Source organism: Mustela putorius, unplaced genomic scaffold (assembly GCF_011764305.1).
Source record: "Mustela putorius furo isolate JIRA1106 unplaced genomic scaffold, ASM1176430v1.1 tig00001347_pilon_pilon_pilon, whole genome shotgun sequence".
Classification (NCBI taxonomy): domain Eukaryota; kingdom Metazoa; phylum Chordata; class Mammalia; order Carnivora; family Mustelidae; genus Mustela; species Mustela putorius.
The window spans coordinates 1-65257 of record NW_025421704.1 but is presented as its reverse complement, the minus strand read 5'-3'; the positions used below and the strand labels follow the sequence as shown (position 1 = coordinate 65257).

Genomic DNA, 65257 nt, shown 5'->3' with positions numbered 1-65257 from the left:
TGTTGCTTGGGATGAATATTCTGAATAGATCTTGTGATGTCCATAAAAATCTAATTGATCTGATATAAGGATTGCCACTCCTGCTTTCTTCTGATGTGTCCATTAGCATGGGCTAAATTCTTTTCCACCCCCTCACTTTAAATCTGGAGGTGTCTTCGGGACTTAAAAATGTGTTTCTTGGAGGCAACATATAGATGGGTTTGTTTTTTTATCCATTCTGATACCCTGTGTCTTTTGACAGGGGCATTTAGCCCATTCACATTCAGGGTAACTATTGAGAGATATGAATTTAGTGCCATTGTATTGCCTGTAAGGTGACTGTTACTGTATATGGTCTCTGTTCCTTTCTGATCTACCACTTGTAGGCTCTCTCTTTGCTTAGAGGACCCCTTTCAATATTTCCTGTAGAGCTGGTTTGGTATTTGCAAATTCTTTCAGTTGTTGTTTGTCCTGGAAGCTTTTAATCTCTCCTTCTATTTTCAATGATAGCCTAGCTGGATATAGTATTCTTGGCTGCATGTTTTTCTCGTTTAGTGCTCTGAAAAATATCATGCCAGCTCTTTCTGGCCTGCCAGGTCTCTGTGGATAAGTCAGCTGCCAATCTAATATTTTTACCATTGTATGTTACAGACTTCTTTTCCCGGGCTGCTTTCAGGATTTTTCTCTTTGTCATTGAGACTTGTAAATTTTACTATTAGGTGACGGGGGGTGTGGGCCTATTCTTATTGATTTTGAGGGGCATTCTCTGAACCTCCTGAATTTTGATGCTCGTTCCCTTTGCCATATGGGGAAAATTCTCCCCAATAATTCTCTCCAGTATACCTTCTGCTCCCCTCTCACTTTCTTCTTCTTCTGGAATCCCAATTATTCTAATGTTGTTTCGTCTTATGGTGTCACTTATCTCTCGAATTCTCCCCTCGTGGTCCAGTAGCTGTTTGTCCCTCTTTTGCTCAGCTTCTTTATTCTCTGTCATTTGGTCTTCTATATCACTAATTCTTTCTTCTGCCTCATTTATCCTAGCAGTTTAGAGCCTCCATTTTTGATTGCACCTCATTAATAGCATTTTTGATTTCACCTTGGTTAGATTTTAGTTCTTTTATTTCTCCAGAAAGGGCTTTTATATCTCTCGAGAGGGTTTCTCTAATATCTTCCATGCCTTTTTCGAGCCCGGCTAGAACCTTGAGAATTGTCATTCTGAACTCTAGATCTGACATATTACCAATGTCTGTATTGATTAGGTCCCTAGCCTTTGGTACTGCCTCTTGTTCTTTTTTTTGTGTTGAATTTTTACGTCTTGTCATTTTGTCCAGATAAGAGTAAATGAAGGGGCAAGTAAAATACTAAAAGGGTGGCAACAACCCCAGGAAAATATGCTTTAACCAAATTAGAAGAGATCCAAAATCGTGAGTGGGGAGAAAGGGGATAAAAAGAGGTTCAAAAAGGAAGAAAGAAAAAAGAAAAAAAAAAAAAGAAAAGAATATTTTTAAAAAAAGAAAACACCTAAGAAAAATGTAAAAATAATATATATATATATATATATTAGATAAACTAGTAAAAAATCGTTAAAGAAGAAAAAGGTAACAGTTAAAAAAAAAAAATTTACCCGAAGGCGAGAAAAAAAAAAAAAAAGAAAAAGAAAAAATTAAATTAACTGCAAGACTAAAAAAAATCACAGGAAAAAAGCCATGAGTTCCGTGCTTGGCTTTCTCCTCCTCTGGAATTCTGCTGCTCTCCTTGGTATTGAAACCGCACTCCTTGGTAGGTGAACTTGGTCTCGGATGGATTTCTTGTTGATCTTCTGGGGGAGGGGCCTGTTGTAGTGATTCTCAAGTGTCTTTGCCCCAGGCGGAATTACACCGCCCTTACCCGGGGCCGGGGTGAGTAATCCGCTCGGGTTTGCTTTCAGGAGCTTTTGTTCCCTGAGCACTTTCCGTAGAGTTCCAGAGGACGGGAATACAAATGGCGGCCTCCTGGTCTCCGGCCCGGAGGAGCCGAGAGCCCAGGGCCCCACTCCTCAGTGCGCGCTCAGAGAACCGCCCCCAGTTACTCCCGTCTGCCTGACCTCCGGCCCTGCTCCGAGCTCACCGAGCCTGCGACCGGTTCAAGGTAACACCGAGCTGTGAGCTTACTGTCGGCTCTGTCTCTGTAGCCGGCTTTCCCGTTCCAATACCCGCAAGCTCTGCGACACTCAGACACCCCCGATCCTTCTGTGACCCCGCGTGGGCTTCGCCCCGGTTTAGCCTCTGGAGCGATGTCCCTCAGCGGAACAGACTTTTAAAAGTCCTGATTTTGTGCGCGGTTGCTCCGCCGCTTGCCGGGAGCCGGCCCCTCCCCCCGGGGTCTATCTTCCCGTCGCTTTGGATTCACTTCTCCGCCGGTCCTACCTTTCAGAAAGTGGTTGTTTTTCTGTTTCCAGAATTGCTGTTCTTCTTCTCTTCGATCTGCCGATGGATTTTCAGGTGTTTGCAATCTTTAGATAAGCTATCTAGCTGATCTCCGGCTAGCTGAAGCAGTCTCAGCTTGCTACTTCTCCGCCATCTTGACTCCTCCCCAAGCCTTCATTTTTTATCCACAACAATTATATCAACAATGTACCTCTTTGACAAAGTTGCTTCTTCACTGTCTCACTTTCCCATTCTTTTCTACCTTGGATAATCTCCCAGATAAACTAACAGTACTCAAATCCTTTGTCCTACTCTTTGCTCTCAGGATAAATGGAGACAAAAGACTTAGATTAATATCAAGTTCTGAATGGGATCTTAGAGCTATTTCTGTCCAGATTTTCATAAACATAGCGACCTTTGAATTATCAGGCCATAAATAAGTTCTAAATGGAGGGGGCAAAAAAGCAAAAAGTCGAAATTTTTATGTTTGATTTTTAATCATGATTAATTGACTTTATTGATTATTAAAAATACTAACACTATAAAAGTGTGTATCTTTGTAAAACAATGTCATAATGTAAGAAATAGGTTGCATAGTCCTTTTGAGAATATTAAACCAAGTGTTCAGGTGCCATCTAATTTCTTGTTTAATCCAGAACTTTGGTGTGCATTATCTTGAGGTATAGGATTTTGAAGTCCAGACAGATTAACAGAAAACTGATCCAAATGTGTGTGTTTTATATTTCTGCTTTTGTTGTAAAACTCAAAGTGTGATTGCTGGTTTAAAATGGTAAAACTAATAATGTTCATGGAATCTATTATAAATTTTCTAATTGTATGGGAAGAATCCAATAAACATAGAATTAATTGATTTGCAAATCCTCAAAGAACTACAGGATCAGGTAGTGGTATGTTCTGATTCAACAGCATCATAATGCAGCATTTTATATGTGTGGCTAATGGATATTTTCATGAATGTTTGCTAGCTAGTCAGCCAATATAGAGAAATATTAGGTAGGGTAATTACTCACAGTTGTGTTTACTAAAATGAGAGAAAATTATCAAATGACACTACTAATAATAATCCTATAGCAGGCTAAAAAATTCAATGATAATTACAAGTATTAATCTAGCTTTCTTCCCTGATTATGACTCTTCTCTCCTTTATCATAATGGGAGTAGCAGATTGTCTGCAATGAATTGTGAAAACCCAGCAGTGACTTTGGCAGTGAAGGCCTCCCATCAAATTTGATAGGATAAAATGATTCTGGATGGTCTTGAGCAAATGTGTCAATATTTTTTTTCTGTGTGTGTCATAAAAGAAAGAAGCAATAGTAAAATCTTGCTGTTATTCCATGGAGCCAATAAAATCATACTGCCAGCAAGAGGCTGTTGACACCGTAAGTGTGGTTAACTGTCTTTAAATACTAGGCCTCGAAATAAAATTCCATATTTCACATAACCTCTTTTTTATTTAAAAAACAAAACAAAACAACTATACTGCTTACATTTAGGGCCCTGCTGTTGTGTAATTATTTTTGAACATGTCTACTGTAAGTGTATATATATATATATTTTTCTGTGCAATAAATTCATTTAGAGATAAATTTGGATTGCAAATTATTTTGAGGGAGGCATGGTATTTGTGGCTAGTCTTACAAGTAAAGACTAAAAGAAAGAAGAAAAACATTTTTTATTACAGCATATTTACATCTGTCCAAAGTAATTATTTACTATAATACTGACTAATGTATAATTCTGTACACAAAGAAAGAAGTTAAATGAGTTATAATTCAGTCGAAGTATAGCTGGCCATTTTAAAACTTACCACTGAATCTTTCTGGTATGAAAAGTGATATCTGGCAATCTGGTCCAGTTCATTACATCAGGTCATTTGTATGTTCTTATTACCATTTTGCTAGCATAGCACATTTTATAACCCAGACATTTTACAATGGAACTATGATGCATGTATTTTCAAAGTATAGACATACATGAAGCTATGAGGTAAAAAGATGAATGTCCATAGTACCATATAGACTCAACAAATAAAAGTGTCCAAGGCTCTGAGTGAGATTTATGAGTATTGTATTAGATTAGGCCAACATGTGGTTTTGATATAAATCATCTGTTCTTAAATTAGAATTACAATCGTTGAGTACAGTGTTGAAAATGGCAGATAGATTTTAGCTATCTTTGCTCACTAGGGAAAATGGAAAAATGTTTAGTTTGGTCAGATTTTCACCTAACTTCTGAAAAATCTTACGTTGGAGAGAACCCTTCTGAAATAAGAATCCTTAAAGACATAACCCCTTTGGCACAAGTTTTGAAGAAACTTGTTTGATGTTGTAGACAATTATATGGCACACGTACTGTTCTAGATGTTTCATGCCAATAATATGTAAGCCATACCAAGGCTACATATACATATAGAGATGTTCCTCAGCTTACAAGGGGGCTATGTACAGAGAAACACATAAAAAATTGAAAATGCATTTAATACCCCTAAACTATCAGATATCATAGCTTTCCTTAAGCTTATTTAAACATACTCAGAACACTTACATTTGCCTGCATTTGGGCAAAATCATCTTAAGCAAAGCCTATTTTATAACAAAGTATCAAATATCACATGCAATTTATTAAATATTACACTAAAAAAAAAAGAAGAATGCTTATATATAGAATGGTTGTAAGAATATCAGTTGTTCACCCCTGTAATCTTCTAGCTGACTGGGAGCTGTGGCTCACTGCCCCTGCCCAGCATCACAAGATGGCACCATACCACATGTCACTGGCCCTTTTTATAAAGACCCAAATTCAAAATTCAAAGTACAGTTTCTACTGAATCACTTTCACTTTCACATCATTGCCAAATATATCATAAGTTGAATCATTGTAAATCAGGAGCCATCTGATTTGAAAGTTAAATCACAGTCACCCATATACACACAAAAAAAAAGGCCTTCGTCGTGTAGGGCCATCTATGTATCTCTAAACAACATAGCATGACATATCAACAGCAAAAAATGGATGTGAAGGGGACAATTGCTTTGCGTCAGTACTCTGAGCAGTAACATACATGGCCTTACTCACCTAGCAGAACTCCAGAGCTAGCTGATGGCAAGGAATTTTACAAATGTTTGCTGAACAGCTTAAGCACTATTATTTTTAAATTAGTGTGCATGTCTGTTTTCTAAAGATATGTTAATTTATTTTATTGACTTTTTACAAAACCAAATAATTTCCTCTTATTTAAGTGGCAGGTAAATAGCATTCTTTTTAATTTAAATCAAATGGCTTTTTAGGGAAAATATACTAAAAATTCTGAAACTTGTATTGCTTATGAATCTTTTATTGGAATCCTTATCAAGTTGTATTTTTTCAAGTTTTTCCTAAAAAAAAATCTTCAAAGAATTGAAAATATTTTTTGGATTTTATTCAAGGCTATTAACACACAATTCCACACCTGTTAAAGATAGTGCTAAACGTTCAATCAAAACGTTGTGTCTTTTTTTTTCCACTACCACATCCTCCATCTACTGACTGGATTCTCTCCCCAACTAGCACATATATACCATTGTCTATCTTTAGGATAAGTAAGGGTCATCTTTTGTCTTTATTCTATTCCTCGTATGCTTCTGAACTTGTTGAATTTTAATATAGTCACACCATAAGCATCACATATTTGATTCCCCTTTCAATAGTAAACAGTGCACAACCAGAGCATACCTTCAAAGCTATCAATAGACTTACTCTGATATATTATTTTTGTATTTTTGTAAATTAAAAGAATTAAATTATAGAACAAGAGTTTCAGGTGGTAGGTGTTGTAAGTTTTACCCAAACTGACTTTTGTCAATCTCGTTTTTGTCATCATATATGTCAAGTAGTTTTCTCACGTTAATTTTTAGAATATCCTTGTATAATGAATATTTACACTGATATCTAGTATAAAAATCTTGCAATTTATTTTAAAAACATTAAGATATTGAAAATCAATCTATTTCTTTGATTCATTAAAGACATTTTTGGCTTGTTTCCAGTACTTTCTTACTGGTTAAAAAATGAATTTGAAGTAGTCTGAATTTCATTATTATATGGCACTTTCCCTTTGATGAATACAAGGATGATATTCTGTATTAGCTATCTGAGAAGAATTTATTTTTTTTTTTTATTTTATTTATTTGTGAGTGAGAGAGAGCACAAGCAGTGGGAGCAGCAGGGTGAGGGAGAAGCTAACTCCCGGCTAAGCAGGGAATCTGTTGCAAAACTGAGTCCCAGGTCCCTAAGATCATGACCTGAGCTAAAGGCTCAGGCGTTTAACTGACTGAGCCACCCAGGAGTCCCAATCTGAGAAGAGTTCTGTATGTTATTCCTATTAATATGAAGTTTAAAGTCTAGGTGATTAACTTAATATTTTAGAGTCTATTGCATAGATAGTACTATGTTCCAGGCAGAGAGTAAGAAAGAAATATTAAATCAACCATATTCTATGCATTCTAAATGAAAATAATTAATCAATCATAATAAAATCCTTCTATTTATGGAATATCAACTTATAAGCTTTCCTCCATATGAACAATGCCAAATATCAGAATAAAGGGTCATCTAATACAAATAAAGGATAGAATTAAAGAATTCTGGTAAGCCATTTAATTTTGAAAAATGGTTCTATATTGTTGCTGAGTTGTGGTTTTCAGTTACATAATATCTGATAAGTGTAGAAGTAACATGAGTGTTACGTGAGATGAGAAATGGTATATAATTAAGATATTTTTAAAAAGTACAGATAAGTACAAATTTGTAAACATAGCATTATGGAGGAATAAAAATAAATGATAGCTACACACTCTAAAGTGAATACATCTTGGAAAGTTAATAGAGAAGTAAAACAAGGGCAGTGCAAAAAGTATGGTACATTTTTATGAAGTTCAAAAAAAAATTCTTTAAACCATAGATGGACTTAAAGATACTATTATGTATCAAATATTGTAAAAATTCATCAAGGAAATAGCAAACATAAAATAACCAAAGCATACAAACTTGGGTAGATACAATAGGTGTGATCATGTTCTACTTCATAAAGAGATTCCACTCTCATGGAATATGCCTCCAAAGACAACATACAGGAGTACCTGCAGGCCCAGAGGCCTCCTGACCTGGAGTACTGTTACAATATCAGCCACAATGCAGCAGAGCAACTCTCCTCCAAGGACCTGGTATCCTACGCCTATCAGGTAGCCTGAGGCATGGAGTACCTTGCCTCCAAGAAGTGCATACACCAAGACCTGGCCACCAGGGAATTGCTGGTGACAAAGGACAACATGATGAAGATCTCAGACTTCAGCCTTGCCAGAGATATCACCACATCAGTTACTATAAAAAGACAACCAACAGTGGGGCTGCCTGTGAAGTGGATGGTCCCTAAGGCCATGTTTGACCAGATCTACATCCACCAGAGTGACTTCTGGTCTTTTGGGGTGATCCTGTGCAAAATCTTCACTCTGGAAGCCTCCCATATCCTGGAGTACCTGTGGAGGTGGTTTTCAAGCTGCTGAAGGAGTCATTTGATGGATAAGCCAATAAGTGCACCAGAGAGTTCTACACAATAATGAGGGGTGGCTGGCATGTGGTACCTTCAAGCTGCTGGTAGAAGACTGGGATCATACTGTGGCCTTGACCTCCAACCAGGAGTACCCGGACCTGTCCTTGGCCCTGGAACAATACTGTCTATGCTTTCCCAACACCCAAAGCTCCACCTGCTCCTCAGAGAAGAATTCCACCTTCTCTCATGTGCCGTTGCCCAGGGAGGCCTATCTGCCCTGACACCCGGCCCAGCTTTGCAATGGTGGACTCAAATGACTAGTATACCTATTACTCCTGTCCAGATTCCATCATAAGCTGTAAACCTTACCCCCCACCCTCCCTGCAAGACTCACTGCGTTCTCCTTTGTCCCTTTCCTACTGGCAGGAGCCAGCTGCCTACCTGAGGCCTTCACCCCTTGAAGTTCAGCTCTCTTCCCCTTCCTCTTCTTCCTCCTTACAACCTGCTCATGAAAGAAAGGCACAGAGAGGCAGGTACTTGCTCATGGCTACTTCCTTCCCTCCCATATGTTGGACCAAGAGCCCTCCCTGGCATCTGGTACTGCGTCGACGTCGAGGGAGTGGGAGATGAGGCATGCCAGTGAAAGATGTCGCAGCTTTCCTGTTTTGGTTTTGTCTGCTTAGCATAACATGTAAGACTGAGTTCTGGTGGCAGGGTCCTAGTCCTTGGGGCTATAGCCCTAGCAAGGGGAGGTCAAATGCTCTGGGCCTTGGCTAAGAGCAACCCCTGCTCCAGAGATATGGTGCCAAGGGCTTATTAATTTTGATACTAATTTGCTTTGCTAACCAAATACCTGGTATCAAAAGATGGGAAGGAGAGGCTGAAAGCAGTGTTGTGACCATGGGGTCCAGCCACAACTATGAAGAAAACACAAAGTGTATAAATCTGAGTAAGTATATATTTACACACATTTTTAAATAGGTTGTTATCAAAGATTTAAATAATGGGTAATATGCTCCTCGTGGCTCAGAAGCATCAGTTGCCATATATTAAAAACAAAGAAAAGAGGTGTCTGGTTGGCTTCCACCATAAGTGTCCCTTCTTTTCAGGTCATGATCCCAGGGTCCTGGGATGGAGCCCCACATCAGGCTCTCTGATCAGTGGGAAACCCTTCTTCTCCTTTTCCCTCTGCCCTGCTTATAGTTCCTCTCTTCTTGTCTCTCTCTCTGTCTCTCAAATAAATAAAATATTAAAAAAAAAAAGAAAGAAACAAAATGTTTTTAAAAGGTCTTTTTTTTTTTTTTTTTATTTTCTACGGGTGCCTGGATGACTCAGTTGTTTAAGCAGATGTTTGACTTTGGCTGAGGTCATGATTCCAGTGTACAGGGATCCAGCCCTGCATGGGACTACTTGCACCCCAAGGAGCTTGCTTCTTCTTCTCCCTTTGCACGTGATTCCCCCCGCTTTTGTGCTTCCTCTCTCTCTCTTTCTTTCTCTTGCTGTCAATAAACAAAATAAAAATTTTTCCTAAATAAATAAATAAATTTCTAAACCTATTTTCACTTTAGGTCCCTTAACAAAAATTGCTACTGCTTCATTTAAAAAAAAAAAAAAAAGATAATTTAGAAATGTGCTTCCAGAGCTAAAAAGCTGTTTTGTTTTTTTGGTCAGGATTAAATATAGAAGTGCTTTAAAAAGTAAAAGAAAAAATATGCTATATTAACACTAATCACACTATAACTTTGGTGGTTATATCAAGATAATGAAAAGTGATTTTAAAGCAAATTTCATTATCAGACATAATGATCAAGTCAAAATTACAGAAGAGTAAAAGGATGAATTCCTCAGGGAGTATAATAATTATTGACTTTTAATACTTAATAACAGATTTGGGGATATATAGGGAAAAACTAAGAACAAAAATCATAACTTCTACCTTAGAAGAGAAATGGAAAAAAATTTCAACACCTTTATTTTAAGATTATATAGACAAATGGTCATCAAATTGGTAAGATATGTAAGACTTGAACAAAATTATCAACTAACTAGATATGCTTGATATTACAGAACACTCCCAACAACCACAGACTACATATATCTTAAGCCATGATTTTCTTTGCAAAGGTCAACATTGATAATGTTCTAGTCATACCTCCGTGTACCAGGAAAGAAGTAGCACATTTCTTGAAAGACACAGCTATCAAAGCTCCATTGAGAAACCGTAAAGATGGAGAAGGGATTTGCAAATTATATATCTGATAATGGACATCTACTCTGATTATTAAAAATGAATAAAAATAAAAAACCCTACTAATAACCAAACAGAGTATCCAATTTTACATGTGAAGAAAATTATTGCAGAGACATGTCACCAAAAGGATTTGGATGGCTTATAAGCACATGACAAATTTCTCAACATTTAGACATTAAAGAAATACAAATTAAAATCATAATGAGACATGCTTACATATCTATTAGAATGGCTAAAATTATAAAGGCTAATTGTACTTCGTCTGAGCTAGATTGAGAAGCAACAAAAAATCTAAACTGTTGTTGGCATATATCATGATACCACCACTTTGGAAAATATCTGCGTTATAATAGGTTCAGTAGACAATTTGTAAATTTAAAAAAAAAATTAATGTTGAGAGTATACTGAATTTCATAAGTCATTTCAATATTTTTTTCCAAAAAATAAACTATGTAAAACATACCTTAAATTTACTTTCAAAATATTTTATAGCATATAATGGACAATATACATAAGCCTTAAAGAAACAATCATATAAATAACCATTTCATACCTACTTAAAAATTGCATAATACCACACTCCTAGGTCCTCCCTGAATGCTCTAAAATAACCCTTAAAAGGAAATACATTTTTAAAAATAACAGATTTTTTGGCCAATAATTTAATAAAATAAAAGTTTCATTCATCTATGTAGATCATAATAAATGTTTTTAATAAGCATGAAATTATAACTCTGAAGTGTGCTAAAATGAAACCACCTGCTAAGGGTGAGAGAACAAAAATAAACATCATTTTTCCAAACAAGAGGAATTTATTACCTTCGAATCAATGCATGTGGATTTGTTCAAACTGGCAATAAAGGAATATGGAAACAAAAACCATAGAAAGTTATATTTTAGATTTCCAAAAGACATCAAAGTGAGGAATATACATTTTTTAAATGTTACATAATGCTACATAATGACAAGATGACAGGGTGTGACAAATAGCATTTTAAAAGCTCTACTCATACAGGAACGGAAGGTGTCATTTCCCTATAATTTTATATATGTCATTAATTTACTATATCTGGATACAACATATTACCAAAGAGATGTTCATCAAAGACTAAATCATTTTTAATGGAACATAATAATTTCAACCTACATCTATTAATCTTTTTTTTTTCGATCAAACATTTATAGTCTCGCTAAACATTTTATCAGTTGTAGACAAAATTAAAAAAATAGGATAAAAAGTCGTGTTTGGAGAAGTAGATTTTCTTTGAAATTTGCATTTAAATGAAAATATTTGCTGATATTTTTTAAAAACTTTAAATGTAACTTTATATATAACTGACCTATCAAATGATATAAAATTTTTGGAGACAATATAGTTTGGGGCACATGGTAAGCAATAATCAATTTTTTGCTGATCCAAGTGTTTTTGTTTTATTTTTCTTAATTATTCTATGACCACAATTTATAGTTCTAAGATTTGTCCACCCCCCCCCATTTTAATATCTCTTAAGGTGGCACTCACCTTGCACTTGATGACATATCCTAGTTTAACGGACAGCATTTCTCTTTCTTAGTCGAACATAAACTATATTGCATCTTACCCTTGATGAAAGCTAGGATGCAATTAAATACTCTATTATGGTTATGATTCTGATATTTGAAATCCTCCGGTAGCTCCCTGTGCCCCCACAGTGTAGTACCTCACCTCCTCGGCATAGTATACAAACCATCTCACCCCAGTGTTAACCCCGGGGCTCAGCCTCCATCCCCAGGTGATGCTGCCAGATCAGCTGTCGGTTGTCATGAACTTGCTGTAGTTTCCCGAATGCACTGTGCTGCCCTCCTGGCACTTTGAAACTTGACACACTCATCCTCATTCTTCGCTTTGCCCTTGTCTATCACCTCCCCTGAAAAATCTGTTCCTAAGTGGCTTTTCCCAGCACCAACCTACCCTTGGCAGTCTTTTATCTCCCTGTGGTAAAGCTTGTCACACACTGCACCATGGACATGCCTGTAGTCCCACTGAGAAGAGAAAAGGGACAGGGAGGGCCCCCCAGCATTTGCAGCTATAGTGCAGAGCCCCATGCCTGACTTGCAGGAAATGCGAGATCATGAAGACAAACGGAGATCATCCTCTGACTAAAACCAGCTCTTCTTTGCCTACCACAGGATCTGGATCAATAAAGAGCAGCCAGTTATTATTGCTGTTTTTCTAGGGATATTTTCCCCATATATTTCAGGGGTTTCTGGTTAGCCCCAGAGGGCAATGTTTTTTCTTCTGGAGGGCAGGCAGAGGGCTGCATTGTAGTACTGGAATTGCCAAACTGGAGGGCTTGTGGGCCAGGAGTTGAGGACAGAAGTCTGAGAACACAAGCAACCTTAGGTGTCTGGGTGAGGGCATGGCAGGTACGCTCTGCAGAGCTGAATCGAGATCTCGTGCATCTGAAATCAGGTGAGGATCTGAGAACGCTCAGGTTGGATTTTCTGTCCCGTATGGCCCTCTTCATGAAGAGGTGGTGGATCACGAGGTCATGGAATTTTTCCCACGATGGGAGTTGTGAGATGCTCCAAATCATAAAGATTCTTCTGCAGGACAATTGAGACCTGTTGGTTGGCTCCAGGACTTCCCATACGGATCGATTCCGAGTAGGGTTCTAAGGATGGATGGCTGGGAAGCCCGACTCTCATTCCTCTTGTGTCCTAGTGACAGGACAGGTTAGATCTGCTGGATCTGGGGGAGAAACTGAGAGGGTTGAGTTGAAATGGACTCTCTTGTGGATGGGTCCTAATGTGGGTTTGTGTCCATGGAGAACTTGGAATGAGGCAGGGGCACAGGGTCCCTGAAGGGTTCTCCTAACCAGAGGCTTTGACACAGCTCCACCATGCAAGATTCCCACGTGGAGACGAGATTTGTTCTGATGGGTGCCTCAAGAAACAGCCATATGCTGCTATTGGAATCCAGGCCTCTGAGCAGAGATGCCTGGACAACAAAGCAATGGATCCGATTAGGATCTAGGGGCCTGCTCATTCCAATTTACCTCTGGGGACATCTGTCCACGGGTCTAAGTGCAGGTAGATGCTCAGCTGGTGTCAGACCGCCCTTGTTTTTCCTGGGCAGTCAACACTATTGGGATGGCCCCGGGCACTTTGGAGGTTTATCATCCTGTTTCTAGGTTTGTGGCCAATGGAATGGGCAGAATTCCCAGGTACAGTCCTCAGATTTGGCTCCAAGAACCTGTGCCTGTAGGTTTTGTGGGCCAGGGCTGTGGGGACAATTGTCTGAAAACACAAACTCGGCTTAGGTTTTGGGTCATAGGTATTGCAGGACTGATCTACAGACCGTGAGAACTCTTCAGGATATGAACAAGGGGGCGAGTGTGAGACGCTTGCTCAAGATTTTGTCTCTGGATATTGTGTCACTGATGGCCGTGGAATGTCTGGGTGGCCTCATGGGCCATGGACGAGTCTTCCTCTCTGGGCATTTGGCCCGATCCCAAGAGTTTGGGGTTATTCTTTGAGATGGGAGGAGTCGGTTTTGTTTTGTTTTTACCTCAGGTGTACCAACAAAAGAGAGTTTCCAGAGCAGAGCCCTGGGGAGGGGCGACTGGACAACCAGAAAGCTGGTTAAAACTTGGGGCCTAGGGGCATGGCAAGCCCATTATGACGTCTAATGGTCCAGCCACTGAGAGGACTTACTAGAGGACAGGACTCACGCTGAGGGTCACAATGCGTGTTTGTGCCCTCTCGTACTCAAGCATGGGCGCAGCCTCATGGTGAACGCTGGTTTCTCCTACACTGAACGTGGGACAACATGCCAACCACAAGGTTTCTTGCCATAGGGAAGGAGGAGTTCTGATTTCTGTATCACACTGACCCCTTGGCGGGGTTTGAAGTTAAGGTCTATGTTCTGAAGCCTGAGAAGCTAGGTTGGGAATAGATGACGAGCTAAGGCCATGGCGGGTCTGTTGTGCTCAGTGTGCGGTCAGCTGTCTGGGTGTTGGTCAGGAAGTCCGGGCTCAGGCTGTGTCAGACAGTGTATTAGTGCCCAGATTTGTCGATATAATTTGTGTACAGAAGGGTGCCGTGTAGGTCTATCCTCATTTCGGGTGTCTGGGAAGCTCCATAGGGCAACATTCTGTTTTTTTTCTGGAGGGCAGGCAGAGTGCTGCCTTGTGGGTCCAGAATTACCAAACGTGAGGTCTTGGGGGCCAGGAGTGTGAGGACGGATATTGGAGAACAGAAGTTTCACATAGGTTTAAGGGCGAGGGCAAGGCCGGCACACTCTGCAGAGCTGAATCGAGATGTCATGCATCTGAATTCAGGGCGAGGATCAGACGTTGGCTCAGGTTGGAGTTCCTGTCCATGATTTCCCCTTCAGAAAAGGGGTGGGGGCTTCAGGAAGCCATCACGGTTTTCCCACGTTGGGAGTTGTGAGATGCTCCAAAACGCAAGGATTCCTTCTGCAGGACATTTGAGACCTTTTGGATGGGTCCAGGACGTTCCATATGGAACGACGCCAGAGCAGGGTTCTAAGGGCGGAGCCCTGGGCAACCCGCCTCGCATCTCAACTGTCTCCTAGCGACAAGACAGGTTCTATCTGCTGGCTTTGGGGGACCAACCGAGAAGCCAGAGTTGAAATGGACTCTCCTGCGGATGGATCCTAATGTGGGTTTGTGTCCATGGAGACCTTGGAAAGGGGTGGTGGCACCGGGCCCTGAAGGATTCTCCTAACCGGAAGTTTTGACACAGTTCCAGCCTGCTATTTTCCCATGTCGAGACGAGATTTGCCTCCGGAAACCCCCGCATGCTGGTATTTGAAAACATGCCTCTGAGGAGAGATGCCTGGAAACCAAAGCAATGGATCCGATTACGGCCTAGGGACCTGTGAGGTTCAATCTACTACCCTGGTGACATCCAACTATGGTATGAGTGGAGGTAGATGCTCAGCTGTTGTCAGACGCCCTTGTTTGTCCCGGGCGGCCTACACAATTGGGATGGCTTCAGGGACTGTGGAGGTTTCTCCTAATTTGGAGGCGTGTGGTCAAGTGAATGGGCAGAATTCCAGTGGAGTGGGCAGGCACAGACCTGATGTGTGGCTCCAGGGGCCCCAGCCTGGAGGGCGTGTGGGCCAGGACTGTGGGGATAGAAGTCTGAAAACACTAACTCGGCTTACGTTTGGGGACATAAGTATGGCAGGCCCGATCTACAGACCGTGAGGAGAACTCTTTGGGATATGAAGAAAGAGTGAGTGTGAGGCATTTATTCAGGCTTTTGTCTCTGGATTTTGTGTCAACAATGGCCGTGGAATGTCGAGGAGGCCTCATGGGCCATGGACAAGTCTTCCTCTCTATGGATTCGGCAGGAACCCAATTGTTTTGGGTCCATCTTGGGGATGGGAGGAGTCCTTTCAGTTTGGTTACCTCAGGTGTCCCACCAAAAGAGGGATTTCAAAGCAGAGCCCTGGGGAGTGGCGAATGGACAAACCGAACTACGGTTACTTCCAGCCACTGAGAGGCCTTCCTTGAGGACAGAACTCACGCTGAGGGTCACAATGTGTGTTTATGCCTTCTAGGCGCTCAAGCATGGGCGGGAATCATGGTCCACACTGTTGCTCCTACACTGAACGTTGGGCTCCATGCCAACCACATGGATTCTTGCCATGGGGAAGTAGTAGTTCTGATTTTTTCATCTCTTTCACCGCTGGGCCGTGATTGGAGTTAAGGTCTAGGTTGTGTAGTCTGAAAACCGAGCTTGGGAAGAGATGACAACTTAAGTCCATGTCCGGTCCGACGTGCTCAGTGTGGAGCCAGCTCGCTGAGTGTTGGTCGGGAGGTTCAGGCCTAGGCTGCGTCAGACCAGGCATTAGTTTTCAGGGTATATTGTATAATTGGGGGAGAGTCGAGTGCCGTGCAGCTTGATCCTCATTTAGCGTTTCTGGGTAGCCCCAAGGGCAACATTTTTCTTCTGGAGGGCAGGTAGAGTGCTGCTTCGTGGCTCCGGATTTCCCAAACTGGATACCCTTTGGACAAGGAGTGTGAGGACGGAAAAATAAGAACACAAGTTAGGCGTAGGTTTCAGGACGAGGGCACGGCAGGCACTCTCTGCAGATCTGAATCAGGACTTCGTGCAACTGAAGTCAGGGAGAGGTTCAGACCTAGGCTCAGGTTGGAGTTTCTGTCCATTATGGCCCTTTCTTGAAGGGGGCAGCATCTCGAGGCCATGGAGGTTTACCCAGGAGGGGAGTTGGGATATGCTCCAAGGCACAAGGATTTTTTCTGATCAACAATTGCGATCTGTTGGATCACTCCAGGATGTTTCATACAAAATGACAGCAAAGCAGGGATCGAAGGATGGAACCCTGGGCAGACTGCCTCGATTCTAACTGTCTCCTAGTTAATAGACAGTTTTCATATGCTAGCTCTAGGGGAGCAATGGAGGGGGCTGAGTTGAAATGGACTCTCCTGCGGATGGATCCTAATGTGGGTTTGTGTGCATGGAGACTTTGTCACGGGGCGGTGGCACACGGAACCTGAATGCTTCTCCTAACCAGAGGTTTTGCGTCAACTCCAAAAGACAAGTTTCCCATGTGGAGACTAGATTTGATCTGATTGGTGCCTCAGGAAAGCCCCACATGCTGATATTGGAAACCAAACCTCTGATGAGAGATAGCAGGAAACCAAAACAATGGACCCCATTATGGCCTAGGGCCCTGTCCCATTCAATCTCCTTCTCTGGGGACATCCAACTACAGTATGAGTGGAGATGGATGTTTAGCTGGTTCCAGGCAGCCCTTGTTTGTCCTGGGCATTCTATACTATTGGGATGGCCTGGGGGACTTTGGAGGTTTCTCATAGTTTGTATGATTGTGATCAATGGAAGGGGCCTAGGGGCATGGCAAGCTCAATATGCCGTCTCTTGGTCCAGCCACTGAGAGACCTTACTTGGTGACTGGGCTCATGCTGAGGGTCACAATGCGTATTTGTGACCAACGCGGCCCTCAAGCATGGCGGGGTCAAAGGGACACACTGTTATCAACTACACTGAACGTTGGGAAACACGCCAACCACAAGATTTCTTGCCATGGGGAAGGATTTCTGATTTCTGCCTCATGTTCAACCCTGGGCAGTGATTGGAGAAAACGTCTAGGTTCTGAAGCCTGAAAACCGAAGTTGGGAAGAGATGACGACCTAAGGCTTTGGCAGGTCCGATGTGTTCAGTGTGAGTCCAGCTGGCTGGGTGTGGGTCGGGAGGTCCAGGCTCAGGCTGTGACAGAAAGGGCATGAGTGCCCAGGGCATCCTGTAGAATTGGGGTACAGTCAAGTGGTGAAAATGTTGATCCTCATTTGGGCTTCTGGTTAGCCCCAGAGGGCAATGTTTTTTCTTCTGGAGGGCAGGCAGAGGGCTGCATTGTAGTACTGGAATTGCCAAACTGGAGGGCTTGTGGGCCAGGAGTTGAGGACAGAAGTCTGAGAACACAGGCAACCTTAGGTTTCTGGGCGAGGGCATGGCAGGTACGCTCTGCAGAGCTGAATCGAGATCTCGTGCATCTGAAATCAGGTGAGGATCTGACGAACGCTCAGGTTGGAGATTCTGTCCCTTATGGCCCTCTTCATGAAGAGGTGGTGGATCACGAGGTCATGGAATTTTTCCCACGATGGGAGTTGTGAGATGCTGCAAACCGTAAAGATTCTTCTGCAGGACGATTGAGATCTGTTGGTTGGCTCCAGGACTTCCCATACGGATCGATTCCGAGTAGGGTTCTAAGGATGGATGGCTGGGAAGCCCGACTCTCATTCCTCTTGTGTCCTAGTGACAGGACAGGTTAGATCTGCTGGATCTGGGGGAGAAACTGAGAGGGTTGAGTTGAAATGGACTCTCTTGTGGATGGGTCCTAATGTGGGTTTGTGTCCATGGAGAACTTGGAATGAGGCAGGGGCACAGGGTCCCTGAAGGGTTCTCCTAACCAGAGGCTTTGACACAGCTCCACCATGCAAGATTCCCACGTGGAGACGAGATTTGTTCTGATGGGTGCCTCAAGAAACAGCCATATGCTGCTATTGGAATCCAGGCCTCTGAGCAGAGATGCCTGGACAACAAAGCAATGGATCCGATTAGGATCTAGGGGCCTGCTCATTCCAATTTACCTCTGGGGACATCTGTCCACGGGTCTAAGTGCAGGTAGATGCTCAGCTGGTGTCAGACCGCCCTTGTTTTTTCCCTGGGCAGTCAACACTATTGGGATGGCCCCGGGCACTTTGGAGGTTTATCATCCTGTTTCTAGGTTTGTGGCCAATGGAATGGGCAGAATTCCCAGGTACAGTCCTCAGATTTGGCTCCAAGAACCTGTGCCTGTAGGTTTTGTGGGCCAGGGCTGTGGGGACAATTGTCTGAAAACACAAACTCGGCTTAGGTTTTGGGTCATAGGTATTGCAGGACTGATCTACAGACCGTGAGGAGAACTCTTCAGGATATGAACAAGGGGGCGAGTGTGAGACGCTTGCTCAAGATTTTGTCTCTCTGGATATTGTGTCACTGATGGCCGTGGAATGTCTGGGTGGCCTCATGGGCCATGGACGAGTCTTCCTCTCTGGGCATTTGGCCCGATCCCAAGAGTTTGGGGTTATTCTTTGAGATGGGAGGAGTCGGTTTTGTTTTGTTTTTACCTCAGGTGTACCAACAAAAGAGAGTTTCCAGAGCAGAGCCCTGGGGAGGGGCGACTGGACAACCAGAAAGCTGGTTAAAACTTGGGGCCTAGGGGCATGGCAAGCCCATTATGACGTCTAATGGTCCAGCCACTGAGAGGACTTACTAGAGGACAGGACTCACGCTGAGGGTCACAATGTGTGTTTGTGCCCTCTTCGTACTTAAGCATTGGCAGGGCATAATGGTGTCAGTGTCAGGGTCAGTGTCAGGGTTTGGGTTAGGGTTTGGGGCAGGCTCACAGTTTCAGGGTCAGGTTTACTGGTACTGTTAGGGTTAGCCCCGCTCCTGGGTCATGGACCCATCCCTTCAGTGTCTCAGGATAAAGCCTGGGCAGAAGGGTGTAGACCCTCCACCGGATTCCACTTAACCAGCCTTAAACTGGTGCGTGAACATAACTTGCCCACCAGACATCTAAACCCTCATCAGCCTGATCCTGCTTGGGGCATCTCCTCCCACGATGGCATGGCGAGGTCCTCTCTACACACATACACACAGACACCCAGAGGCACACACACACACACACACACACACACACACACACAGAAACGTATAAGAGACCTAAGGCTACACCCATGGATCAAAAGGTTTAGGACTCTCTGACTCTGAGCCCCCTGGTGTCACCTTTTGATTTTATTAGCCAAAGGGTCTGAGGCATTGGGGAATCCTGATATGACCTGAAGGGAGGCGACGCGTCTTGTGGGTGAGCTCTCCTCCCTGCATCCTCTCAGCTTCAGTACAGCAGAAGAACATGTCGCTTCCTTTAAGATGTGCCTAGAAATGAGCTGGGCAGGGGGGTTTCTCTGTAATGGGGTGCCTGGATATGTGGGTTCCAATTCCGTTGGGCTCTGTCGTCAGGGAAGTGAGGTCACCACTGCCTGGGGGATCCTTACCGAACTTCCTGCTGTACCAGAGCTCCCTGAGCCGCCGGTGCGCAAGCTGCTCAGGCTCACACTCCACTCAATGCAGTGCCCATACAGTGACCCCCATACAGACTCCACCCAGCCCCTGGGAGGCCTGGGTGCAGCTGTTGTCCCCGCTGGAGGCAACAGAGCTGGGTTTAGACTAGGTTAGTGTTAGGGTTAGGGTTTAGAAAGCCTTAGGGTCAGGGTTAGGTTTAGACGTCGTTGGGGTCAGGGTTAGCATAAGGCTTAGGGTAGGGGTCAGGGTTACGGTTAGGTTCATGGTTAGGTTTAGGTTCAGGCTCACAGTAGGGTCACAGTAGGGTCACGGTCAGAGTCAGGGTCAGGGTCAGTGTTAATGTGACGGTTAGGTTTAGGGTCAGGTTCAGGGTCTCGGTCAGATTTATGGTCAGGTTCAAGTTTTGGTTTGGGGGCAAGGTTCATGTCAGGGTCAGGGTTAGGTTTGGGACAGGTCTAGTGTCAGGGTTAGAGTCAGGGTCAGGGTCAGGGTTAGGTTCATGCTTATGGTAAGGTCAGCTTTATGCTTAGGATCTGTTTTATGAGTAGGTTCAGGATCAGGGTTAGCTTTCGGGTTACTATTCTGTTCAGGATAATGGATTGTGTCAGAGTTAGGTGTACATTCAGGGTTAGGGTCAGTGTTAAGGTCAAGGCCAGGGTCACGTTTAAGGTTAAGTTCTGACATAGGCAAAGTTCAGAGATAGGGTTATGATCAGGGTCAGGTTGAGGGTCAGGATTATTGTTAAAGTGGGGTTCGGGTTAGGGCTAGGTAGGTTGAGGGTTAGGGTTAGACCAGGTTAGGGTCAGTGTCAGTGATAATGTCAGGGGTTAGATTTAGGGTTACGTTCAGCATAGGTTTCGGGTCAGGGCCCGTGTTAGTGTCAGGGTTACGTTTAGGGTGAGAGTTAGGGTCAGGCTCAAAGTCAGGGTCAGGGTTAATGTTAGCGTCATGGTCAGGGTCACTGTTAGGGTCAGGGTTTGGTTTATGGTCTTTGCATGGGTCGGGGTCAGGGTGAAGTCTAGGGCCAGTGTCAGGTTTACGGTCAGTATCAGGTATTGGTTTAAAGTCCACATTCGGGTCGGCGACAGGGTTATGTAGTGGTCAGTGTTAGTGTCATGGTTAAGTATAGGCTCGGGGCCAGGGTCAGGTTTAGGGTCAGGGTCTGGTATAGGCAAAGTTCAGGGTTAGTGTTATGAACATAGTCAGGTATAAGGTCAGGGTTATTATTAAAGTTTAGGGTTAGTGTTAGGGTTAGCGTTTGGTTGACGGTTAGGTTTAGAACTTGTTAGGATCAGGGTCCGTGCTAGGGTTAGGGATTAGTGTTAGGGTTGGGTTCAGCGATAGGATTCGGCGGAGGGCCCGTGTTAGTGTCAGGGTCAGGGTCAGGGTCAGGTGAAGGTCAGGGCCAGGGTCAGGTTTAGGGTCAGGCTTTGGTTTATGGTCAGTGTTCGGTTCAGTGTCACTTTTAGGTTTTGGCGGTAGTGTTTGGGATTGGAGTTAGGTTTAGAGTTAGAAGTAGGGTTATGTTTAGGGATAGACAGTGTAAGGTCAGGGTTAGGGTTTGGTTTAGGGTAGGGGTTAGTGTTAGTGTTAGGGTCAGCCTTAGGTTTAGGTGCATGGTCCGTATTAGGGTCATGGTTAGTCTACGGCCATACCACCCTGAACGTGCCTGATATCGTCTGATCTCGGAAGCTAAGCAGGGTCGGGCCTGGATAGTACTTGGATGGGAGGGTCATGGTTAGAGTTACCTTTAGGTTTAGGGTTAGGTTCAGGCTCCCAGTCACGGTCAGGGTTACGGTTAGGGTCAGGGTTAGGTCAGCTTCAGGGTTAGGATTAGGTCAGGGTCCGTGTCATAATTAGGTTTGAGTCATGGTTACGGTAACGTCAGATTTAAGTTTGGGTTCAGGGTCCACATCAGGGTGAGTGTCAGGCTTAGGTTTAGGTTTAGGGTTCAGTTCAGGATCACAGTCAGGGTCAGGGTCAGGGTCAGGGCTTGGGTTAGGGTTTGGCGCAGGCTCACAGTCAGTGTCAGGGTCAGGGTTAGTGGCTACTGTTGGGGTTAGCCCCGCTCCTGGGTATGGACCCATCCCTTCAAGGTCTCAGGATAAACCCTGGGCAGAAGTGTGTAGACCCTACAGCCAATCTCACGTAACCAGCCTTAAACAGTGGTGTGAACATGACTTGCCCACCAGACCTCTAACCTCTCATCAGCCAGATCCTGCTTTGGGCATCTCCAGCCACGATGGCATGGCCAGCTCCTCTTTACACCCAGACTCACAAAAACCCAGAGGCACACACGCACACACACACACACACACACACACACACACAGAGAGAGAGACGGGGAATAGACCGAGGGCTAAACCCGTGGATCAGAAGTTGTGGGACTCTCTGACTCTGAGCCCCCTGGTGTCACCTTTTGATTTTATTAGCCAAAGGGTCTGAGGCGTTGGGAACCCTGATATGACTTGCTAGGGAAGGGACGTGTCTGGCAGGCGAGCTCTCTTCTCCATGCATCCTCTGGGCTTCAGTATAGCAGAAGAACATGACACTTCCTTTAGGATTTGCCTAGAAATGAGCTGGGCTGTGGGGTTTTCGCTGTAATGGGGTGCCTGGATACGTGGGTTCCAATTCCATGGGGCTCTGTCGTCAGGGAATTGAGGTCACCACTGCCTGGGGGCTCCTTACCGAACTTCCTTCTCCAGCAGAGTTCCCTGAGCCACCGGTCCCAAAGCTGGTCAAGGCTCACACTCCACTCAATGCATTGCCCATCCAGTGACCCCCATATAGCCTCCCCCAAACCCCTGGGAGGCCTGGGTGCCGCTGTTGTCCCCGCCAGCGGGAACAGAGCTGGGTTTAGACCAGGTTAGTGTTAGGGTTAGGGTTAAGAAAGACTTAGGGTGACGGTTAGGGTTAGACGTCTTTGGGGTCAGGGTTAGCGTTAGGCTTAGGGTAGGGGTCAGGGTTAGGGTTAGGTTCATGGTTAGGTTTAGTTTCAGGCTCACAGTAGGGTCACGGTTAGCGTTACGGTCAGAGTAAGGGTCAGGGTCAGTGTTAGGTAGCGGTTAGGTTTAGGGTCAGGCAGGGTCATGGTCAGATTTAGGTTCAGGTTCAAGCTTTGTTTGGAGGACAAGGTTCATGTCAGGGTCAGGGATAAGTTTGGCACAGGTTTAGTGTCAGGGTTAGGGTCTGGGTCAGGGTTAGGTTCATGGTTATGGTAAGGTCAGCTTTATGTTAGGTTCTGTTTTATGAGTAGGTTCAGGAACAGGGTTAGCTTTAGGGTTAAGATTCTGTCCAGCATCATAGATTGGGTCAGAGTTAGGTTTACAGTCAAGGTTAGGGTCAGTGTTTTGGTCAAGGCCAGGGTCAGGTTTAAGCTTAAGGTCTGACATAGGCAAAGTTCAGAGTTAGGGTTATGATCAGGGTCCGGGAGAGGGTCAGGATTAATTTTAAAGTGGGGTTAGGGTTAGGGTTAGAGGAAGGTTGCAGGTTAGGGTTAGACCCGGTTAGGGTCAGTGTCAACGATAATGTTAGGAGTTAGTTTTAGGGTTATGTTCAGCGTTAGGTTTCTGGTTAGGGCTCGTGTTAGTGTCAAGGTCAGGTTTACGTTTAGGGTGAGTTAGGGTCGGGATCACATTCAGTGTCAGGGTTATTGTTAGGTTCAGGGTCAGGGTCACTGTTAGGGTCAAGGTTAGGTTTCTGGTCTTTGCCTGGGTCAGGGTCAGGGTGAAGTCTAGGGCCAGTGTCAGGTTTACGGGCATGATCAGGTATTGGTTTAAAGTCCAAATTCGGGTGGGACAGGGTTATGTAGTGGTCAGTGTTAGGGTCATGGTTAGGTATAGGGTCAGGGCCAAGGTCAGGTTTAGGGTCAGGTTCTGATATAGGCAAATTTCAGGGTAGGGTTATGATCATAATCCGGTATAGGGTCATGGTTATTGTTAAAGTTTAGGGTTAGTGTTAGGGTTAGCGTTAGTTTGACGATTAGGTTTAGAACTTGTTAGGGACAGGGTCCATGGTAGGGTTAGGGGTTAGTGTTAGGGTTAGGTTCAGCGATAGGATTCGGGGGAGGGCCTGAGTTAGTGTCAGGGTCAGGGTTTCATATAGGGTTAGAGTTAAGATCAGGCTCACAGTCAGGGTCAGGTTTAGTGTTCAGGTGTGGGTCGGGGTCACTGTAAGGGTAGGGTTAGGTTTATGATCATGGTCTGGGTCAGGGTCAGGGTGAAGTTTAGCGCCAGTGTCAGGTTTAGGGTCAGGTTCAGGTCTTGGTTTAAAGTCCACATTCGGCTCAGGGACAGGGTTATGTAGTGGTCAGTGTTAGGGTCATGGTTTGGATTACCGTCAGGGTCAGGGTCAGGTGAAGTTCAGGGCCAGGGTCAGGTTTAGGTTCAGGCTTTGGTTTAGGGTCAATGTTCGGTTCAGTGTCACAGTTAGGTTTTGGCGGTAGGGTTTGGGATTTGGGTTAGGGTTAGAGTTAGAAGTAGGGTTATGATTAGGGTTAGGGTTAGTCAGCGTAAGGTCAGTGTTATGATTTGGTTTAGGGTAGGGGTTAGTGTTAGGGTCAGGGTCAGCATTAGGTTTAGGCTCAGGGTCCTTATTAGGATCATGGTTAGAGTTACCTTTAGGTTTAGGGTTAGGGTCAGGGCTCACAGTCACGGTCAGGGTTAGGGTTAGGGTCATGGTTAGGTGGTCAAGGTCAGGATTAAGGTCAGGGTCAGGGTCATGGTTAGTTTTAACTCATGGTTACGGTAACATCAATGTTAGGTTTAGATTCAGGGTCCACATCAGGGTCATTGTCAGGCTTTGGTTTAGGTTTAGGTTTCAGGTCAGGATCACAGTCAGGGTCAGGGTCAGGGCCTGGTTTCGGGTTTGGGGCAGGCTCACAGTTAGCTTTAGGGTTAAGATTCTGTTTTGGATCAAGGATTGGGTCAGTGTTAGGTTTACAGTCAAGGTTAGGGTCAGTTTTAAGGTCAAGGCCAGGGTCAGGTTTCAGGTTAAGTCTGACATATGCAAAGTTCAGAGTTAGGGTTATGATCAGGGTCAGGGAGAGGGTCAGGATTATTGTTAAAGTGGGGTAATGGTTAGGACTAGAGGTAGTTTGAGGGTTAGGGTTAGACCGGGTTAGGGTCAGAGTCAGTGATAATGTTAGGGGTTAGTTTTAGGGTTAGGTTCAGCGTTAGGTTTCTGGTCAGAGCCCGTGTTAGTGACAGGGTCAGGGTTACGTTAAGGGTTAGAGTTAGGGTCAGGCTCACATTCAGTCAGGATTATTGTTAGGGTTAGGGTCAGGGTCACTGTTAGGGTTAGGGTTATGTTTCTGGTCTTTGCCTGGGTCAGGGTCATGGTGAAGTCTAGGGCCAGTGTCATGTTTACGGTCAGGATCAGTTAAGTTTTAATGTCCACATCGGGTCAGCGACAGAGTGATGTAGTGGTCAGTGTTAGGGTCATGGTTAGGTTTAGGCTCAGGGCCAGGGTTGGTATATGGTCAGGGTCTGGTATAGGCAAAGTTCAGGGATAGGGTTATGATCATAGTCAGGTATAGGGTCAGGGTTAGGTTTATGGTCAAGGTTAGGGTTAGTGTTAGGGTTAGCTTTTGGTTGACGGTTAGGGATGGAACTTGTTAGAATCAGGGTCCGTGTAAGGGTTAGGGATTAGTATTAGGGTTGAGTTTAGCGATAGGATTCGGGGGATGGCCCGTGTTAGCGTCAGGGTCAGGGTTACGTTTAGGGTTAGAGTTAAAGTCAGGCTCACAGTCAGGGTCAGGTTTATTGTTCACGTCAGTGTCGGGGTCACTGTTAGGGTCAGGGTTAGGTTTATGGTCATGGTCTGGGTCAGGGTCAGGGTGAAGTTTAGTGCCAGTGTCAGGTTTACGGTCAGGTTCAGGTATTTGGTCAGGCTTTGGTTTAGGGTCAATGTTCGGTTCAGTGTCACAGTTAGGTTTTGGTGGTAGTGTTTGGGATTGGGGTTAGGGTTAGAGTTAGAAGTAGGGTTATGGTTAGGTTTAGACAGCGTAAGGTCAGGGTTAGGGTTTGGCCTAGGGTAGGGGTTAGTGTTAGGGTCAGGGTCAGCGTTAGGTTTAGGTTCAGGGTCTGTATTAGGGTCATGGTTAGAGTTACCTTTAGGTTTAGGGTTAGGGTCAGGCTCCCAGTCACGGTCAGGGTTACGGTTAGGGTCAGGGTAAGGTCAGCGTCAGGGTTAGGTTTAGGGTCAGGGTCGGTGTCATGATTAGGTTTGAGTCATGGTTACGGTAATGTCAGATTTAAGTTTGGGTTCAGGGTCCACATCAGGTTGAGTGTCAGGCTTAGGATTAGGTTTAGGGTTCAGGTCAGGATCACAGTCAGGGTCAGGGTCAGGGTCAGAGCTTGGGTTAGGGTTTGGCGCAGGCTCACAGTCAGTGTCAGGGTCAGGGTTAGTGGCTACTGTTGGGGTTAGCCCCGCTCCTGGGTATGGACCCATCCCTTCAAGGTCTCGGGGTAAACCCTGGGCTGAAGTGTGTAGACCCTACAGCCAATCTCACGTAACCAGCCTTAAACTGTGGTGTGAACATGAATAGCCCACCAGACCTGTAACCCCTCATCAGCCTGATCCTGCTTGGCGCATCTCCAGCCGCGATGGCATGGCCAGCTCCTCTTTACACTCAGACTCACAAACACCCAGGGGCACACAGGCACACACACGCGCGCACACACACACACACATACACACACAGAGACGGGGAAGAGACCTAGGTTTACACCCGTGGATCAGAATTGTGGGACTCTCTGACTCTGAGCCGCCTGGTGTCACCTTTTGATTTTATTAGCCAAAGGGCCTGAGGTGTTGGGAAACCTGATATGACCTGCCAGGGAACGGACCTGTCTGGCAGGCGAGCTCTCTTCTCCCTGCATCCTCTCGGCTTCAGTACAGCAGAAGAACATGTCCCTTCCTTTAGGATGTGCCTAGAAATGAGCTGGGCAGGGGGGTTTCTCTGTGTTTTGGGGTGCCTGGATACGTGGGTTCCAATTACGTTGCGCTCTGTCCAGGGTCAGGGTCAGTGTTAGGGTAACGGTTAGGTTTAGGGTCAGGCATGTTCATGGTCAGATTTAGGGTCAGGTTCACGTTTTGGTTTGGGGGCAAGTTCATGTCAGGGTCATGTTAGGTTTGGCCAGGTTTAGTGTCAGGGTTAGGGTCAGGGTCAGGGTTAGGTTCATGGTTATGTAATGTCAGCTTTATGTTTAGGTTCTGTTTTATAAGTAGGTTCAGGAACAGGGTTAGCTTTAGGGTTACGATTGTTCAGGATCATGGATTGGGTCAGAGTTAGGTTTACAGTCTGGGTAAGGGTCAGTGTTAAGGTCAAGTCCAGGGTCTAGTTTAAGGTTATGATCTGACATAGGAAAAGTTCAGAGTTAGGTTTATGATCAGGGTCCGGGAGAGAGTCAGTATTATTGTTAAAGTGGGGTTAGGGTTAGGGTTAGAGGTAGGTTGCGGGTTAGGGTTAGACCGGGTTAGGGTCAGTGTCAGGGATAATGTTAGGGGTTAGTTTTAGGGTTAGGTTCAGCGTTAGGTTTCGAGTCAGGGCCCGTGTTAGTGTCAAGGTAGGGTTACGTTTAGGGTTAGAGTTAGGTTCAGGCTCACATTCAGTGTCAGGGTTAATGTTAGCGTCATGGTCAGGGTCACTGTTAGGGTCAGGGTTTGGTTTATGGTCTTTGCATGGGTCGGGGTCAGGGTGAAGTCTAGGGCCAGTGTCAGGTTTACGGGCAGGATCAGGTATTGGTTTAAAGTCCACATTCGTGTGGGACAGGGTTATGTAGTGGTCAGTGTTAGGGTCATGGTTAGGTTTAGGGTCAGGGCCAGGGTCAGGTTTAGGTTTAGGGTCAGGTGTAGGCAAATTTCAGGATTAGGGTTATGGTCATAGTCAGGTATAGGGTCAGGGTTATTGTTAAAGTTTAGTGTTAGCATTAGGGTTAGCGTTAGGTTGACGGTTAGGGTTAGATCTTGTTAGGGTCAGGGTCCATGGTAGGGTTAGGGGTTAGTGTAAGGGTTAGGTTCAGTGATAGGATTCGGGGGAGGGCCCGTGTTAGTGTCAGGGTCAGGGTTACATTTAGGATTAGAGTTAGGGTCAGGCTCACAGTCAGGGTCAGGTTTAGTGTTCAGGTGAGGGTCGGGGTCACTGTTCGGGTCTGGGTAGGTTTATCGTCATGGTCTGGGTCAGGATCAAGGTGATGTTTAGCACTAATGTCCGGTTTATTTCAGGTTCAGGTATTGGTTTAAAGTCCACTTTCGGGTCAAGGACAGAGTTATGTATTGGTCAGTGTTAGTGTCATGGTTAGGATTAGGTTCAGAGTCAGGTCAGGTGAAGGTCAGGGCCAGGTTCAGGTTTAGGGTCAGGCTTTGGTTTAGGGTCAATATTCAGTTCAGTGTCACAGGTTTTGGCGGTAGGGTTTTGGATTAGGGTTAGGGTTAGATCTAGAAGTAGGGTTATGGTTAGGGTTAGGGTTAGACAGCGTAAGGTCAGGGTTACTGTTTGGTTTAGGGTATGGGTTAGTGTTAGGGTCAGGATCAGCATGAGGTGAAGGTTCAGGGTCCTTATTACGGTCATGGTTAGAGTTACCATTAGGTTTAAGGTTACGGTGAGGCTCACAATCACGGTCCGGGTTATGGTTAGTGTCAGGTTAGGTTAGCGTTAGGGTTAGGATTAGGGTCAGGTTCAGGGTCATGGTTAAGTATGAGTCATATTTTTGGTAATGTCAGAGTTAGATTTAGGTTCAGGGTCCACATCAGGGTGAGTGTCAGGCTTAGGTTTAGGTTTAGGGTTCAGGTCAGGATCATGGTCAGGGCTTAGGGTCAGGATCAGGGTCAGGGTTTGGGTTAGGGTTTGGTGCAGGCTCACAGTCAGTGTCAGGGTCAGGGTTAGTGGTTACTCTTCGGGTTAGCCCCGCTCCTGGGTCATGGTCCCATCCGTTCAGGGTCTCAGGATAAACCCTGGGCAGAAGGGTGTAGACCCTCCACCCGATCCCACTTAACCAGCCTTAAACTGAGGTGTGAACATGAGTTGCCCACCAGACATCTAAACCCTCATCAGCCTGATCCTGCTTGGGGCATCTCCACCCATGATGGCATGGCCAGGTCCTCTATACACACAAAGACACAGACACCCAGAGGCACACACACACACACACACACACACACACACAGACACACACACATGCACAGTGAGAGAGAGACTGCAAAGAGACCTAAGGCTACACCAGTGGATCAGAAGGTGTGGGGCTCTCTGCCTCTGAGCCCCCTGGTGTCACCTTTTGATTTTATTAGCCAAAGGGCCTGAGGCATTGCAGAAACCTGATATGACTTGCCAGGGAGGGGATGTGACTGGTGGGCGAGCTCTCTTCTCCTTGCATCCTCTCGGCTTCAGTACAGCAGAAGAACATGTCGCTACCTTTAGGATGTGCCTAGAAATGAGCTGGGCAGGAGGGTTTTCTCTGTTATGGGGTGCCTGGATACGTGGGTTCCAATTCCATTGGGCTCTGTCATCAGGGAGGTGAGGTCACCACTGCCTGGGGGCTCCTTACCAACCTTCCTGCTCCAGCAGAGCTCCCAGAGCCGCCGTTCCCCAAGCTGCACAAGGCTCACACTCAACTCAATGCAGTGCCCATCCAGTGACCCCCATATAGCCTCCACCCAGCCCTTGGGAGGCCTGGGTGCAGCTGTTGTCCCCGCTGGAGGGAACAGAGCTGGGTTTAGACCAGGTTAGTGTTAGCGTTAGGGAGAAGAAAGACTTAGGGTCAGGGTTAGGTTTTGACATCGTTGGGGTCAGGGTTAGCGAGGCTTAGGGTAGGGGTCAGGGTTAGGGTTAGGCTCATGGTCAAGTTTAGGGTCAGGCTCACAGTATGGTCAGGGTTAGTGTTACGGTCATAATCAGGATCAGGGTCAGTGTTAGGATGACTGTTAGGTTTAGTGTCACGTTCAGGATAATGGTCAGATTTAGGGTCAGGTTCAACTTTTTGTTTAGGGGCAAGATCATGTCAGTTCAGGGTTAGATTTGGGACAGGTTTAGTGTCAGGGTTAGGGTCAGGGTCAGGGTTAGGTTCATGGTTATGGTAAGGTCAGCTTTAAGTTTAGGTTCTGTTTTATGAGTAGGTTCAGGATCAGGGTTAGCTTTAGGGTTACAATTCTGTTCAGGATCACGGTTTGGGTCAGAGTTAGGTTTACAGTCTGGGTTAGGGTCAGTGTTAAGGTCAAGGCCATGGTCAGGTTTAAGTTAAGTCCTGACTTAGGCAAAGTTCAGAGTTAGGGTTATGATCATGGTCACGGAGAGGTTCGGGATTATTGTTAAAGTGTGGTTAGGTTTAGGGTAGGGGTAGGTTGAAGTTTAGGGTTAGACCGGGTTAGGGTCAGTGTCAGGGATAATATTAGGTGTTAGTTTTAGGGTTAGGTTCAGCGTTAGGTTACGGGTCAGGGCCCTTTTAGTCTCAGGGTCAGGTCTACATTTAGGGTTAGAGTTAGGGTCAGGCTCACATTCAGTGTCAAGGTTAGTGTTAGGTTCAGGGTCAGAGTCACTTTTAGGGTCAGGGTTAGGTTTATGGTCTTTGCCTGGGTCAGGGTCAGGTTGAAGTCTAGGGCCAGTGTCAGGTTTATGGTCAGGATCATGTATTTGTTTAAAGTCCACATTAGGGTCAGGGACACGGCTATGTAGTAGTCAGTGTTATAGTCATGGATTGTATTAGGGTCAGGGTCTGGGTCAGGTGAAGTTCAGGGCTAGGGTCAGGTTTAGGGTTAAATTTCGGTTCAGTGTCACAGTTAGGTTTTGGCGGTAGGGTTTGGGATTGGGTTTAGGGTTAGTATTAGAAGTAGGGTTATGGTTAGACAGTGTAAGGTCTGGGTTAGGATTTGGTTTAGGGTAGGAGTTAGTGTTAGGGTCAGGGTCAGCATTAGGTTTAGGTTCAGGGTCCTTATTAGGGTCATGGTTAGAGTTACCATTACTTTTAAGGTTACGGTAGGCTCACAGTCTTGGTCAAGGTTATGGTTAGGGTCAGTGTTAGGTCAGCATCAGGGTTAGGATTAGGGTCAGGGTCAGGGTCAATGTTAGGTATGAGTCATGGTTACGGTAATGTCAGAGTTAGGTTTAGGTTCAAGGTCCACATCAGGGTCAGTGTCAGGCTTTGATTTAGGTTTAGGTTTCAGGTCAGGATAAAAGTCAAGGTGAGGGTCAGGGTCAGGTTCATGGCTTGGGTTAGGGTTTAGGGCAGTTTCACAGTCAGTGTCAGGGTCACGGTCAGTGGTTACTGTTAGGGTTAGCCCCGCACCTGGGTCACGGACCCATCCGTTCAGGGTCTCAGGATAAACCCTGGGCAGAAGGGTGTAGACCCTAAACCCGATCCCACTTAACCACACTTAAACTGGGGTGTGAACATGACTTGCCCACCAGACATCTAACCCCTCATCAGCCTGATCCTGCTTGGGGCATCTCCACCCACAATGGCATGGCCAAGTCCTCTTTACACACAGACACACAGACACCCAGAGGCACACACACACACACACACACACACACACACACACACAGATGGGGAGGAGACCTATGGCTACACCAGTGGATCAGAAGGTGTGGGACTCTCTGACTCTGAGCCCCCTGGTGTCACCTTTTGTTTTGATTAGCCAAAGGGCCTGAGGCGTTGGGGAAACCTGATATGACCTGCCAGGAAGTTGGCCTGTCTGGAGGGTGAGCTCTCTTCTCCCTGCATCCTATCTGCTACAGTACAGCAGAAGAACATGTCGCTTCCTTTAGCATGTACCTAGAAATGAGCTGGACATGGCGTTTTTTTCTGTAATGGGGTGCCTGGATACGTGGGTTCCAATTCTGTTGGGCTCTGTTGTCAGGGAAGTGAGGTCACCACTGCCTGGGGGCTCCTTACCAAACTTCCTACTGCACCAGAGCTCCCTGAGCCGGTCCCCAAGCTGCTCAAGGCTCACACTCCACTCCATGCAGTGCCCATCCAGTGACCCCCAGACAGCCTCCCCCCAGCCCCTGGGAGGCCTGGGTGCAGCTTTTGTCCCAGCTGGAAGGAACAGAGCTGGGTTTAGACCAGGTTAGTGTTAGGGTTAGTGTTAAGAAAGACTTATGGTCAGGGTTAGGGTTAGACTTCATTGGGGCCACGGTTAGCGTAAGGCTTAGGGTATGGGTCAGGGTTAGGGTTAGGTTCATGGTTAGGTTTAGGGTCAGGCTCACAGTAGGGTCACGGTTAGCGTTACGGTCAGCGTCAGGGTCAGGGTCTCTGTTAGAATGACGGTTAGGTTTAGGGTCAGGTTCAGGGTCATGGTCAGATTTAGGGTCAGGTTCAAGCTTTGGTTTGGGGGCAAGGTTCATGTCAGGGTCAGGGTTAGGTTTGGGACAGGTCTAGTGTCAGGGTTAGGGTCAGGGTCAGGGTTAGGTTCATGCTTATGGTTAGGTCAGCTTTATGTTTAGGTTCTGCTTCATGAGTAGGTTCAGGATCAGGGTTAGCTTTAGGTTTACGATTCTGTTCAGGATCAAGAACTGGGTCAGAGTTAGGTTTAAAGTCAGGGTTATGGTCAGTGTTAATGTCAAGGCCAGGATCAGGTTTAAGATTAAGTTCTGACGTAGGCAAAGTTCAGATTTTGGGGTATGATCAGGGTCAGGGATAAGATCAGGATTATTGTTATAGTGGGGTTAGGGTTAGGGTTAGAGGTAGGTTGAGGGTTAGGGTTCGAACAGGTTAGGGTCAGTGTCTAGGACAATGTTAGGGGTTAGTTTTAGGGGTAGGTTCAGCATTAGGTTTCGGGTCAGGGACCGTGTTAGTGTCAGGGTCAGGGTTACGTTTAGGGTTAGAGTTAGGTCCGCCTCACATTCAGTGTCAGGGTTAGTGTTAGGGTCAGGGTCACTGTTAGTGTCAGGGTTAGGTTTGTGGTCTTTGCATGGGTCATGGTCACGGTGAAGTCTGGGCCAGTGTCAGGTTTATGGTAAGGATCAGGTTTTGGTTTTAAAGTCCACATTCGCGTCAGGGACAGGGTTATGTAGTGGTCAGTGTTAGGGTCATGGTTAGGTTTATGGTCAGGGCCAGGTTCAGGTTTTAGGGTCAGGGTCTGGTATAGGCAAAGTTCAGGGTTACGGTTATGATCATAGTCAGGTATAGGGTCAGGGTTATTGTTTAAGTTTAGGGTTTGTGTTAGGGTTAGCGTTTGGTTGACGGTTAGGGTTAGAATTTGTTTGGGTCAGTGTCCGTGGTAGGGTTAGGGGTTAGTGTTAGGGTTAGGTTGAGCGATAGGATTCAGGGTAGGGCCCGTGTTAGTGTCAGGGTCAGGGTTACATTTAAGTTTAGAGTTAGGGTCAGGCTCATAGTCAGGGTCCGGTTTAGTGTTCAGGTCAGGGTCAGGGTCACTGTTATGGTCAGGATTAGGTTGATGATCATGGTCTGGGTCAGGGTCAGGGTGAAGTTTAACGCCAGTGTCAGGTTTAGGGTCAGGTTCGGGTATTGGTTTAAAGTCCACATTCGGGTCTGGGACAGGGTTATGTAGTGGTCAGTGTTAGTGTCATGGTTAGGATTAGGGTCAGGGTCAGGTAAAGGTCAGGGCCAGGTGAGGGTAGGGTCAGGCTTTGGTTTAGGGTCAATGTTCGCTTCAGTGTCACAGTTAGGTTTTGAGGGGTACGTTTTGGGATTGTGGTTAGGTTTAGATTTAGAAGTAGGGTTATGGTTAGGGTTAGGTTTAGACAGTGTAAGGTCAGGGTTAGGGTTTGGTTTAGGGTAGGGGTTAGTGTTAGGGTCAGGGTCAGCGTTAGGTTTAGGTTCAGGGTCCGTATTAATGTCATGATTATTGTAACCTTTAGGTTTAGGGTTAGGGTCAGGCTCACAGTCACGGTCAGGGTTAGGTTAGGGTCAGGGTTAGGTCAGCGTCAGGGCTAGGATTAGGGTTAGGTTCATGGTCATGATAGGTATGAGTCATAGTTATGGTAATCAGAGTTAGGTTAGGTTCAGGGTCCACATCAGGGCCAGTGTCAGGCTTAGGTTTAGGTTCACAGTTCAGGTCCGGATCACAGTCAGTGTCAGGGTCATGGTTGTGTCAGGGCTTGGTTAGGGTTGGGGGCAGGCTCACAGTCAGTGTCAGGGTCAGGGTTAGTGGTTACTGTTAGGGTGAGCCCCGCTCCTGGGTCAAGGACCCATCCGTTCTGGGTCTCAGGATAAACCCTGGGCAGATGGGTGTAGACCCTCCACCCGATCCCTCTTAACCAGCCTAAACTGTGGTGTGAACCTGACTTGCCCCACCAGACATCTAAACCCTCATCAACCTCATCCTGCTTGGGGCATCTCCACCCACAATGGCATGGCCGGGTCCTTTTTAAACACAGACACACACAGTCACCCAGAGGCACACACACACACACACACACATAGGGAGGAGACCTAGGGCTACTCCGGGGGATCAGAAGGTGTGGGACTCTCTGACTCTCAGCCCCCTGGTGTCACCTTTTGATTTTAGTAGCCAAAGGGCCTGATGCATTGGGGAAACCTGATATGACCTGCCACGGTGGGGACGTGTCTGGCGGCCGAGCTCTCTTCTCCCTGCATCCTCTCGGCTTCAGTACAGCAGAAGAACATGTCGCTTCCTTTAGGATGTGCCTAGAAATATGCTGGGCATGGGGGTTTTCTCTGTAATGGGGTGCCTGGATACGTGGGTTCTAATTCCGTTGGGCTCTGTCGTCAGGGAAGTGAGGTCACCACTGCCTGGGGCCTCTTATGAACTTCCTGCAGCACCAGAGCTCCCTGAGCCACCGTTCCCCAAGCTGCTCAAGACTCACACTCCACTCAATGCAGTGCCCATCCAGTGACCCCCATACAGCCTCTCCCAACGCCTGGGAGGCCTGGGTGCAGCTGTTGTCCCCGCTGGAGGGAACAGAGCTGGGTTTAGACCAGGTTAGTGTTAGGGTTAGGGTTAAGAAAGACTTAGGGTCAGGATTAGGGTTAGATGTCATTTGGGCCAGGGTTGGCGTAAGCCTTAGGGAAGGGTTCAGGGTTAGGGTTAGGTTCATGAATAGGTTTAGGGTCAGGCTCACAGTAGCGTCAGGGTAGGGTTACGGTCAGAGTCAGGGTAAGGGTCAGTGTTAGTGACGGTTAGATTTAGGGTCAGGTTTAGGGTCATGGTCAGATTTAGTGTCAGGTACACATTTAGGTTTGGGGGCAAGGTTCATGTCAGGTTCAGGGTTAGGTTTGGGACAGGTTTAGTGTCAGGGATAGGGTCAGGGTCAGGTTAGGATCATGGATATGGTAAGGTCAGCTTTATGTTTAGGTTCTGTTTTATGAGTAGGTTCAGGATCAGGGTTAGCTTTAGGCTTAAGATTCTGTTTAGGATCATAGATTGGGTCAGATTTAGGTTTATATTCAGGGTTAGGGTCAGTGTTAAGGTCAAGGCCAGGGTCAGGTTTAAGGTTAAGCTCTGACATAGGCAAAGTTCAGAATTAGGGTTATGATCAGCGTCAGGATTATTGTTAAAGTGGGGTTAGGGTTAGGGTTAGAGGTAGGTGGAGGGTTAGACCAGGTTAGGGTCAGTGTCAGGGTTAATGTTAGGGGTTAGTTTTAGGGTTAGGTTCAGCGTTAGGTTTCGGGTCAGGGCCCGTGTTAGTGTCATGGTCAGGGGTACGTTTAGGGTTAGAGTTAGGGTCAGTCTCACAGTCAGGGTCACTGTTAGTGTAAGGGTCGTGGTCAGGGGCACTGTTAGGGTCAGGGTTAGGTTTATGGTCTTTGCCAGGGTCATGGTCAGTGTGAAGTGTAACGCCAGTGTCAGCTTTACGATGAGGATCAGGTTTGGTTTAAAGTCCACATTCGGGTCAGCGACATGGTTATGTAGTGGTCAGTGTTAGGGTCATGGTTAGGTTTAGGGTCAGGGCCAGGTTCAGGTTTAGGGTCAGGGTCTGGTATAGGCAATGATCATGGTTAGGGTTATGAGCATAATCAGGTATAGGTTCAGGGTTGTTGTTAAAGTTTAGGGTTAGTGTTAGTGTTAGCGTTTAGTTGTCGGTTAGGGTTAGAAGTTGTTAGGATCAGGGTCCGTGGTAGGGTTAGGGGATACTCTGAGGGTTGGGTCAGCGATAGGATTCGGGGGAGGGCCCGTGTTAGTGTCAGGTTCAGGGTTACATTTAGGGTTAGAGTAAGGGTTATGCTCACAGTCCGGGTCAGGTTTAGTGTTCAGGTCAGTGTCAGAGTCACTGTTAGGGTCAGGGTTAGGTTTATGGTCATGGTCTAGGTCAGGGTCAGGGTGATGTTTAGCGCCAGTGTCCAGTTTAGGGTCAGGTTCACGTATTGGTTTAAAGTCCACATTCGGGTCAGGGACAAGGTTATGTAGTATTCAGTGTTAGGGTCATGGTTAGGATCAGGGTCAGGGTCAGGTCAGGTGAAGGTCATGGACAGTGTTAGGTTTAGGGTCAGGCTTTGGTTTAGGGTCAATGTTCGGTTCAGTGTCACAGTTAGGTTTTGGCGGTAGGGTTTGGGATTGGGGTTAGGGTTAGAGTTAGAAGTAGGGTTATGGTTAGGTTTAGGTTAGTCAGTGTAAGGTCAGAGTTAGGGTTGGGTCTAGGATAGGGGTTAGTGTTAGGGTCAGGGTCAGCGTTAGGTTTAGGTTCAGGGTCTCTATTAGGGTCATGTTTAGAGTTACCTTTAGGTTTAGGGTTAGGGTCAGGCTCACAGTCACGGTCAGGGTTAGGGTTAGGGTCAGGGTTAGGTAAGTATCAGGGTTAGAATTAGGGTCAGGGTCATGGTCAAGGTTAGGTATGAGTCTTGGTTATGGTAATATCAACGTTAGGTTTATGTTCATGGTCCACATCAGGGACATTGTCAGGCTTAGGTTTAGATTTAGGGTTCAAGTCAGGATCACAGACAGGGTCAGGGTCAGGTTCAGGGTCAGTGTTTGGGTTAGGGTTTGGGGCAGGCTCACAGTCAGTGTCAGGGTCTGGATTAGTGGTTCCTGTTAGGGTTAGCCCCGCTCCTGGGTAATGGACCCATCCGTTCAGGGTCTCAGGAGAAACCCTGGGCAGAAGGGTGTAGACCCTCCACCCGATCACACTTAAGCAGCCTTAAAATTGGTGTGAACATGACTTTCCCATCAGACACTTAACCCCTCATCAGCCTGATCCTGTTTGGGGCATCTCCACCCACGATTGCATGGCCAGGTCCTCTTTACACATAGACACAGAGACACCAAGAGGAACACACACTTACACACACGCACACACACAGAGAGACGGGGAGGAGACCTAGGGCTACACCCGTGGATCAGAACGTGTGGGACTCTCTGACTCTGAGTCCCCTGGTGTCACCTTTTGATTTTATTAGCCAAAGGGCCAGAGGCGTTGGGGAAATCTGATATGACCGGCCAGGGAGGGGACGTGTCTGGCGGCCGAGCTCTCTTCTCCCTACATCCTCTCGGCTTCAGTACAGCCGAAGAACATGTTGCTTCCTTTAGGATGTGCCTAGAAATGAGCTGGGCAGGGGGGTTTTCTCTCTGTAATGGGGTGCCTGGATATGTTGGTTCCAATACCGTTGGGCTCTGTCGTCAGGGAAGTGAGGTCATCACTGCCTGGGGGCTCCTTTCCGAACTTCCTGCTGTACCAGAGCTCCCTGAGCTGCTGGTCCCCAAGCTGCTCAGGCTCACACTCCACTCAGGCAGTGCCCATCCTTGACACCCATACAGCCTCCCCCAGCCCCTGGGAGACCTGGGTGCGGCTATTGTCCCCGCTGGAGGCAACAGAGCTGGATTTAGACTAGGTTAGTGTTAGGGTTAGGCTTAAGAAAGACTTAGGGTCTGGGTTAGGGTTAGACGTCATTGGGGTCAGGGTTAGCGTAAGGCTTAGGGTAGGGCTCTGGGTTAGGGTTAGGTTCATGGTTAAGTTTAGAGTCAGGCTCACAGTAGGGTCAGGGTTAGCGTTACGGTCAGAGTCACGTCAAGGTCAGTTTTAGGGTGATGGTTAGGTTTAGGGTCAGGTTCAGGGTCATGGTTAGAATTAGGGTCAGGTTCAAGTTTTGGTTTGGAGGCAAGGTTCATGTCAGGGTCAGGGTTAGGTTTGGGACAGGTCTAGTGTCAGGGTTAGGGTCAGGGTCAGGGTTAGGTTCATGGTTATGGTAAGGTCAGCTTTATGTTTAGGTTCTGTTTTATGAGTAGGTTCAGGATCAGGGTTAGCTTTAGGCTTAAGATTCTGTTTAGGATCACGGATTGGGTCAGAGTTAGGTTTACATTCAGGGTTAGGGTCAGTGTTAAGGTCAAGGCCAGGGTTAGGTTTAAGGTTGAGGTCTGACATTGGCTAACTTCAGAGTTAGGGTTATGATCAGCGTGAGGATTATTGTTAAAGTGGGGTTAGGGTTAGGGTTAGAGGTAGGTGGAGGGTTAGACCGGGTTAGGGTCAGTGTCAGGGTTAATGTTAGGGGTTAGTTTTAGGGTTAGGTTCAGCGTTAGGTTTCAGGTCAGGGCCCGTGTTAGTGTCATGATCAGGGTTACGTTTAGGGTTAGAGTTAGGGTCAGGCTCACAGTCAGGGTCACTGTTAGTGTTAGGGTCGTGGTCAGGGTCACTGTTAGGGTCAGGGTTAGGTTTATGGTCTTTGCCAGGGTCAGGGTCAGGGTGAAGTGTAATGCCAGTGTCAGCTTTACGATGAGGATCAGGTTTGGTTTAAAGTCCACATTCGGGTCAGTGACAGGGTAATGTAGTGGTCAGTGTTAGGGTCATGGTTAGGTTTAGGCTCAGGGCCAGGGTCAGGTATATGGTCAGGGTCTGGTATAGGCAAAGTTCAGGGTTAGGCTTATGATCATAGTCAGGTATAGGGTGAGAGTATTGTTAAAGTTTAGGGTTTGTGTTAGGGTTAGCGTTTGGTTGACGGTTAGGGTTAGAACTTGTTAGGATCAGGGTCCGTGGTAGGTTTGGGGTTACTCTTAAGGTTATGTTCAGTGATAGGATGTAGGGAGAAGAGAGCTCGGCCGCCAGACACGTGCCCTCCCTGGCCCGTCATATCAGGTTTCTCCAACGCCTCAGGCCCTTTGGCTACTAAAATCAAAAGGTGACACCAGGGGACTCAGAGTCAGAGAGTCACACACCTTCTGATCAACCGGTGTAGCCCTAGGTCTCCTCCCCATCTCTGTATGTGTGTGTGTGTGTGTGTGTGTGTGTGTGTGTGTGCCTCTGGGTGTCTGTGTGTCTGTGTGTAAAGAGGACCTGACCATGCCATCGAGGGTGGAGATGCCCCAAGCAGGATGAGGCTGATGAGGGTTTAGATGTCTGGTGGGCAAGTTATGTTCACACCCCAGTTTAAGGCTGGTTAAGTGGGATCGGGTGGAGGGTCTACACCCTTCTGCCCAGGGTTTATCCTGAGACCCTGAACGGATGGGTCCATGACCCAGGACCGGGGCTCACCCTAACAGTAACCACTAACCCTGACCCTGACACTGACTGTGAGCCTGCACCAAACCCTAACCCAAACCCTGACCCTGACCCTGACCCTGTCTGTGATCATGACCTGAACCCTAAACCTAAAACTAAGCCTGGCACTGACCCTGATGTGTACCCTGAACCTAAACCTAACGTTGATATTACTGTAACCAAGACTCATACCTAACCATGACCCTGACCCTGACCCTAATCCTAACCCTGATGCTGACCTAACCCTGACCCTAACCCTACCCTGACCGTGACTGTGAGCCTGACCCTAACCCTAAAACTAAAGGTAAATCTAACCATGACCCTAACAAGGACCCTGAACCTAAACCTAACGCTGACCCTGACCCTAACACTAACCCCTACGCTAAACAAAACCCTAACCCTGACCTTACGCTGACTAACCCTAAACCTAACCATAACCCTACTTCTAACTCTAACCCTAACCCCAATCCCAAACACTACCTCCAAAACCTATGTGACACTGAACCGAACATTGACCCTAAACCAAAGCCTGACGCTAAACCTGACCCTGTCCATGACCTTCACCTGTCCCTAACCCTGACCCTAATCCTAACCATGATCCTAACACTGAATACTACATAACCTTGTCCCTGACCCGAATGTGAACTTTAAACCAATACCTGAACCTGACCCTAAACCGGACACTGGCGCTAAACATCACCCTGACCCTGACCTAGACCATGACCATAAACCTAACCCTGACCCTAACAGTGACCCCGACACTGACCCGAACACTAAACCTGACCCGGACTGTGAGCCTTACCTTAACTCTAACCCTAAATGTAACCCTGTACCTGACACTAACACGGGCCCTCTCCCGAATCCTATCGCTGACCTAACCCTCAGAGTAACCCCTAACCCTACCATGGACCCTGATCCTAACAAGTTCTAACCCTAACCGTCAACCAAACGCTAACACTAACACTAACCCTAAACTTTAACAATAACCCTGAACCTATACCTGATTATGCTCATAACCCTAACCATGATCTTTGCCTATACCAGACCCTGACCCTAAACCTGAACCTGGCCCTGACCCTCAACCTAACCATGACCCTAACACTGACCCCTACATAACCCTGTTGCAGATCCAAATGTGGACTTTAAACCAAACCTGATCCTGATCATAAAGCTGGCACTGGCGCTACACTTCACCCTGACCCTGATCCAGGCAAAGACCATAACCTAACCCTGACCCTAACAGTGACCCTGACCACGACCCTAACACTAACAGTGACCCTGACTGTAGCCTGACCCTAACTCTAACCCTAAACGTAACACTGACCATGACACTAACACGGGCCCTGACCCGAAAACTAACGCTGAACCTAACCCTAAAACTAACCCCTAACATTAACCCTGACACTGACCCTAACCCGGTCTAACCCTCCACCTACCTCTAACCCTAACCCTAACCCCACTTTAACAATAATCCTCACGCTGATCATAACCGTAAATCAGAAGTTAGCCAATGTAAGACGTCAACCTTAAACCTAACCCTGGCCTTGACCTTAACACTAACCCTAACCCTGAATGTAAACCTAACTCTGACCCAATCCGTGATCCTAAACAGAATGTTAAGCCTAAAGCTAACCCTGATCCTGAACCTACTCATAAAACAGAACCTAAACATAAAACTGACCTTACCATAACCATGAACCTAACCATGACCCTGACCCTAACACTGACACTAGACCTGTCCCAAACGTAACCCTGACCCTGACATGAACCTTGCCCCAAAAGCAAAACTTGACCTGACCCTAAATCTAACCATGACCCTGAATCTGACCCTAAACCTAACCATCACCCTAAAACTGACCCTGACGTGACTCTGACCGTAACGCTAACCCTGACCCTACTGTGAGCCTGACCCTAAACTTAACCATGAACCTAACCCTAACCCAGAGCCCTACCCTAAGCCTTACGCTAACCCTGACCCCAATGACGTCTAACCCTAACCCAGACCCTAAGTCTTTCTTAAGCCTAACCCTAACACTAACCTAGTCTAAATCCAGCCCTGTTGCCTCCAGCAGGGACAACTTCTGCACCCAGGCCTCCCAGGGGCTGGGGGAGGCTGTATGGGGGTCACTGGATGGGCACTGCCTGAGTGGAGTGTGAGCCTGAGCAGCTTGGGAACGGCAGCTCAGGGAGCTCTGGTACAGCAGGAAGATCGGTAAGGAGCCCCCAGGCAGTGGTGACCTCACTTCCCTGACGACAGAGCCCAACGGAATTGGAACCCACGTATCCAGGCAACCCATTACAGAGAAAACCCCCCTGCCCAGCTCATTTCTAGGCACATCCTAAAGGAAGCGACATGTTCTTCTGCTGTACTGAAGCCGAGAGGATGTAGGGAGAAGAGAGCTCGGCTGCCAGACACGTGCCCTCCCTGGCCCGTCATATCAGGTTTCTCCAACGCCTCAGGCCCTTTGGCTACTAAAATCAAAAGGTGACACCAGGGGACTCAGAGTCAGAGAGTCACACACCTTCTGATCAACCGGTGTAGCCCTAGGTCTCCTCCCCATCTCTGTATGTGTGTGTGTGTGTGTGTGTGTGTGTGTGTGCCTCTGGGTGTCTGTGTGTCTGTGTGTAAAGAGGACCTGACCATGCCATCGAGGGTGGAGATGCCCCAAGCAGGATGAGGCTGATGAGGGTTTAGATGTCTGGTGGGCAAGTTATGTTCACACCCCAGTTTAAGGCTGGTTAAGTGGGATCGGGTGGAGGGTCTACACCCTTCTGCCCAGGGTTTATCCTGAGACCCTGAACGGATGGGTCCATGACCCAGGAGCGGGGCTAACCCTAACAGTAACCACTAACCCAGACCATGACACTGACTGTGAGCCTGCCCCAAACCCTAACCCAAACCCTGACCCTGAACCTGAACCTGACCCTGTCTGTGATCCTGACCTGAACCCTAAACCTAAACCTAAGCCTGACAATGTCCCTATGTGGACCCTGAAGCTAAACCTAACGTTGATATTACCGTAACCAAGACTCATACCTAACCCTGACCATGACCCTGACCCTAATCGTCACCCTGATGCTGACCTAAACCTGACCCTAAACCTAACCCTGACGTGACTGTGAACCTGACCCTAACCCTAAACCTAAAGGTAACTCTAACCATGACCCTAATACAGACCCTGAACCTAAACCTAATGCTGACCCTGACCCTAACACTAACTCCTACCCTAGGCCAAACCCTAACCCTGACCTTACGCTGACTAACCTAAACCTAACCATAACCCTACTTCTAACTCTAACCCTAACCCCAATCCCAAACACTACCGCCAAAACCTAACTGTGACACTGAACCGAACATTGACCCTAAACCAAAGCCTGACCCTAAACCTGAACCTGGCCCTGAACTTCACCTGACCTGACCCTGACCCTAATCCTAACCATGACACTAACACTGACCCGAATGTGGACTTTAAACCAATACCTGAACCTGACCCTAAACCTGACACTGGCGCTAAACTTCACCCTGACCCTGACCCAGACCATGAACATAAACCTAAACCTGACCCAAAGTGTGACCCCGACCCTGACCTGAACACTAAACATGACCCTGACTGTGAGCCTGACCCTAACTCTAACCCTAAATGTAACCCTGACCCTGACACTAACACGGGCCCTCCCCCGAATCCTATCGCTGAACCTAACCTTAAGAGTAACCCCAAACCTACCACGGACCCTGATCCTAACAAGTTCTAACCCTAACCGTCAACCAAACGCTAACCCTAACACAAACCCTAAACTTTAACAATACCCTCACCCTATACCTGACTATGATCATAAGCCTAACCCTGAACTTTGCCTATACCAGACCCTGACCATATACCTGACCCTGGCCCTGAGCCTAAACCTAACCATGACCCTAACACTGACCACTACATTACCCTGTCACTGACCCGAATGTGGACTTTAAACCAAACCTGATCCTCATCGTAAAGCTGACACTGGCATTACACTTCACCCTGACCCTGACCCTGGCAAAGACCATAAACCTAACCCTCACCCTAACAGTGACCCTGACCACGACCCTAACACTAACAGTGACCCTGACTGTGAGCCTGACCCTAACTCTAACCCAAAACGTAACCCTGACCATGACACTAACACGGGCCCTGACCCGAAACCTAACGCTGAACCTAACCCTAAAACTAACCCCTAAAATAATCGCTGACACTGACCTTAACCCGGTCTAACCATAACCCTCAACCTACCACTAACCCTAACCCTAACCCCACTTTAACAATAATCCTGACCCTGATCATAACCCTAACTCTGAAGTTTGCCTATGTCAGACCTTAACTTAAACCTGACCCTGGCCTTGACCTTAACACTGACCATAACCCTAAGTGTAAACCTAACTCTGACCCAATCCTTAATCTTAATCAGAATCGTAACCCTAAAGCTAACCCTGATCCTGAATCTACTCATAAAACAGAACATAAACATAAAGCTGACCTTACCATAACCATGAACCTAACCCTGACCCTGACCCTAACCCTGACACTAATCCTGTCCCAAACCTAACCCTGACCCTGACATGAACCTTGCCCCAAAACCAAAACTTGAACCTGACCCTAAATCTAACCATGACCCTGAACCTGACCCTAAACCTAACCATCACCCTAACACTGACCCTGACCCTGACTCTGACAGTAACGCTAACCCTGACCCTGCTGTGAGCCTGACCCTAAACCTAACCATGAACCTAACCCTAACCCTGAGCCCTACCCTAAGCCTTACGCTAACCCTGACCCCAACGACGTCTAACCCTAACCCTGACCCTAAGTCTTTCTTAACACTAACCCTAACACTAACCAGGTCTAAATCCAGCTCTGTTGCCTCCAGCGGTGACAAGAGCTGCACCCAGGCCTCCCAGGGGCTGGGGGGAGGCTCTATGTGGGTCACTGGATGGGCACTGCCTGAGTGGAGTGTGAGCCTGAGCAGCTTGGGGACCGGCGGCTCAGGGAGCTCTGGTACAGCAGGATGTTCGGTAAGGAGCCCCCAGACAGTGGTGACCTCACTTCCCTGACGACAGAGCCCAACGGAATTGGAACCCACGTATCCAGGCACCCCATTACAGAGAAAACCCCCCTGCCCAGCTCATTTCTAGGCACATCCTAAAGGAAGCGACATGTTCTTCTGCTGTACTGAAGCCGAGAGGATGTAGGGAGAAGAGAGCTCGGCGCCAGACAAGTCCCGTCCCTGGCATGTCATATCACGATTCACCAACGCCTCTGGACCTTTGGCTAATAAAATCAAAAGGTGACACCAGGGGGCTCAGAGTCAGAGTGTCCCACACCTTCTGATCCACGGGTATAGCCCTAGGTCTCCTCCCCCCGTCTCACTGTGTTTGTGTGTGTGTGTTTGTGTGTGTGCGCCTCTGCGTTTCTGTGTGTGTGTGTGTAAATAGGACCTGGCCATGCCATCGTGGGTGGAGATGCCCCAAGTATGATAAAGCTAATGGGGGTTAGATGTCTGGTGGGCAAGTCATGTTCACACCACAGTTTAAGGCTGGTTAAGTGGGATCGGGTGGAGGGTCTACACCCTTCTGTCCAGGGTTTATACTGAGACCCTGAAGGAATGGGTCCATGACCCAGGAGCGGGGCTAACCCTAACAGTAACCACTAACCCTGACCCCGACACTGACTGTGAGCCTGCCCCCAACCCTAACCCGAGCCCTGACCCTGAACCTGACCCTAACCATGACCATGATCCCGACCTGAACCCTAAACCTAAAGCTAAGCCTGACACTGACCCTGATCTGGACCCTGGACCTAATCCTAACTCTGAGATAACCTAGCTATGACTCATCCCTAACTGTGACCCTGACCCTGACCCTAATCCTAACCCTGATCCTGACCCTACACTGACCCTAAACCTAACCCTGACCATGACTGTGTGCCTTACCCTAATCCTAACCCTAAAGGTAACCCTAACCCTGACCAAAATACGGACCCTGAAATTAAACTGAACGCTGACCCTAAACCTCACACTAACCCCTTCCATAAACCAAACCCTCACCCTGACCTTATGCTGTCTAACCCTAACCCTCACGATAACAAAACTTCTAACTCTAACCCTAACCCCATCCCAAACTTTTCCCATAAACCTAACTGTGAACCTGAACCGAACATAAAGCAAAGCCTGAACCTAAACCTGACCCAGGCCCTGACCTTCACTTGACCCTGATCCTGACCCTAATCCTAACCATGACACTAACACTGACCGCTACATAACCCTGTCCCTGACCCGAATGTTGACTTTAAACCTATACCTGATCCTGACGCTAAACCTGACACTGGCCCTAAAATTCACCCTGACCCAGACCCAGACCATGACCATCAACCTCACCCTGACCCTAACAGTGACCCCAACCCAGACCTGAACACTAAACCAGAAACTGACTGTGAGCCTGACCCTTACTGTAACCCTAAACATAACCCACACCCTAACAATAACATGGGCCCTCTCCCGAATCCTGTCGCTGAACCTAACCCTTACACTAACCCCTAACCCTACCTCAGACCCTGACCCTAACCAGGTCTAACCCTAACCCTCAAACTAACTCTAACCCTAACCCTAACCCCACTTTAACAATAATCCTGACCCTCTCCCTGACCCTGATCATAACCCTAATTCTGAACTTTGCCTATGTCAGAGCTTAAACTTAAACCTGACCCTGGCCTTGACCTTAACACTGACCCTGACCGTGACTGTAAACCTAACTCTGACCCATCCGGGATTCTGAATAGAATCGTAACCCTAAAGCTAACCCTGACCCTGAACCTACGCATAAAACAGAACCTAAACATAAAGCTGACCTTACCATAACCATGAACCTAACCCAGACCCTGACCCTAACCCTGACACTAAACCAGTCCCAAACCTAACCCTGACCCTGACCTGAACCGTGCCCCTAAACCTAAACTTGAACCTGAATCTAAATCGGACCATGACGCTGAACCTGACCCTAAACCTTAACGTCACCCTAACAATGACCCTGACCCTGATTCTGACCGTAACCCTACCCTGACGCTACTGTGAGCCTGACCCTAAACCTATTCATGAACCTAACCCTAACCCTGAACCCTTCCCAAAGGCTTACGCCAACCCTGGCCCAAATGACATCTAACCCTAATCCTGACCCTAAGTCTTTCTTAACCCTAACCTGGTCTAAACCCAGCTCTGTTCCCTCCAGCGGGGACAACAGCTGCACCCAGGCCTCCCAGGCGTTGGGAGAGGCTGTATGGGGGTCACTGGATGGGCACTGCATTGAGTGGAGTGTGAGTCTTGAGCAGCTTGGGGAACGGTGGCTCAGGGAGCTCTGGTGCTGCAGGAAGTTCATAAGAGGCCCCAGGCAGTGGTGACCTCACTTCCCTGACGACAGAGCCCAACGGAATTAGAACCCACGTATCCAGGCACCCCATTACAGAGAAAACCCCCATGCCCAGCATATTTCTAGGCACATCCTAAAGGAAGCGACATGTTCTTCTGCTGTACTGAAGCCGAGAGGATGCAGGGAGAAGAGAGCTCGGCCGCCAGACACGTCCCCACCGTGGCAGGTCATATCAGGTTTCCCCAATGCATCAGGCCCTTTGGCTACTAAAATCAAAAGGTGACACCAGGGGGCTGAGAGTCAGAGAGTCCCACACCTTCTGATCCCCCGGAGTAGCCCTAGGTCTCCTCCCTATGTGTGTGTGTGTGTGTGTGTGTGTGCCTCTGGGTGACTGTGTGTCTGTGTTTAAAAAGGACCCGGCCATGCCATTGTGGGTGGAGATGCCCCAAGCAGGATGAGGTTGATGAGGGTTTAGATGTCTGGTGGGCAAGTCAGGTTCACACCACAGTTTAGGCTGGTTAAGAGGGATCGGGTAGAGGGTCTACACCCATCTGCCCAGGGTTTATCCTGAGACCCAGAACGGATGGGTCGTTGACCCAGGAGCGGGGCTCACCCTAACAGTAACCACTAACCCTGACCCTGACACTGACTGTGAGCCTGCCCCCAACCCTAACCCAAGCCCTGACACAACCATGACCCTGACACTGACTGTGATCCGGACCTGAACTGTGAACCTAAACCTAAGCCTGACACTGGCCCTGATGTGGACCCTGAACCTAACCTAACTCTGATTACCATAACTATGACTCATACCTATCATGACCATGAACCTAACCCTAATCCTAGCCCTGACGCTGACCTAACCCTGACCCTAACCTAACCCTGACCGTGACTGTGAGCCTGACCCTAACCCTAAACCTAAAGGTTACAATAATCATGACATTAATACGGTCCCTGAACCTAAACCAAACGCTGACCCTGACCCTAACACTAACCCCTACCCTAAACCAAACCCTAACCCTGACCTTACGCTGTCTAAACCTAACCCTAACCATAACCCTACTTCTAAATCTAAACCTAACCACAATCCCAAAACGTACCCCTCAAAACCTAACTGTGACACTGAAGCGAACATTGACCCTAAACCAAAGCCTGACCCTACCCTCACCTGGCCCTGACCTTTACCTGACCCTGACCCTAATCCTAACCATGACACTAACACTGACCACTACATAACCCTGTCCCAGACCCGAATGTGGACTTTAAACCAATACCCGAACCTGACCCTAAACCTGACACTGGCGTTAAAAACTTCACCCTGACCCTGACCCAGACCATGATCATCAACCTAATCCTGACCATAACAGTGACCCTGACCCCGACCTGAACACTAAACCGGACCCTGACTATGAGCCTGACCCTAACTCTAAACTTAAATGTAACCCTGACCCTGACACTAACACGGGCCCTACCCTGAATCCTATCGCTCAACCTAACCCTAACACTAACCCCTAACCCTACCACGGACACTGACCCAAACAAATTCTAACCCTAACCGTCAACCAAACGCTAACCCTAACACAAACCCTAAACTTAAACAATAACCCTGACCCTATACCTGACTATGATCATAACCGTAACCCTGAACTTTGCCTATACCAGACCCTGACCCTAAACCTGAACCTGGCCCTGACCATAAACCTAACCATGACCCTAACACTGACCACTACATAACCCTGTCCCTGACGCGAATGTGGACTTTAAACCAAAACCTGATCCTTACCATAAACCTGACACTGGCCCAGACTTCACCGTGACCATGACCCATGCAAAGACCACAAACCTAACCCTGACACTAACAGTGACCCTGACCCTAACACTAACCCTGACACTGAATGTGAGGCGGACCTAACTCTAACCCTAAACGTAACCCTGACCCTGACACTAACACGGTCCCTGACCCGAAACCTAATGCTGAACCTACCCCTAAAACTAACCCCTAACATTGTCCTAGACACTGACCCTAACCTGTTCGAACCCTAACCCTCAACCTACCTCTAACCCTAACCCTAACCCCACTATAACAATAATCCTGATCTTATCCCTGACCCTGATCATACCCCAAAATCTGAACTTTGCCTACGTCAGAACTTAATCTTAAACCTGATCCTGGCCTTGACATTAACACTGACCATAACCCTGACTTTAAACCTAACTCTGACCCAGTTCTTGATCCTGAACAGAATCATAAACCTAAAGCTAACCCTGATCCTGAACCTACTCATGAAGCAGAACCTAAACATAAAGCTGACCTAACCATAAGCATGAACCTAACCCTGACCCTGACCCTAACCCTGACACTAGACCTGTCCCAAACCTAACCCTGACCCTGACATGAACCTTGCCCCCAAACCAAAGCTTGAACCTGACCCTAAATCTGACCATGACCCTGAACCTGACCCTAAACCTAACCGTCATTCTAACAGAGACCCTGACCCTGACGCTGACCGTAACGCTAACCGTGACCCTACTGTGAGCCTGACCCTAAACCTAACCATGAACCTAACCCTAACCCTGACCCATACCCTAAGCCTTACGCTAACCGTGGCCCCAATGAAGTCTAACCCTAACCCTGACCATAAGTCTTTCTTAACACTAACCCTAACACTAACCTGGTCTAAACCCAGCTCTGTTCCTTCCAGCTGGGACAAAAGCTGCACCCAGGCCTCCCAGGGGCTGGGGGGAGTCTGTATGGGGGTCACTGGATGGGCACTGCATGGAGTGGAGTGTGAGCCTTGAGCAGCTTGGGGACCGGCTCAGGGAGCTCTGGTGCAGTAGGAAGTTTGGTAAGGAGCCCCCAGTCAGTGGTGACCTCACTTCCCTGACAACAGAGCCCAACAGAATTGGAACCCACGTATCCAGGCACCCCATTACAGAAAAAAACGCCATGTCCAGCTCATTTCTAGGTACATGATAAAGGAAGCGACATGTTCTTCTGCTGTACTGTAGCAGATAGGATGCAGGGAGAAGAGAGCTCGCCCTCCAGACAGGCCAACTTCCTGGCAGGTCATATCAGGTTTCCCCAACGCCTCAGGCCCTTTGGCTAATCAAAACAAAAGGTGACACCAGGGGGCTCAGAGTCAGAGAGTCCCACACCTTCTGATCCACTGGTGTAGCCATAGGTCTCCTCCCCATCTGTGTGTGTGTGTGTGTGTGTGTGTGTGTGTGTGTGTGCCTCTGGGTGTCTGTGTGTCTGTGTGTAAAGAGGACTTGGCCATGCCATTGTGGGTGGAGATGCCCCAAGCAGGATCAGGCTGATGAGGGGTTAGATGTCTGGTGGGCAAGTCATGTTCACCCCCCAGTTTAAGTGTGGTTAAGTGGGATCGGGTTTAGGGTCTACACCCTTCTTCCCAGGGTTTATCCTGAGACCCTGAACGGATGGGTCCTTGACCCAGGCGCGGGGCTAACCCTAACAGTAACCACTGACCGTGACCCTGACACTGACTGTGAAACTGCCCTAAACCCTAACCCAAGCCATGAACCTGACCCTGACCCTCACCTTGACTTTTATCCTGACCTGAAACTTAAACCTAAATCTAAGCCTGACACTGACCCTGATGTGGACCTTGAACCTAAACCTAACTCTGACATTACCGTAACCATGACTCATACCTAACATTGACCCTGACCCTAACCCTAATCCTAACCCTGATGCTGACCTAACACTGACCCTAACCATAACCTTGACCAAGACTGTGAGCCTACCGTAACCTTAAAAGTAATGGTAACTCTAACCATGACCCTAATAAGGACCCTGAACCTAAACCTAATGCTGACCCTGACCCTAACACTAACCCCTACCCTAAACCAAATCCTAACCCAGACCTTACACTGTCTAACCATAACCCTACTTCTAATACTAACCCTAACCCAATCCCAAACCCTACTGCCAAAACCTAACTGTGACACTGAACCGAAATTTAACCCTAAACCTGACCCTAGCCCTGAACTTCACCTGACCCAGACCCTGACCCTAATACAATCCATGACTATAACACTGACTACTACATAGCCGTGTCCCTGACCCTAATGTGGACTTTAAACAAATACATGATCCTGACCATAAACCTGACACTGGCCCTAGACTTCAACCTGACCCTGACCCAGGCAAAGACCATAAACCTAACCCTGACCCTAAAAGTGACTCTGACCCTGAACCTAACACTAACCTTGACACTGAATGTGAGCCTGAACCTAACTCTAACCCTAAATGTAGACCTGACCCTGAGACTAAAAGGGCCCTGACCCGTAACCTAACACTGAACCTAACCCTAAAACTAACACCTAATATTATCCCTGACACTGACCCTAACCCGGTCTAACCCTAAACTTCAACCTACCCCTACCCTAAACCTAACCACACTTTAACAATAATCCCGAACCTCTCCGTGACCATGATCATAACCCTAACTCTGAACTTTGCCTAAGTCAGGACTTAACTTAAACCTGACCATGGCCTTGACCTTAACACTGACCCTAACCCAGACTGTAAACCTAACTCTGACCCAAACCGTGATCCTGAACAGAATTGTAACCCTAAAGCTAACCCTGATCCTGAACCTACTCATAAAACAGAACCTAAACTTAAAGCTGACCTTACCATAACCATGAACCTAACCCTGACCCTGACCCTAACCCTGACACTAAACCTGTCCCAAATCTAACCCTGAACTGACATGATCTTGCCCCTAAACAAAAAGTTGAACCTGACCCTAAATCTGACCATTTTCCTGAACGTGACACTAAACCTAACAGTCATCCTAACACTGACCCTGATCCTGATTATGACCGTAACACTAACCCTGACCATACTGTGAGCCTGACCCTAAACTTGACCATGAGCCTAACCCTAACCCTGACCCCTACCCTAAGCCTCGCTAACCCTGACCCCAACGAGGTCAAAACCTAACCCTGACCCTAAGTCTTTCTTCTCCCTAACGCTAACACTAACCTGGTCTAAACCCAGCTCTGTTCCCTCCAGCGGGGACAACAGCTGCACGCAGGCCTCCCAAGGGCTGGGTGGAGGCTATATGGGGGTCACTGGATGGGCACTGCATTGAGTTGAGTGTGAGCCTTGTGCAGCTTGGGGAACGGCGGCTCTGGGAGCTCTGCTGGAGCAGGAAGGTTGGTAAGGAGCCCCCAGGCAGTGGTGACCTCACCTCCCTGATGACAGAGCCCAATGGAATTGGAACCCACGTATCCAGGCACCCCATAACAGAGAAAACCCTCCTGCCCAGCTCATTTCTAGGCACATCCTAAAGGTAGCGACATGTTCTTCTGCTGTACTGAAGCCGAGAGGATGCAAGGAGAAGAGAGCTCGCTCACCAGTCACATCCCCGCCCTGGCAAGTCATATCAGGTTTCTGCAATGCCTCAGGCCCTTTGGCTAATAAAATCAAAAGGTGACACCAGGGGGCTCAGAGGCAGAGAGCCCCACACCTTCTGATCCACTGGTGTAGCCTTAGGTCTCTTTGCAGTCTCTCTCTCACTGTGCATGTGTGTGTGTCTGTGTGTGTGTGTGTGTGTGTGTGTGCCTCTGGGTGTCTGTTTCTTTGTGTGTATAGAGGACCTGGCCATGCCATCATGGGTGGAGATGCCCCAAGCAGGATCAGCTGATGAGGGTTTAGATGTCTGGTGGGCAACTCATGTTCACACCTCAGTTTAAGGCTGGTTAAGTGGGATCGGGTGGAGGGTCAACACCCTTCTGCCCAGGGTTTATCCTGAGACCCTGAACGGATGGGACCATGACCCAGGAGCGGGGCTAACCCGAAGAGTAACCACTAACCCTGACCCTGACACTGACTGTGAGCCTGCACCAAACCCTAACCCAAACCCTGACCCTGATCCTGACCCTAAGCCCTGACCATGATCCTGACCTGAACCCTAAACCTAAACCTAAGCCTGACACTCACCCTGATGTGGACCCTGAACCTAAATCTAACTCTGACATTACCAAAAATATGACTCATACTTAACCATGACCCTGACCCTGACCCTAATCCTAACCCTAACACTAACCTAACCTGACACTAACCATAACCCGGACCGTGATTGTGAGCCTCACCGTAACCTTAAACCTAATGGTAACTCTAACCATGACCGTAATAAGGACCCTGAACCTTCACCTCATGCTGATCCTGACCCTAACACTAACCCATACCCTAAACCAAACAGTAACCCTGACCTTACGCTGTCTAACCCTAACCCTAACCATAACCCTACTTCTAGATCTAACCCTAACCCTAATCCAAAACCCTACCGCCAAAACCTAACTGTGACACTGAACTGAATATTGACCCTAAACCAAAGCCTGACCCTAAACCTGAACCTGGCCCTGACCTTCACCTGACCCTGACTCTGAACCTAATCCTAACCATGACACTAACACTGACCAATACATAACTCTGTCCTTGACCCAAAAGTGGACTTTAAACCAATACCTGAACCTGACACTAAACCGGATATTAGCGCTAAACATCACCTTGATCCTGACCCAGACCATGACGATAAACCTACCCAGACCCGAACAGTGACCCCGACCCTCACCTGAACACTAAACCTGACCCTGACTGTGAGCCTGACCCTAACTCTAATCCTAAATGTAACCCTGACCCTGACACTAACCGGGCCCTCCCCCGAATCCTATGACTGAACCTAACCCTTACACTAACCCCTAACCCTACCATGGACCCTGACCCTAACAAGATCTAACCCTAACCGTCAACCTAACGCTAACCCTAACGCTAACACTAAACTTTAACAATAACCCTGACTCTATACCTGACTATGACCATAACCCTAATCCTGAAATTTGCCTACACCTGACCCTAAACCTAAACCTGACCCTGGCCCTGACCCTAAACCTAACCATGACCCTAACACTGACCACTACATAACCCTGTCCCACACGAATGTGGACTTTAAACCAATACCTGATCCTGCCCGTAAACCTGACACTGGCCCTAGACTTCACCCTGACCCCGACCCATGCAAAGACCATAACCAAACCCTGACCCTAACAGTGACCCTGACCATGACGCTAACATTAACCCTGACACTGAATGTGAGCCTGAACCTAACTCTAACCCTAAACGTAACCCTACCTTGACACTAACACGGGCCCTGACTCGAAACCTAACGCTGAACCTAACGTTAAAACTAACCCCTAACATTATCCCTGACACTGACCCTAACCCGGTCTAACCCTAACCCGCAACCTACCTCTAACCCTAACCCTAACCCCACTTTAACAATAATACTGACTCTCTCCCGGACCCTGATCATAAACCTAACTCTGAACTTTTCCTATGTCAGATCATAACCTTAAACTAGACCCTGGACTTGACCTTAACACTGACCCTTACCCAGACTGTAAACCTAACTCTGACCCAATCCATGATCCTGAACAATCGTAACCCTAAAGCTAACCCTGTTCCTGAACCTACTTATAAAACAGAACCTAAACATAAAGCTGACATTACATAACCATGAACCTAACCCTGACCCTGACCCTAACCCTGACACTAAACCTGGCCAAACCTAACATGACCCTGACATGAACTTGCCCCCAAACCAAAACGTGAACCTGACCCTAAATCTGACCATGAACATGCCTGACCCTAAACCTAACCGTTACCCTAACACTGACCCTGACCCTGGACAGAGCGCAACGTAATTGGAACCCACGTATCCAGGCACCCCAAAACAGAGAAACCCCCCTGCCCAGCTCATTTCTAGGCACATCCTAAAGGAAGGGACATGTTCTTCTGCTGTACTGAAGCCGAGAGGATGCAGGGAGAAGAGAGCTCGCCTGCCAGACAGGTCCGTTCCCTGGCAGGTCATATCAGGTTTCCCAACACCTCAGGCCCTTTGGCTAATAAAATCAAAAGGTGACACCAGGCGGCTCAGAGTCAGAGAGTCCCACAATTCTGATCCACGGGTGTAACCCTAGGTCTCTTCCCCGTCTCTGTGTGTGTATGTGTGTGTGTGTGTGCGCGCGTGTGTGTGCCTGTGTGCCCCTGGGTGTTTGTGAGTCTGAGTGTAAAGAGGAGCTGGCCATGCCATCGCGGCTGGAGATGCGCCAAGCAGGATCAGGCTGATGAGGGGTTACAGGTCTGGTGGGCTATTCATGTTCACACCACAGTTTAAGGCTGGTTACGTGAGATTGGCTGTAGGGTCTACACACTTCAGCCCAGGGTTTACCCCGAGACCTTGAAGGGATGGGTCCATACCCAGGAGCGGGGCTAACCCCAACAGTAGCCACTAACCCTGACCCTGACACTGACTGTGAGCCTGCGCCAAACCCTAACCCAAGCTCTGACCCTGACCCTGACCCTGACTGTGATCCTGACCTGAACCCTAAACCTAATCCTAAGCCTGACACTCAACCTGATGTGGACCCTGAACCCAAACTTAAATCTGACATTACCGTAACCATGACTCAAACCTAATCATGACACCGACCCTGACCCTAAACCTAACCCTGACGCTGACCTTACCCTGACCCTAACCGTAACCCTGACCGTGACTGGGAGCCTGACCCTAACCCTAAACCTAAAGGTAACTCTAACCATGACCCTAATACAGACCCTGAACCTAAACCTAACGCTGACCCTGACCCTAACACTAACCCCTACCCTAGGCCAAACCCTAACCCTGACCTTACGCTGTCTAAACCTAACCATAACCCTACTTCTAACTCTAACCCTAACCCCAATCCCAAACACTACCACCAAAACCTAACTGTGACACTGAACCGAACATTGACCCTAAACCAAAGCCTGACCAAATACCTGAACCTGACCGTAAACCTGACACTGGCACTAAACTTCACCCTGACCCTGACCCAGACCATGACCATAAACCTAACCCTGACCCTAACAGTGACCCCGACACTGACGTGAACAATAAACCTGACCCTGACTGTGAGCCTGACTTTAACTCTAACCCTAAACGTAACCCTGACCCTGACGCTAACACGGGCCATCCCCCGAATCCTATCGCTAAAAACTCAACCCTAATACTAATCCCTAACCCTTACACGGACCCTGATTCTAACAAGTTCCATCCCTAACCGTCAACCAAAAGCTAACCCTAACACTAACCCTAACCTTGACCATAAACCTAACCCTGACCCTATACCTGACTATGATCATAACCCTATCCCTGAACTTTGCCTATACCAGACCCTGACCATATACCAACCCTGGCCCTGAGCCTAAACCTAACCATGACCCTAACACTGACCACTACATCACTCTGTCGCTGACCCGATGTGGACATTAAAACTTAACTGATCCTGACCGTAAACATGACACTGGCCCTAGACTTCACCATGACCCTGACCCAGGCAAAGACCAGAAACATAACCCTAACCCTAACAGTGACCCTGACCCTAACCCTAACAATAATCCTGACTGAATGTGAGCCTGACCCTAACTCTAACCCTTAACGTAACCCTGACCCTGTCACTAACACGGGCCCTGACCAGAAACCTAACGCTGAACCTAACCCTAAAACTAACCCCTAACATTATCACTGACTCTGACCCTAACCCGGTCTAACCCTAACCCTCAAACTACCTCTAGTCCTAACCATTACCCCACTTTAACAATAATCCTGACCCTCTCCCTGACCCTGATCATAACCCTAACTCTGAACTTTGCATATGTCAGACTTAACCTGAAACCTGACCCTGGCCTTGACCTTAAAACTGACCCTAACCTTGACTGTAAACCTAACACTGACCCAATCCTTGATCCAAAACAGAATCTTAACCCTAAAGCTAACTGTGAGCCTGCCCCAAACCCGAAACCAGGCCCTGACCCTGACCCTGACTGTGATCCTGACCTGAAACCTAAACCTAAACCAAAGCCTGACAATGACCCTGATGTGGACCCTGAATCTAAACCTAACATTGATGTTACCGTAACCATGAGTTAAAACTAACCATGACCCTGACCCTGACCTTAATCCTGACCTTGACCACCTAACCATGACCCTAACCCTAACCCTGACCGTGACTGTGAGCCCGACCCTAACCCTAAACCTAAAGGTAACTCTAACCATGATCCTAATAAGGACCCTGAGCCTAAACCTAATGCTGACCCTGACCCTAACACTAACCCCTACCCTAAACCAAATCATAACACTGACCTTACGCTGACTAACCCTAACCCTAATCATAACCCTACTTCTAACTCTAACCCTAACCCAAATCCCAAACCCTACCGCCAAAACCTAACTGTGACACTGAACCGAACATTGACCCTAAACCAAAGCCTGAACCTAAACCTGACCCTGGCCCTGAACTTCACCTGACCCTGACCCTGACGGTAATCCAAACCATGACCCTAACACTGACCACTACATAACCCTGTCCCTGAGCCGAATGTGGACTTTAAACCAAGACCTGAACCTGACCCTAAACCTGACACTGGCGCTAAACTTCACCCTGACCCTGACCCAGACCATGATCATAAACCTAACCCTACCCTTACAGTGACCCCGACCCACACCTGAACACTAAACCTGACCCTGACTGTGAGCCTGATCTTAACTCTAACCCTATATGAAACCCTGACCCTGACACTAACTCAGGCCCTCCCCCGAATCCTATCGCTGAACCTAACCCTAACACTAACCCCTAACCCTACCATGGACCCTGTCCCTAACAAGTTCTAAACCTAATCGTCAAACTAACGCTAACCCTAACACTAACCCTAAACTTTAACAATAACCATGACCCTATACCGGATTATGATCATAACCCTACCCTGAAATTTGCCTATATCAGAACCTGACCATAAACCTGACCTTGGCCCTGACCCTATACCTAACCATGACCCTAACACTGACCACTACATAACCCTGTCACCCGAATTTGGACTTTAAACCAATACCTGATCATGCCCGTAAACCTGACACTGGCCCTAGACTTCACCCTGACCCTGACCCAGGCAAAGACCAGAAACCTAACCCTGACCCTAACAGTGACCCTGACCCTGAACCTAACAATAACCCTGACACTGAATGTGATCCCGACCCTAACTCACCCTAAACGTAAACCTGACCTTGACACTAACACGAGCCCTAACCAGAAACCTAACGCTGAACATAACCCTAAAACTAACTCCTAACATTATCGCTGACACTGACCCTAACCGGGTCTAACCCTAACCTGCAACCTACCTCTAACCCTAACCCTAACCCCACTTTAAAATTAATCCTGACCCTCTCCCGGACCCTGATCATAACCCTAACTCTGAACTTTGCCTATGTCAGACCTTAAGCTTAAACCTGACCCTGGCCTTGACCAAAACACTGACCCTAACCTTGACTGTAAACCTAACTCTGACCCAATCTATGATGCTGGACAGAATCTTAACCCTAAAGCTAACCCTGTTCCTGAACCTACTCATAAAACAGAACCTAACATAAAGCTGACCTTACCATAACCATGAACCTAACCCTGACCCAGACCCTAACCCTGACACTAAACCTGTGCCAAACTTATCCCTGACCCTGACATGAACCTTGTCCTCCAAACAAAGCTTGAACCTGAACCTAAATCTGACCATGACCCTGCCTGACCCTAAACCTAACCGCTACCTAACACTGACCCTGACCCTTACTCTGACCGTAACGCTAACCGTGACCCTACTGTGAGCCTGAAACTAAACCTAACCATGAACCTAACCCTAACCCTGACCCCTACCCTAAGCCTAACGCTAACCCTGACCCCAAAGACGTCTAACCCTAACCGTCACCCTAAGTCTTTTTTAACCCTAACCCTAACACTAACCTGGTCTAAACCCAGCTCTGTTCCCGCTGGCGGGGACAACAGCGGCACCCAGGCCTCCCAGGGGTTTGGGGGAGGCTATATGGGGGTCACTGGATGGGCAATGCATTGAGTGGAGTGTGAGCCTTGACCAGCTTTGGGACCGGTGGCTCAGGGAACTCTGCTGGAGAAGGAAGTTCGGTAAGGAGCCCCCAGGCAGTGGTGACCTCAATTCCCTGACGACAGAGCCCCACGGAATTGGAACCCACGTATCCAGGCACCCCATTACAGCGAAAACCCCACAGCCCAGCTCATTTCTAGGCAAATCCTAAAGGAAGTGTCATGTTCTTCTGCTATACTGAAGCCCAGAGGATGCATGGAGAAGAGAGCTCGCCTGCCAGACACGTCCCTTCCCTAGCAAGTCATATCAGGGTTCCCAACGCCTCAGACGCTTTGGCTAATAAAATCAAAAGGTGACACCAGGGGGCTCAGAGTCAGAGAGTCCCACAACTTCTGATCCACGGGTTTAGCCCTCGGTCTATTCCCCGTCTCTCTGTGTGTGTGTGTGTGTGTGTGTGTGTGCGTGTATGCCTCTGGGTGTTTGTGAGTCTGGGTGTAAAGAGGAGCTGGCCATGCCATCGTGGCTGGAGATGCCCAAAGCAGGATCAGGCTGATGAGAGGTTAGAGGTCTGGTGGGCAAGTCATGTTCACACCACAGTTTAAGGCTGGTTACGTGAGATTGGCTGTAGGGTCTACACACTTCTGCCCAGGGTTTATCCTGAGACCTTGAAGGGATGGGTCCATACCCAGGAGCGGGGCTAACCCCAACAGTAGCCACTAACCCTGACCCTGACACTGACTGTGAGCCTGCTCCAAACCCTAACCCAAGCCCTGACCCTGACCCTGACCCTGACTGTGATCCTGAACTGAACCCTAAACCTAAACCTAAGCCTGACACTCACCCTGATGTGGACCCTGAACCCAAACTTAAATCTGACGTTACCGTAACCATGACTCAAACCTAATTATGACACAGACCCTGACCTAATCCTAACCCTGAAGCTGACCTAACCCTGACCCTAACCGTAACCCTGACCATGACTGGGAGCCTGAACCTAACCCTAAACCTAAAGGTAACTCTAACCATGACCCTCCCATCCAAGTACTAACCAGGCCCGACCCTGCTTAGATTCCGAGATCAGACAATATCGGGCACGTTCAGGGTGGTATGGCCGTAGACTAACCATGACCCTAATACGGACCATGCACCTAAACCTAAGGCTGACCCTAACACTAACACTAACCCCTACCCTAAACCAAACCCTAACCCTGACCTTACACTGTCTAACCCTAACCATAACCCTACTTCTAACACTAACCCTAACTCCAATCCCAAACACTACCGCCAAAACCTAAAAGTGACACTGAACCGAACACTGACCCTAAACCAAAGCCTGACCCTAAACCTGACCCTGGCCCTGACCTTCACCTGACCCTGACCCTGACCCTGACACTAACACGGGCCCTCCGCCGAATCCTATCGCTGAACCCAACGCTAACACTAATCCCTAACCCTAGCACGGACCCTGATCCTAACAAGTTCTAACCCTAACCGTCAACCAAACGCTAACCCTAACACTAACCCTAAACTTTATTAATAACCCTGACCTTATACCTGACTATGTTCATAACACTAACCCTGAACTTTGCCTATACCAGACCCTGACCCTAAACCTGACCCTGGCCCCGAGCCTATACTTAGCCATGACACTAACACTGACCACTACATAACCCTGTCGCCGACCCGAATGTGGACTTTAAACCAATACCTGATACTGACCGTAAACCTGACACTGGCCCTAGACTTCACCCTGACCCCGTCCCATGCAAAGACCATAAACCAAACCCTGACCCTAACAGTGACCCTGACCATGACGCTAACATTAACCCTGACCCTGACTTTGAGCCTGACCCTAACTCTCACCCTAAACGTAACCCTGACACTAACACGGGCCCTGACCCGAAACCTATGCTGAACGTAACCCTAAATCTAACCCCTGACATTATCACTGACACTGACCCTAACCTGGTCTAACCCTAACCCTCAACCTACCTAGCCCTAACCCGAACCCCACTTTAACAATAATCCTGACCCTCAACCTGACCCTGATCATAACCCTATCTCTGAACTTTGCCTATGTCAGAACTTAACCTTAAACGTGACCCTGGCCTTGACCTTAACACTGACCCTAACCCCTGAATGTACACCTAACTCTGACACAATCCATTATCCTGAACAGAATAGTAACCCGAAAGCTAACCCTGATCCTGAACCTACTCATAAAACAGATCCTAAGCATAAAGCTGACCTTACCATAAGCATGAACCTAACCCTGACCCTGACCCTGACTCTAACCCTGACACTAGACCTGTCCCAAACCTAACCCTGACCCTGACATGAACCTTGCCCCCAAACCAAAACTTGAACCTGACCATAAATCTGACCGAGACCCTGAACCTGACCCTAAACCTAACCGTCACATTAACACTGACCCTGACCCTGACTCTGACCGTGACCCTACTGTGACCCTACTGTGAGCCTGAACCTAAACCTAACCATGAACCTAACCCTAACCCTGACCCCTACCCTAAGCCTTATGCTAACCCTGACCCCAACGACGTCTAAACCTAACCCTGACCCTAAGGCTTTCTAAACCCTAACCCTAACACTAACCTAGTCTAAACCCAGCTCTGTTGCCTCCAGCGGGGACAACAGCTGCACCCAGGCCTCCCAGGGGCTGGGTGGAGTCTGTATGGGGGTCACTGTATGGGCACTGCATTGAGTGGAGTGTGAGCCTGAGCAGCTTGCGCACCGGCGGCTCAGAGAGCTCTGGTACAGCACGAAGTTCGGTAAGGATCCCCCAGGCAGTGGTGACCTCACTTCCCTGACGACAGAGCCCAAAGGAATTGGAACCCACATGTCCAGGCACCCCATTACAGAGAAAACCCCCCTGCCCAGCTCATTTCTAGGCACATCCTAAAGGAAGCGACATGTTCTTCTGCTGTACTGAAGCTGAGAGGATGCAGGGAGGAGAGCTCACCCAATAGACGCGTCGCCTCCCTTCAGGTCATATCAGGATTCTCCAATGCCTCAGACCCTTTGGCTAATAAAATCAAAAGGTGACACCAGGGGCTCAGAGTCAGAGAGTCCTAAACCTTTTGATCCATGGGTGTAGCCTTAGGTCTCTTATACGTTTCTGTGTGTGTGTGTGTGTGTGTGTGTGTGTGCCTCTGGGTGTCTGTGTGTATGTGTGTAGAGAGGACCTCGCCATGCCATCGTGGGAGGAGATGCCCCAAGCAGGATCAGGCTGATGAGGGTTTAGATGTCTGGTGGGCAAGTTATGTTCACGCACCAGTTTAAGGCTGGTTAAGTGGAATCCGGTGGAGGGTCTACACCCTTCTGCCCAGGCTTTATCCTGAGACACTGAAGGGATGGGTCCATGACCCAGGAGCGGGGCTAACCCTAACAGTACCAGTAAACCTGACCCTGAAACTGACTGTGAGCCTGCCCCAAACCCTAACCCAAACCCTGACACTGACCCTGACACTGACACCATTATGCCCTGCCAATGCTTAAGTACGAAGAGGGCACAAAAACACACATTGTGACCCTCAGCGTGAGTCCTGTCCTCTACTAAGTCCTCTCAGTGGCTGGACCATTAGACGTCATAATGGGCTTGCCATGCACCTAGGCCCCAAGTTTTAACCAGCTTTCTGGTTGTCCAGTCGCCCCTCCCCAGGGCTCTGCTCTGGAAACTCTCTTTTGTTGGTACACCTGAGGTAAAAACAAAACAAAACTGACTCCTCCCATCTCAAAGAATAACCCCAAACTCTTGGGATCGGGCCCAAATGCCCAGAGAGGAAGACTTGTCCATGGCCCATGAGGCCACCCCAGACATTCCACGGCCATCAGTGACACAATATCCAGAGACAAAATCTTGAGCAAGCGTCTCACACTCGCCCCCTTGTTCATATCCTGAAGAGTTTCTCCTCACGGTCTGTAGATCAGTCCTGCAATACCTATGACCCAAAACCTAAGCCGAGTTTGTGTTTTCAGACAATTGTCCCCACAGCCCTGGCCCACAAAACCTACAGGCACAGGTTCTTGGAGCCAAATCTGAGGACTGTACCTGGGAATTCTGCCCATTCCATTGGCCACAAACCTAGAAACAGGATGATAAACCTCCAAAGTGCCCGGGGCCCATCCCAATAGTGTTGACTGCCCAGGAAAAAACAAGGGCGGTCTGACACCAGCTGAGCATCTACCTGCACTTAGACCCGTGGACAGATGTCCCCAGAGGTAAATTGGAATGAGCAGGCCCCCTAGATCCTAATCGGATCCATTGCTTTGTTGTCCAGGCATCTCTGCTCAGAGGCCTGGATTCCAATAGCAGCATATGGCTGTTTCTTGAGGCACCCATCAGAACAAATCTCGTCTCCACGTGGGAATCTTGCATGGTGGAGCTGTGTCAAAGCCTCTGGTTAGGAGAACCCTTCAGGGACCCTGTGCCCCTGCCTCATTCCAAGTTCTCCATGGACACAAACCCACATTAGGACCCATCCACAAGAGAGTCCATTTCAACTCAACCCTCTCAGTTTCTCCCCCCAGATCCAGCAGATCTAACCTGTCCTGTCACTAGGACACAAGAGGAATGAGAGTCGGGCTTCCCAGCCATCCATCCTTAGAACCCTACTCGGAATCGATCCGTATGGGAAGTCCTGGAGCCAACCAACAGATCTCAATCGTCCTGCAGAAGAATCTTTACGGTTTGCAGCATCTCACAACTCCCATCGTGGGAAAAATTCCATGACCTCGTGATCCACCACCTCTTCATGAAGAGGGCCCATAAGGGACAGAAATCTCCAACCTGAGCGTTCGTCAGATCCTCACCTGATTTCAGATGCACGAGATCTCGATTCAGCTCTGCAGAGCGTACCTGCCATGCCCTCGCCCAGAAAAACTAAGGTTGCCTGTGTTCTCAGACTTCTGTCCTCAACTCCTGGCCCACAAGCCCTCCAGTTTGGCAATTCCAGTACTACAATGCAGCCATCTGCCTGCCCTCCAGAAGAGAAAAAACATTGCCCTCTGGGGCTAACCAGAAACCCCTGAAATATATGGGGAAAATATCCCTAGAAAAACAGCAATAATAACTGGCTGCTCTTTATTGATCCAGATCCTGTGGTAGGCAAAAGAAGAGCTGGTTTTAGTCAGAGGATGATCTCCGTTTGTCTTCATGATCTCGCATTTTCCTGCAAGTCAGGCATGGGGCTCTGCACTATAGCTGCAAATGCTGGGGGGGCCCTCCCTGTCCCTTTTCTCTTCTCAGTGGGACTACAGGCATGTCCATGGTTGCAGTGTGACAAGCTTTACCACAGGGAGATAAAAGACTGCCAAGTGTAGGTTGGTGCTGGGGAAAAAGCCACTTAGGAACAGATTTTTCAGGGGAGGTGATAGACAAGGGCAAAAGCGAAGAATGAGGATGAGTGTGTCAAGTTTCAAAGTGCCAGGAGGCAGCACAGTGCATTCGGGAAACTACAGCAAGTTCATGACAACCGACAGCTGATCTGGCAGCATCACCTGGGGATGGAGGCTGAGCCCCGGGGTTAACACTGGGGTGAGATGGTTTTTGTATACTATGCCGAGGAGGTGAGGTACTACCCTGTGGGGGGCACAGGGAGCTACTGGAGGATTTCAATATATCAGAATCATAACCATAATAGAGTATTTAATTGCATCCTAGCTTTCATCAAGGGTAAGATGCAATCATAGTTTATGTTCGACTAAGAAAGAGAAATGCTGTCCGTTAAACTAGGATATGTCATCAAGTGCAAGGTGAGTGCACCTTAAGAGATATTAAAATGGGGGGGATGGACAAATCTTAGAACTATAAATTGTGGTCATAGAATAATTAAGAAAAATAAAACAAAAACACTTGGATCAGCAAAAAATTGATTATTGCTTACCATGTGCCCCCAAACTATATTGTCTCCAAAAATTTTATATCATTGGATAGGTCAGTTATATATAAAGTTAACATTTAAAGTTTTAAAAATATCAGCAAATATTTTTCATTAAATGCAAATTTCAAAGAAAATCTACTTCTCCAAACACGACTTTTTATCCTATTTTTTTGTAATTTTGTCCTACAACTGATAAAAATGTTTAGCGAGACTATAAATGTTTGAATCAAAAAAAAGATTAATAGATGTAGTTTGAAATTATTATGTTCCATTAAAAATGATTTAGTCTTTGATGAACATCGGCTTTGGTAATATGTTGTATCCAGATATAGTAAAATTAATGACATATATAAAATTAATAGGGAAATGACACCCTTCCGTTCCTGTATGAGTAGAGATTTTAAAATGCCTATTTGTCACCACACCCTGTCATCTTGTCATTATGTAGCATTATGTAACATTTAAAAAATGTATAAATCCCTCACTTTGATGTCTTTTGGAAATCTAAAATATAACTTTCTATGGTTTTTGTTTCCATAATCCTTTTATTGGGCCAGTTTGAACAAATCCACATGCATTGATTCGAAGGTAATAAATTCCTCTTGTTTGAAAAAAGGATGTTTATTTTGTTCTCCTCACCCTTAGCAGGTGGTTTCATTTTAGCACACACTTCCAGAGTTTTATAATTTTCATGCCTTTTAAAACTTTATTATGATCTACATAGAGAATTAAACTTTTTATTTTATTAAATAAATTATATTGGCCAAAAAATCTTTTATTTTTAAAAATTTATTTCCTTTTAAGGGTATTTTAGAGCATT

At 47.4% G+C, this 65257-nt stretch overlaps 1 long non-coding RNA gene across 1 annotated transcript; it reads left to right on the top strand.

Annotated features, from left to right (window-relative positions):
* Positions 1–38739: 38739 nt before the first annotated feature.
* LOC123394077 lies at positions 38740–44530 on the top strand. The gene is made up of 3 exons (XR_006608838.1): positions 38740–38829; positions 41510–41673; positions 44342–44530. It is a non-coding gene; the product is annotated as an uncharacterized LOC123394077 (long non-coding RNA).
* Positions 44531–65257: the final 20727 nt, after the last annotated feature.